Raw genomic sequence first — 72089 nt, 5'->3', positions numbered from 1 at the left:
TTGTGTTTTTATTTTATTTTTTTACAGTAAATAACACTCTATGGACTACTACAATACATCTGATTCTGATTTTAATATTTTTGATTTCTCTTTAATTGATGCTTATAATTTTGATGTTGACCCAGATTTACTTTTTTTTTCATCATTTGATACCACAAACCTTTGCAGATTTTATGATGAAACTCAGTTTAATGACTTATATGTTTCCATGACTTCTAATATATTCTCCACTTTCCACTTGAAAATAAGAAGTCTTCCTTGTAACTATGACAAATTTATTCATTATTTATCTTTACTTAAACATAATTTTTCTGTTATTGCTTTATCTGAAACATGGCTTACAGAAGACTCTAGAGAAATATTTAAATTATCAAATTACAATTCAGTTCATTATGTAAGAGAAAATAGATCGGGAGGTGGAGTATCTTTATTTTTTTTAGACAACTATGAATTTAAAGTTAGGGATGATCTATCACTTAATTCAGTAGAATCTGTTTTTGTGGAGCTCTCTGGTGTTTTTGGTGGAAAAAACGTCATAGTTGGTGTCGTCTATCGTTCACCAGATTATGTTGTCAAAGATTTTAATGAATGTCTATCCAGTTCTCTTGATCTGATTAACAAGGAAGATAAACTTTGTTACATCTTAGGTGATTTTAATATAAATCTTTTAAAAAATAATCCAGATACATTTACTGCAGATTTTCTAAATATACTTTATTCTAGTTATTTTTTCCCTCTTATTCATAAACCTACTCGAGTAAAGGAGAATTCAGCAACTTTGATTGATAACATCTTAACAAATAATTTGAGTGAATGAATGAAATCTGGAGTCTTGTATTTAGATCTGTCTGATCATTTCCCTATATTCCAATTTTCGTTAATCAAGTTTAATACAACTAAACAAAAAAAGAAAAAGATGCTTAAAAGAATTATGAGCAAGCTAAATGTTTCTAAATTTAAAGATATGCTTGCCAGTACTTCATGGAATGATCTTTACAAAGAAAAAAATGCTCATTTTGCATATCAAAATTTTATGCAAAAAATTAGCGGTAGTTTCAATGAATATTTTCCAATTATTAGCTCTACTAGGAAATATAGTCAGCCTTTACATTTACATTTATGCATTTGGCAGACACTTTTATCCAAAGCGACTTACATTGCGTTATCCTATACATTTATACATAGGTATGTGCAATCCCCTGGGATCGAACCCACAACCTTGCGTTGTTAACGCAATGCTCTTACCACTGAGCTACAGGAAAGCCTTGGTTTACAGTTGACTTGTTGAAGCTGCTGAGAAAAAATATATTTCAAATCCTACACCCCTTACCCATGGTGCTTATACATCTTGTAGAAATAAATATACTTATTACATTAGATCGTTAAAAAAGAAATATTTCTGTGAAAAATTTAAGAGGTGTTCAAATGATACTAAAACCACATGGAAAGTTATAAATCAGTTGCTGCATAGAGATAAGACTCATTCAGAATTACCTTCAGTTTTTTATGAAGGTGATAATTCTTTTAATAACTCATTTGATATAGCTCAAAAATTTAATAATTTTTTTGTTAACATTGGACATGAATTAGCCAGTAAAGTTCCTGCTTGTAATGGTAATCCACTAGATTTTATTATAAGGAATTATCCTCCTATTTCTTTTTTTCACCCTCCAGGGGCCTATACCATGAAGCCGGTTTAGGTGGCTAGCCAGCTATGTTTCAGTTTAGTTTCCGCCAACCCTGGGTTTTAGGTACTATGAAAGTAGCTTGGCTTTAATCGGTGTTCGTCGCCATGGTATCTTACGCTGCACGGCTAACCTGCTCCGGGGCAGGTTATGTTCTGGATTCAAGATCTCAGACTGAAGTTTGACCAATCAACTGAGAGCAAAGAAACATATAGGTGACGTAACTTATTCCCAGTGTCTGTTACAATGACTTCACCTTTTCTTCCAAATCCGGTGGACATCTCAGCGCAAATTGTTTGACGAGCAGCACTTCGTAGAGAAAGAGTTTTTAGCCAGACAAAATCCCCTTGCCTTTCCTGATAGTTACTTGTATGAAAGATACAGATTTTCCACGGAAGGAATGTCTTATCTTTGCGAACTTCTTGAGCCGCACATAAAGAATTTATAGAGATAACCATTCCAGGGTGTGGGAATGGGTGCTGTAATGGGAGATTTTTGATTTTCATTAATTACTTTGATTTTCATTAACATACACTAGATTGACTACTATGTGTGTTGCTGACTATGTGATATAATGATTGATGTGAAACGCCTGCGAAGCAGGAGAAAGAGGGGGAGAGCTTTGAAGGCTGAAGCCCTGACCCCTAAGGTCAAAGGGCTGTCCAATTTAGGACTTGCAGGCTGTAAGTTAAGCTAAACTAAAGTTCAGTATAATAGGATCACTGGTGGTGTCTTATCCATCTCTGGAGTTTAAAGAACCTTGGAAGATAACAATAACAGAGTATAAAGACTGGCCTGCCCCTCCCTCCTGGTCGCACTTGTTTCACAGACTGTACTGTCTACCTCTGTGTGGCAATTGGGCCTCTTGCAAGATAATAAATTACTTTTTAATAATCATTTGATTCCAGACTGTCTCTTACGCCAAAGATGATTGTTTAGTGAATTAAACTGCCATAACAGTTGGTGTCAGAAGTGGGATTCCATGGCGGTTTCTTCTGGCCCTGAGTAAAGCGGATTGACGACTGATCATCCTGAAGCACCAGGCTTTAGTCTTACCTCGCAGAATTGAGAGAGAAGAGCCAACTGCTATCAGGGCCAGGAGGAACTCCACTGGAATCAGAAAGAATCCAGGTGGCAACAGAAAATCTTGGGTAAGAGACAGCAAATTTATTTTTCATTTGGGGATTTTGAAAAGAAAATTTTGTGGATGAACCATAGTGGCTGTATTTAAGAACTGAAGCTAGAACTGTGGTACGAGGAAAAGAAGAGGCTTTAAAAGGGGCGAGGAAATTGAGACCTAGAGGAGGTCAAGACATTGTCCGGACCAAAGCCGAGTACTCGTTATTGAAATTAATAGGGGCTGAAATAATTGATCGCTGGAGGAATTCCAGGGAAAGAAATTGAAAGTAAGCAGAAATTAATTCCAACCTTTCCTGATTTCGGGTGAAAGTCAGAGTAAGCGCGCTGAAGTAAAATCCACAGGCAATAGTGAAAGAAGGAAAATAACAGCCATTATGGGGACATCTAATAGTAAATACTGCACACTGGTATACTGTGCAATGAAGAAAATTATGGGCAAAATGCATGCAAGTCAAATTAAGTGATATAAAGATGAGGAATGAAAAAAGGTTTTATTAAGAAGAATGGGGAACAATTATATATTTTATTGGTAAAATAATGATGTCTAGAGAATTTTCGTCATCAATCAAGGAGGCAGCTATAATGGCTGTCTGTGCATTTTAGGGACTGAGAAAATAATGATAACATTAAGTTGAATATGCAGACTAACCATTTGATAGAGGACAGAAGAGAGCAAACGCTGTAAGCAGCTGTGCTCTGAAGCTCACTTCAAAGAAATGTGGAGAAATTATTAAGTAAATGGTAGTCAGGGTTTTGATTGTGTTTGGAAATTTAAACAACAACTTGACTGGCTAAACAAAGAAAGAAACTGAAAATTTTTCATTTTTAGCCTTGTATTGCTTCCGATAAAAAAAAAAAAAAAGCAAGTAAATGTTGAGTGATTTTCTTTGCAACTTATGAAATTAAAGTGCGGCCAATAATAATGATGAAGATTATGATTTGGCTATTGTGATTGAATCTGCCACTGGTGGACTGTAAAATAATACAGAGAACTGCTTATCAGTGGCTCTGTTTACATTCCTGATCGGGACACACTGCTTCAAGGGTGTGCAGTAAGTTGGAGCCGTTTGAAAGCTCAATGATCAAACTATAGGGAAAATGAGAAGTGGTCAGCAGGGCCATTTAGCCCGTAATTGTAAATGGACACTCAGGGAAAAAAGTGATAATGTGAAAGTGACGTGTATTAATGTGGGTTTGAAAGTAGAACAGTAATTAAATGACGATATTAAAGTTTTCGTCTGAGAAAGAACTAAGAATGTGAACGCAGTGTTAAAGAAAGTGAAAAGAACGTACGAGTAAGTGAGGTAGAAAAGAAAGTTAAAGGAAAGTTGATAGATGGAAGTCGTAAGAAGATTGAAGGTTAAAAGAAGGTTGAAAGATTTAAGTCGGGAATCCTTTTGAAGGAAAGAGCTAGTGAATTGATGAATACAGGCTGACAACTAAAATTTAGATGAAATGTGATCAAATAAGTAGACGCAGTATTACTGGATTAACAGTTGCTAAATGTAAAATGTGTAGAAATGCATCTGATTAAACAAACATATTGTTTGAACGTGAACGTGGAGGAATAGTGTTGACCATGAAAGAACTAGGAGCTGATGTTTTGCTTTAAGAAGATAAGCTTGTGATTGGCTGAAACAGTTTGCTTATCTGAATCTGGTGTGTGCTGTGGCTGAAATGGCCAGTGCGACAGAGACACAATCTGAGTGGAAATTTGTAATGTCTAAATTCCCTGATGTGGGCAAAAGACAAATATAAGAATTATGTTTATTTGAAAACGCATAGAACTAGAAAAAATATGTAGCGCTCCAAACATAAAAAAGTTCTGGTATTGCAGGTCCTTGTACTTCAGGTGCGTAGAGCCAATGGCATATAGAATGAACAAGAGGAGTAGCTGGCCGCACACTGATCAACTCAAGACTTGAAGTCTACAAAAGCATATTTTTATTTTTCAAATTGCATTGTGCAAATCAAGTGCAAAGTGCATGTGGATTAAAAACAGACTGGACACCAGCACCAGTCAAATTCAAATTTTCAAATTCAGTATTTGAAAACGCATGTCATTTCTGGCAAAGATGCCTTATGCTGGGCTAGAGTTAAAAGATGGTAGATAAAGTTTGATTTTAGAAATTTATGAGAGTGCAGTGTACCAGTCCTAAATGCTTCAGGGTCTCTCTCTCATTCAATGTCAGCTAAAAGCTGTTATCTGAGCCTGTGTCATAAATGATAATAGGCTATTTATAGTAAGGCACAGTGTTTTAGTTGAAAACCATAGATATGGGGATGTTAAAAGAAATTATGCTACAGGCGTGTCATACATTTAAAGGGTAAATGTTTCAAAAGTAAAACTGAATGACTTTAAAGAAGTCTTAAACGATAGAAGGGACGTTTTTGACTAGTTTAATTCAGGACCAGTAACGTCTTTGTCTGATTTTAGCCTCCACCATGAAACAGGGCTGATGGCTCCGGCTACAGATGTAACAGTACACTGAATAGACGGATGTGATTAAAATTCACTGAGATTTTGCTGATTCGGACAGATTTAACAGATTTTTGTGATTAAATACTGTTGTTATTAACCTGTCTCCCTGTGTTAACACTATTAGGCAGTCCAGAGTGCTCTGGTGACTCTTGAATGTGCCTTTCCTAAGCTCCAGAACACACTGAGTCTGTTGAAGAAAACTGATTCTGTGATGGGAAAGAGCGGTAACCAAGTGTGTACGAAGTGCCTACCCCAAAGACGGGTAAGATCCTTTGGCCAAAGGTCAACCTAAGACAGGGGAAGTCACGCCACAAACACTGGGCATCTCCATAATGGGGAGGTGTTTTTATGTGAGAAAGGTATTAGAGTTGAGCAGGTGACTGTGAGTGGCCAGCAGCATCAGCAGATCACTGAGAGGACGGATGGGCTGTGAGGAGTTACGGCACGCCTGACCCAGAAAATGTGAGTTCCTCTATATACCACTCACCAGAAAACCGCATTTATTGTATGGCTTGTTTTTCATTATGACAAGTGTCTGCAACTATGCCAGGGGACAACACCCTGAAGAGAAGAAAATTATAGATTAAGAGCTAATGGGAATGGGCTTTCAAGAGCCAGCTGAGACCATGGGGGGACTGTCATTATTTGTTGTGGAGACAGTAACAAAACTTAATTTATGTCAGGAACATGATGCTGGTTGCCTTATGGGCAAGGGTGTTGATATTGAAATAATATGTCTGTAAGATAGTTCTAACTCCTGAAGGTCATTAGACATGTTGGTGGCTAAAGATGAAGACAGCTTGTGATGAGTTAAGAGAAATTTCTGGATAACAAAGGTTAGGTGAATTGAGTATTTAAACTAACGATAACCTTAGAAATGCTCATAGCATAATGTATTTTAGATTGTTGTAATGGTACTAATTTGAGTTAAACATTTGTATTTTAAAATGCTGTAAAATTAAGGGTTCTAGACTATGATTTATTTAGTTACAATCTTAGGGGGCTGTTGAAAAGATTATTTGTTTATAGTGAGAGAGACTGCTGAGTGGAGGAAGGGTACTCTGTCTGTCTTTCTGTTATCGGCCTGATAAAGCAAGCTGAAGCAAAATAATGATAATGAACAAGAACAACCCAGCTGACTTTTCTAAGAGAAAATGAATAATGAACAGACGTGCTTTGAAACTGGTTAAGAGACCATGTAAAATTAGATCAAAGCTACAGGAAAATGAGAAGTTTAAAATCTTATTTAAAATTTAAATATGTTTAGAGTAAACACCAAAAGATATGAATATGAGAATATGAGCGGTTCATAGTCAGGTATGCGTGTGTGTTTGTTTGGCGGTGACAGCATTGTATGTTTTATGAGTGTTAATTCATGTTTGGTATGTGTTTGTTTAGGGGAGCTATTCCGTTAAGGCAAATGACAAATTTTAAAGAAGCCAAAAATCTGATGAAAAGACAATACAGAACACGGGGCAAGCTTTAAGGTGATTAGTCATCAAGCACTGTCTGGCAGTAATTATTTTTTACATTTATGGTGTTGATTTGAATTACTTTCTGGATCAGTTTAAGTATTTATGTAAATCTGAATTGTGAAGTGGCAGATTGTCATCCATTATGAGTTGAGAAAATGGTACAGATTTGATGGCAACAACAAAAGTGACACATTGGCGAAGGCAATATCAACTTATCCAGAGAGCCATTCACATTTATGAATATTGTGAATTGAACAAAGAAGGAGAATGTTGTTTGACTGATACTGACCAAGTCTGTACACCACGACCTGACCTGATAGAAACAATTGATGACTTTGACATTGGAAAATGTTTGTTGATGACTGACTTAAGAGACCAAACAACAGGCCTGAAAGGCAGGATATGCGGTGAAACTGAGGGCCGCTGTCCTTCAGATACTTCGATAAGAAGATGAGATTGTGGCTTGGAGTGAAGAATGTAATGGTGGATCATGCATCAAAAGGGGGATGGTAACAATTGCCATACCAAGGGGTTCACATTTGCTGAATGCAATCGCACAGGTGGGACAATAAATGTTGGGAGGACACTGGGTTTAACTGAGGTCATTCTTCTCCCTAACAAGAGTGTTGTATGTGTGTGCTAATAACAGGGACTGTTTGAACAGGGAACGCCAGGGCAGATGCGGTAGCGAAGGCCGCGGCAGCACCGCAGACAAAAGAAACTACGTACTTTACTATCTGACAGTAACCTCGACATTTTTTTTTCTTTACAGAGCATGCAGACTTTTGATACAGGGCAGAATGTCAGGATGGATTGTGTCGAACAGAACTGATTCTGTTCCAAATGTAGAAATATTGTTTTGATTGACATGAGCAAAGTGGGTTGAGTGTTTTTCAGGTAAAACAAGGACCCTGAGTGCTATTCAGTGAGCAAAATTATCTGGTGACAATATGTTTCAGGCGGTTGATTCCACAGGTCACACCAAAAGGGACGACCGGCTAGACAAGCGGTCAATAATAAAATAGCTAGGGTCTGCATTCACAGATGACAGCAGGCAGGAAATGGTTCATTCCAGTGGAGCTGCGGTCGGGATCTGAGGGAAAATCTTGTAATGATCAGAGAGTGGTTGGAGAGGGTGACACCTGGGTCCACGCCTCTCACCTTAGACTACACCAACCAACCTCAGCAACCCCACGCGCCGACGCGGAGGGCAGTGAGGGATCAAGGACGTGCTAGTAACGTACCTCCTTTGCCAGCGAGGGAAAGCCCATTGAAACGGCACGCAAAGTGTCATATTGGTGAAGACGGAATGTCCATGGGGCGAACGAGAAGATCAACACACCTGGAGGAGGATGTGGACCAACTAATGGTTTAAGTTTAGCAGAATAATTTGTTTTGTGATGATTTTGATGATTTTATTTGATTAAATCAAACTAGGGCTTAGTATTGATATGGATCTAATGATTTGATTGGTGCAAATGTTTTCAGGGAAAGTAGAAAATCTATTCAATGATGACTCTTAGGGTTAGATTTTATTAAATAGGGTATTAAATAGAGCTTACTAAGTAAAATCATTGCCCGATGGAATTAAAAGTTAACAAAAAATGGTTAGGAAATATGTGGATGGGCGTGGATTAATGGAAAAGGCTGAATGTATAGGTTATGATTGTATGTGTTATTCTGATAATTTTGTTATTCATGGGTGAATATGAGTGCGGGAATGAATGTTCAATTGGCGAAAATGACAGTCCATTCTGATGATGAAACTGGTGAACAAAATGTGACTTTGATACTGATAGCGGAAGCTATAGTAACATGTGGTAAATGAATGTTTTCTTTATGTTTTCTGTTTTCTGTTTATGTTTTTATTTTTCTTATTTCATTTTTGTTGAATTTTTCTGATGTTTTTATTTTTTAGAACGATGTAAAGAGGGTTAAAAGCAGTAGCCATCCGTGTTACGAGATGGCATACAAGGACAGGGTTTGAATATGAGGAGTTTTATATCTACTTTATCTGTGTTTTTATAGCATGTTTTGTTTTCCTACTAAATATTAATCCAACTTTTTCTTGTTTATACTGTAATGACTGAGGGTCCGACCTATAGTGTTGGGGATGCAATGACAGAGCTCGTTCGTCTAGCCCGGTTTCAGAATAAACCTTTATCTGCTTGCTGTAAAATTAAGGGTCTATCCCTGAAAAAATAGCCTGAGCTTATTTCATTTTAATCTTTTTTCAAACTAGTTTTAATTCTAATGTTTTGCCTAATAGCTTTAATTTTAATCTTTTTGTCTACTAAGTTTAAGAGTATGATCAGTTATATGAAATTCAGAAATGAGAAGTATAAGTGTGATGTAAGACTTGAACTTGGTACGTTTCATTATGATTATTAGTACTGTGTGAGTGTTTTTGATGAAACAATTATCAATGAATGATAAAAAGGGAGGAGTGTAATGGGAGATTTTTGATTTTCATTAATTACTTTGATTTTCATTAACATACACTAGATTGACTACTATGTGTGTTGCTGACTATGTGATATAATGATTGATGTGAAACGCCTGCGAAGCAGGAGAAAGAGGGGGAGAGCTTTGAAGGCTGAAGCCCTGACCCCTAAGGTCAAAGGGCTGTCCAATTTAGGACTTGCAGGCTGTAAGTTAAGCTAAACTAAAGTTCAGTATAATAGGATCACTGGTGGTGTCTTATCCATCTCTGGAGTTTAAAGAACCTTGGAAGATAACAATAACAGAGTATAAAGACTGGCCTGCCCCTCCCTCCTGGTCGCACTTGTTTCACAGACTGTACTGTCTACCTCTGTGTGGCAATTGGGCCTCTTGCAAGATAATAAATTACTTTTTAATAATCATTTGATTCCAGACTGTCTCTTACGCCAAAGATGATTGTTTAGTGAATTAAACTGCCATAACAGTGCTTAATACAATAGAACAGCCAGGTACATCCGTGGGCTGAACTAAGAATGATAACACTGCCTGTCAGCCACCTGAACCCGAAGGACAGGTGAAAAACGATCACAGACAGGAAGACCTGGTCTGTCGATCTGGAGCCTGTGTATAACACAAACCACACACAGTCTGTGTCGATCTGCAGCGAGAGCGAACAGAGCTAGTATGTTAGACTGACAACAGTTTAGCCTGTAGGGCAGGCACCTCCAGGTTATAAAACCTGATAAATGTAGACGGAGAGGCCCAGCCCGCCGACATACAAATATCATGGAGCGAGACTCCGCGAGACCACGCCCACGACGAGGCCATGCCTCTGGTGGAGTGCGCTCTGACGCCCAGAGGGCAATGAAGGTTCTTAGACCTATAAGCCATAGCGATAGCGTCAACTATCCATCTGGACAGGCTCTGTTTCGATGTGGCTAAGCCCTTAGTGCGGCCACCGAACGAAACGAAGAGCTGCTCTGACTGCCTGAAAGCATCAGACCGTTCGACATATATTCTCAGCGCCCTGACGGGGCAGAGAAAATTCACATCGTCCTCACCCTCAGATCTCGGAAGAGCTGACAGTGAAATGATCTGTGATCTGAACAGAGTGGAAAGCACTTTGGGGACATAACCGTGCCTCGGTTTAAGGATGACTTTAGAGTCATTAGGCCCAAACTCCAAGCACGAAGCACTCACAGAGAGCGCGTGAAGGTCACCCACTCGCTTAACTGAAGCGAGAGCCATGAGAAAAGCGGTCTTCAGTGAAAGATACCGCAAATCCACGAACTGAAGGGGTTCAAAGGGTTCGCCCTTCATGGCTTCCAGGACCAAGGAGAGGTCCCAGGCTGGAACCAGAGGGGGCTGAGGAGGATTTAACCTCCTAGCTCCTCTTAGGAACCTAACAATGAGGTCGTCTCTACCCAGTGACCGGCCATGCAAAGGTTTTGTAAACGCCGCAATGGCCGCCACATACACTTTGAGCGTGGAGGGGGACCTGCCCTCGTCCAAAAGCTCTTGCAGAAAGGAGAGAACCTCTGCAACGCTACAGCGCTGTGGGTCTAAGTTTCGGGCCGAGCACCAGCCGGAAAACACTGACCATTTAGAGGCGTAGAGCCTTCTCGTAGAGGGTGCTCTAGCCTGAGTAATTGTGTTCAACACTGCCGCTGGGAGGTCAGCGGGTACCCGTTGATGGCCCATGCATGCAGGGCCCATAAGTCGGGGCGCGGGTGCCAGATCGCGCCCCTGGCCTGGGAGAGGAGATCTTTCCTCACCGGAATCGGCCACCGGGTCGTGCTTGTCAGTTGCATCAGCTCTGAGAACCACACTTGATTCCTCCAGAGCGGCGCCACGAGGAGCACAGAGCATTTGCTCTCCCTGATGCGCTTGATTACCTGTGGTAACATCGCGATCGGGGGAAACGCATAGAGCGGACGGCTGGGCCAGTCGTGGGCCAGCGCATCTCTCTGTTTCGTGAAGAATACTGGGCAGTGCGCGTTCTCCGTCGACGCAAAGAGGTCGACATCCGCTCTGCCGAAGATGTCCCATAGTAACTGGGCTATCTGAGGGTGCAGGGACCATTCCCCGGGGGGAACGTTGTCCCTGGACAGCATGTCTGGGCCCACATTCTGGGAGCCCGGGACATGTGACGCTCTCAGTGAGCGCAGGTTGTGACGGGCCCACAAGAGGAGGCGTTCCGCCAGCTTGTGAAGGCTCCGTGACCTGAGACCGCCCTGGCGGTTGATGTATGACACCACTGACATGTTGTCCGTGCGGACCAAAACGTTGTGGCCTTTGAGGAGGGGGAGAAAGTATCTCAAGGCATTTTCGACCGCTTTCATCTCCAGACAGTTTATGTGTAGGCGCCTTTCTGAGGCTGCCCACAGACCAAACACTGGTCTGCCCTCGTAGAGGGCGCCCCAACCTGAGTTGGATGCGTCTGTCGAGATTACTTTTCGTCTCGAAGCCATGCCCAGATCCACTCCTGACTGATACCAGTCTGCCGCCTTCCAGGGATTCAGTGCTGTGACACAGTTCTGAGTTACCCTGAGGCGAACGCGGCCAGCGGACCATGCTCGCAGCGGGACCCGCGTCTTCAGCCAGTGCTGCAGAGGGCGCATGAAAAGCAAGCCCAGCTGAAGCACTGCCGAGGCCGAAGCCATAAGACCCAGCATCCTCTGAAAACGTTTGAGAGGAAAAATGCTGCCGGTCCTGAAAGCTGCAGCTGAGCGCTGAATCTGCAGCGCGCGCTGTGACGTCAGCCGCGCTGTCATTGACACAGAGTCTAAGTCTGTTCCCAGAAAAGAGATTCTCTGGCTGGGAGACAGTAAACTCTTGGTCCAGTTGATTTGGAGACCCAAATCCCGTAAATGGTCGAGTAATAGAGCCCTGTGCGCTATTAACTCTGACTCTGACTGGGCTAGAATAAGCCAGTCGTCCAGATAGTTCAGTATTCGCATCCCCCGTTGTCTCAGGGGAGCGAGCTCTGCATCCATACACTTCGTGAATGTACGGGGTGCTAAGGACAGACCGAACGGTAGGACGGTGTACTGATAGCTCAGCCCCTCGAAGGCGAATCGCAAGAAAGGCCTGTGATGGGGCGCTATTTGAATCTGAAAATATGCGTCTTTCAGATCCACAGAGATAAACCAGTCCCTCGGGCGAATTTGCGCGAGAATCTGACTGGTCGTGAGCATTTTGAACGATCTCTGCATAAGGGCTCTGTTCAGCCGTCTGAGATCTAGGATGGGTCTGAGACCACCATCCTTCTTTGGAACGAGGAAATATCTGCTGTAAAAACCTGCCTCGCTCAGTGTGTGAGGGACGGCTTCTACGGCTCGTTTCTCTAACAGTTTCGCAATCTCGGCGCGAAGTAGGTGTGCTACTTCGCTGTTCACCGTGGTTTCGACCCTGGCTCGAAAGCGAGGGGGTCTGCGAGCGAACTGTAGTGAATAGCCTCGTTCTACCGTGTTCAGTACCCATTCTGACACGCCCGGCAGCTCCCTCCATGCCTTTATGTGAAAAGCTAGAGGGAGAATAACGCGCGGGCTGTTGTCGCTGTGTGTGTGTGGCACATATCTGACATATATCATGGAGGCGCGCGCGCTTCGCACACACATAACACAGCTCGTGTCTGGTAGAGGGTGATTTACACACGGGACACGTTTTGTGTTTATTGACGGGGGCTCTGAATGAGTGCTTATCACAGAGCAGCCCGTGTTTGTGTGTAGGGATGAGCGCTGTACAGCGGGCACCTTTCCCACATTCAAAACACACACGGCGCGAGCCGAGTTTATGGATATGGGCCGTGAATGAGTGTGAGTCACTGAGTCGGCCGTGTTTGTATGTAGGCGCGAACACTGTGGAGTGGGCACATGACCTACATTTATAACACCATCGGCGTGAGCCGGATAAACAGACAGAATGCTCTTTCTGTGATTTATTTGGGCGGCCGTAAAAACGGCCTTTGGGTACAGGCGAGCGTGTTGTGTAACGGGCTCGTTGGCCGTGAAATACACATCTCCAGTCACCTCTGCTGAGGGAACTGTGAGAGCGAGGCGCGCTGATTTTGATGGCGGTCCGGCCGCAGCGGGACTCGACCATCTTCGTCTTCCTAACGCAGTCAGGAAGACTTTGAGGGCTCTGCCTTCAGTACAACCTTGGACCGGGGTCCCCGAGGGGGAGGCGGTCTGTGGCGGCTGGAAGAGCGTGAGCGCTGGGAATCCCTCGGCTGACGGTGCTGTGAGGCTGACGGTGGGGGAGGCTGTGGCGCTGATTTCCGGTTGGGCGGCTGTTTAGAGCGACCCGTAGCGGAACTGGAGCGCTTCGGCAAGAAATGCCGCATAGCCTGGGAGGTTTTCTGAACCTCAGAGTACCGTTCCGAAAACCCCTTGACAGCCGGGCCGAAGAGACCGGATGGCGCCACGGGCGCGTCGAGGAAAGTGGCTCTGTCGGACTCCTTCATGTCGGACAGCGTTAACCACAAGTGTCTCTCGGTGACAGTGAGAGACGCCATATTCCTCCCGATGGCCTGAGCAGCGGACTTAGTGGCTCGTAGCGCTAAGTCGGTCGCGCTCCTGAGGTCATTAAAATTCTCAGGGTTCGGGCCCGCCTCGTCCATTTTACGGAGAAGGTCCGCCTGATAGACCTGAAGCACGGCCATTGTGTGAAGTGCAGACGCGGCTTGACCGGCGGCGGTGTAGGCGCGACCGATCAAAGCCGAAGTCCTGCAGGCTTTGGAAGGCAGTGAAGGATGAGACTGCCATCCGGCGGAAGGCGGGCAGAGGTGCGTGGCTACCGGTTCCTCGACCGGAGGAATGCAGAGGTAACCCTTGTCTTTCGCACCGTCTACCAGAGAGAGCGTCGAAGAGACAGTAGAACGCAGCCTGGCAGAAAATGGCGCCTTCCAGCTCTTAGTGAGCTCCTCGTGGAGCTCCGGAAGAAAGGGGGCAGGCCTCGTGTGAGGCGTCGAGCGGCGGCCTGGCAGAAAGCAACCATCCAGCCTGCTGGGTGCAGGCTCGTCAGGAAGCGACCAATCGAGGCCGAGGTCCTCCACGGCCTTGGTAAGCAGGCGAAGAAGCTCAGCGTCGAATGTAGACCGCACACCGCTCGATTCCTGAAGAGAAGGGGCGGGGTCCGGAATGGAGCCCGACCAGCCTTCGCAGTCAGAAGCCAGGATAGAGCAGCTGTCCCCTTCTGCGTCATCTCCCCCCGACTCGATATCCACAGCGGGCGGCTGGCCGGCCGTGATAGAGGTGGGGGATGCAGAGAGCGATGCACACGGGGAGAGATCCGGCATGCAAGCGCTCGCGGCAGATGCCTCCGGTGTTCTCTGTGAACGGCGCTTTTTACGGCGCGGCCCAGAAGAGAGAAGCGGAGGGGCGGGATCCACGCTGAAAGATGCTAGGCGAGCCCGCAGGGTCGCCATAGACATCACTTCACATTCCGGGCAGCCGCCCAGGGAAAGCGCGTGGTCCGCGTGTGTCTGTCCCAGGCAGGAAACGCACAGGATGTGGCGGTCCCCGTCGCTGAGATCGGCTCGGCAGGAGCCGCATTTTTTGAAAAGAGGCATTTGCAACAACGCCTCGCTCTTTTAGATGCAAGCGTGTGTAACGTAACACGCGGTAGTGAAAAGGATATTCGGCGCCGGATAGCGCAGCAGGAACGGCAGAGGAAGCGGCGAGATGGCCGGCTTGAAGCTCGTCCCGCTGAAGGCTCTTCGACGGCGCAGCTTCTCCGGAGAACAGCGAGGTGAGTGTCCACTTCGCTGAAGAGTTGAAAAATCAGAGAACAACCTCACGGGCCTGCTTTTATAGCCTGTAGCCACGCCCATTCTGGCGGGACGTGACGCGCACGGGCGCCCGCGCCCTCATTGGTGCTTCGTCACGAGCAGGTCCTGGATAGGTTGCAGCAGTTGCTGCTGAGCAACCAATAGGCGCGCGAGCCGCTCTGCCTAGGTCTGCTTATGCAGCAATGCGTTTTAAACTTATGCAAAAATTAAGGATAATTTTTGGGCTTCAGTATTCTCGAGAAAAGGGTTTTTCCCGTAGCGTAAGCTAGCTTACGCAACACGAGAGTACTCTCGTAAGAGAACACGGTTTGTCGAACCATTCGTAAGGTGGTCCTCGCTCTGCAGGAGTACATGAATAGTTTCATTAATAGTGTTCCCCGGACATTTATCGGCCATGTCCATAAAAGGGGGCTTTTATAAAATTGCCGGTAAGATATATTGATAGGGTGACATCACATGAACACATTTTTTTTTTTTTTTTTTTTAAAAGCAAATTGCACAAATGTACTATACAATATAATACATGTTAAGAATTATTTTAAATCTTTATTATTATTCTGTTAATCTTATGATAGGATTAAGTAGTACAAATACGTTCTATATTTATGTAAAATTATGTGTAATATAGCCTATAGCCTATTTTTATAATATATAAAAAATGTGCATGTATCATTTTTTATATATTATAAAAATAGGCTATAGGCTATATTACACATATAGGCTACACATACATACATAATTTTACATAAATATAGAACGTATTTGTTTAACTTACACATTAACAATCAGCAATCTTTCTCCAACAGTCTTCTCTTGCTTTGGCAGCAGAGAACAGAGAACAGCTTTGGCTATTGTTTCGAGCTTGAAATACATATTTAAATTCATCGTAATTCTGAATGATTATCTCTTGCTCCTCCGCGGGAAAATATATCGCTCTCGCTCTACCCGCGATTGGTTGTTCAGTGTCGACGTCACTCTTTTATGTGCACGCGCGCGTGGAGTAATCATAGCTTTAGGATCAAAGCCTGAGTTGACAGAGAAAGTTGATGAGCTGCATCATGGTACCAATAAAGCCTGATTGCATCGGTTTGGTTTTGTCAACTCAAAACTAATCCTGTAACCCCGAGTTTGTTCAGCTACCTTCATGGTACAGGCCCCCGATGTTCAAGAAATAAGTGATAGTATTGATGAATTGAAAACATCTTCAACCGGTCATGATAACATTTCTTCATTCCTTGTCAAACAGATCAAGCAGTTTATTTTGCAGCCACTGGTTTTCATTTTTTCACTTTCTCTGAAAACAGGAGTTGTACCAGAGGATTTAAAAGTTGCCAAAGTTATTCCTCTGTTTAAAACAGATGACCCTTGTTGTTTCAATAATTATAGACCCATATCCATATTGCCTTGTTTTTCAAAAATATTAGAAAAAGTTATATATAAAAGGATCTTATTCAATCTTGATTCTAATTTAATTCTTTATAAACATCAGTATGGCTTTAGGAAAAGTCATTCCACATCTATGGCCTTGCTTCATTTGATTGACAAAGTTTCCTCTGCATTAGAAAATAATGAATTTACCTGTAGTATATTCGTTGACTTCTCAAAAGCTTTTGATACAGTCAACTATCATATTCTATTGAAAAAATAGAAAAAATATGGTTTTCATGGTGTTCATGGTGGTCCATTCTTGGACCATTATTATTTCTTATTTATATTAATGATTTATCAAATGTGTCAAATATTCTTTTTCCAATAATGTTTGCAGATGACACAACTTTAGTTTATGCAAAAGCACCACTTACTACTTACTATAAGGTATAAGTGTAACACTGTCACATCCATCATACACATTAGGTACACTAATGTTTAATTGTGATCATTAAGTATTGTCATTGTCAATTATGTTTGTTTTTTTGTAGTGTCGAGTTGAGTTTCGGTTGTCCTTATCTTAACCCTAGCCCTTGAGTTATCCTAACCATAGCCATTAGCCCTAATAATGTGAATAATAACCTTGGCACTTCTTAAAAACAAATGACACTTAACAACCATAAACATTAATAAAGATTAATAATAAAGTGTGTCACATCACACACACTTACCCACAAACACACATTCTCACACATGCAGACTTAAGCAGTGAATTATCCCAAAACAGCAATTTATTTTATCACAAGAAATGCATCACAAGGGGTAACTTGTAACAATAACTTACACTGGACTCATTCATTGATGAATGGCAGTTTGAACATGTCTCAAAACAAATTTTAAGAGAGCAGTTGTAACAATTTGACTTGTATTCATCAGCTGATAGCTTTAGCTGGCAGACTGAGAGATAAAGAGATACAGAGGGAGGGGGAGAAAAAAGGGGAGGGAATGAGAGAAATTGTGAGATTAAGACGGAGGGGAGAGGCACAGTCACAAAAGTCTCCGTTGTGAGGACTTCTCTTCAATTCTTTCCTCCAATTGGCGGAGCTCTTCTTTTTTTTCTTTTTGCCTTCTGCGAAGTGTGTTGGACTTGATGATAAATTCAGCCATTTTGGACCCGGCCTTTCCCTCAGCCTGCTTGGCCAACTTGTCCGCGTCATTTTCAAGTGACTCACAAACACGGCTTAGTACCTCATGCTGGGTTCTGAGGTCCAAAAGCTCTTCCTCCACTGCCTTCCTCTTTAGAGCATGTTCGGCACTCTCCTTGTTTTTTCTTTCATTCTCCAGGTACAGTCTATACTGAGATCTTGCAGATGAGGCAGAGGCAAGGAGCTCCTTTGTCAGAGGCACTTTTAAAACACCCCCACAACTGCTGATCCGGTCACAGACTAATCGAAGTGATTCCAGCGTTCTATCCTGGAGATTGCATGTTTCCACCTCTTTGTTAATTGAAAATCCTCTTTCAACAGTGGCTTGGCCATGGGATAGAAGAAGGAGACTCTTGCAAAACTGTAGTAAGTCAGGGTAAGGCGTGCTGAGAGCTGTGTAAAGAAACACATCAAGGCGGTCCTTCATTGGTTTAAAGGCCAGGAAACGTTCATCTCGTCCTTCCACTGAGGTCAAGGATACAAACTGCTGAATGTGCAGGATTCATGTGAGTATAGATCAGGATGAGTTCAGGATGCATATACTGTACATTCACAGCATTGTTTGGAAATGAAACTATGACAAGTTACAAATTTAAAACAATTCTAACAATTTAACCAGAGTGAACAAGAGGTTTGGTATATCCTCATGGCTGTGGTTTAGTTTAAAGGGATACTCCACCGTTTTTTCATATTAAACTATGTTATTCCCTTAACTAAGACGAGTTGATACATACCACTCTCATCTCAGTGCGTGCACTTAATCGCTCTAGCGCGCGGTGACACTTTGAAAGCACTTAGCTTAGCCCAGTATATTCAATGGTATCTAACAGCAATGAATTTAGAAGTGACCAAACACATCAACGTTTTCCCTATTTAAAAACAGTTACACGAGTAGTTATACGACCAAGTAGGGTGACACAAAATAAAACGTGCCACTTTTCTAAGCGGGTTAAAAAGGATAACTATAATGTTGTGTCACCATACTTGGTCGTATAACTACTCGTGTAACTGTTTTTAAATAGGGAAAATGCTGATGTGTTTGGTCACTTCTAAATTCATTGCTGCTAGATACCGGTTTTCTACCGGTTTAAAGTAACTCTATTTATACCGACAGCACAATTCACGCATGATATTGAAATTATCTGCACAGTAATTACCTTGATGGCAGATTCAGCACCCAGGCCGATGTCCACATTTTTAAGAGAGACCCAGTTCTTCTCCTCAGATACCTTGATTGTGATAATTTGCAGTGAGCTTCGGTCCTGTAAAAGTTTCCTTTTAACAAATCGCCGCATTAAAGCCTTAAAAGTACAAGAAAAACTGTTAGCAATCAAGCCACACCTGTCAAGTGATACAGTTTAATCACATTCAAATGAAGACAGTAACTCTACAGTAATTACATTTCTTACCATCAGGAGTTCTTTCAGATCTTTAGCCAAAAAGGGCAGCACAGGCTCGTCGGTCTGATATTTTGTCAGGAAGGGGTTGAAGCTTCGCGCAACTGACAAGAAGAACTGGAGCTTTGGAATTATTAAATCATCAACCCGCGCAGCCAAAATGGTATCGTATGACGCCGTGTTGGGGTTTGGCACCTTTTTCTTCTGAACTCCATCAACGTATGTTAAAAGCATGGGCCAAATGTCGACAGCTCTCTCAGCTACAGGGACATTTTCCACCCATCTGTGGCCACAGAAAGATCGGGGAAAGGTAGAAGATCCTGTGGTGGTGGTGTAATCTTCTCTACGGGCAGGAACATTGTGGAAGATGTAGTGCATAGCTCGCAACAGTTTGTCTACCTGCCATGTTGTGAATCCTGCCTTCATGGCATTGTGGATGGTGTGCAAGCCACAGCTGCCGACACTGATGAGTTGTGCATCCCCATGAAGCTCTGAATGTTCGTTCTGAAGGAGCTTCAGCAGCTTGAAATTGACATTTGGGCCATCCATACTGACAGACAGCAGATGTCTCAAGTTGAGTTGTGCACATTCCTGTGAATTGACACACAAAAAAACAAAGTTTATTAAAAAATATTATACCATGGTCTGGGTGAATACTCGATTCTGACTGGCTGCAGGGTGTCCATTAAAAAGTGATAGAGGACACCTAGTAAAGGAGTTCTGGTGGTTACCGTTCGAAATTAATAAATAAATGCGCTTGCTACATCAGCTGTGAGTAACCATAGCAACAGGCAGTAAACTGAAGGGTTCTATGAGCTGAGCGGACTATAAATATCTCCGGTTGCTAAATAAACCGTCAGGCGTATCCAGGGAAACCAAGTTATTGTTTGTAAAACTAATTAAAATATAAACTAATGTTTATTTTATATTTCCACTATACCTCCGCTGCGCATCGGACGATTCACGCCTCGCCATCGTCCAATAACTGACAATGGACACCTCGTCCGGCATTAACCCTGTGACGTTCCGTTTCCATGACGGCAGTGTCACTGGATCTAAACAAACTTTCGAAGTGGCTTCATAGCATTGAATGTGGGATCGTTTCTAGCTAATAAATTGTTTTAAATGTAGGCTATAGCCATTTAAACGTGTTTTACCTGCTTGGCAGCAACTATCCACATAACACGGATTCCCTGGCAGGTGTAATAGAAAGAAACAAAATTCTAGTGAATATTTCACGTCTAATCAAAGACTGGCGGCTGTTAAAAGTGACGTTTTTGCCTCAAAAATAAAGCCAAGACACGTCCGTGAATTTAAGGATTTTGCTTGCTTGCTATTAAGTTACATGCTTGTCTCTTTTACGGAGGAAACCCTTGCTAAAATAAAACTTTGTAGTCACAAATTTGATCATGTTGGTATGAATATATGTTGTAGTAGGCTATGTTATTCCTACTGTGTAAATCAAATATACGAACGTCTTGGAAACGTTGTAAAATTATTTAAATAGATTAAGAAAGTCACCGCTATGGTGAATACTATGATTAAATTGATTTGTTTAGATCCAGTGAAATTGCTGCCTTGACTAAGTAATGGCTTCGGTACTCGGTTATTCATAAAATAGACAGTAGATAGACAGTAAATACAGTCCCAGTAAGTATCTGTTAATCTTTTTTTTTTTTTTTTGTAGTATTCATCTTTCAGAAATATACCAAATCCTTAATCTGAAAATCACACCCCGACGACACACACGAAATGACCTACCCATCCCCTCGCTGCCTGGAAGGCGCCGTTGGGGGCTTAAAACACCAAGTGCCTCACGCTGAAGGCTAAAGCTTAGGCTAACTATGACATACAAATTTTCAAATGGGGATATAACGACAATAAGAAAGAACAAACAAGAAAATATCAACTTACTTTAATGCTTTGCAGCAAGTCTTCAGCCCTTGCATGTCCAAGGAACTGCGACCCAAAATATGAAGACGTCACGCGGTCATCTTTCCAGAACCGAACATGAATATCCATTTGCTTCTTCTTCGACGACTGGTTCAGAGACTCGTCGAACATGAGAACATATGGCCCAGAATCATTGATGCTATTTATAAGAAGCTTCTTAAAATGTGGAGCAATGCCAAATCCAAGTATGTACGCCGTTTTATCCTTGCCACACGCAAAACTTTTGGCTATATCGGAGTCAGTGAACATGTTTTCGAACAATTCCCCAATGCCCTCATTCGAATTATATGAATGATGGTTGGCTGCGATGTTCAGGCACCAGAGAACCTCAGCCCTGAGGGCTGATGCTTGTGACGGTAAGGTCTGCTGTCTGGCTATCGCTGCCGTGGTGGTGGTGGTGGTGCTGGTGGCACTGGTTTGCTGCTGAGGTGGTGTGAAGACAGCTGACCTTAAGTTGGCATGATTTGCCGCGATCTGCGTGGTGCTGCTTGCGTCGCAAAACAACGAAATGGGCAGCTAGCTGCTCCCCCCTCACGCGCATCCGCTGCTGGTGAATGTTCGATGCACTGTGTGATTTGATAGCGGTAATGCCGTTCCAGGTAACATTTATAATTTTTTGCAGACAGTGCAAAATGCTTCCCGGTCATTCCCCATGACGGGCTTAAGCCAGTCTTTAAATGACGGGTCGTCAACCCATGTTTTCGAAAACTTACATTTCCCCATTTTGTAAGTTTTGTAGAAAATAGAAGCAAGTGGCTAATACAACTGAGGTAAAAAGGCGGTAAATGTTGTTGCCGTCCCTGATAGGCTACTTACTTCTACGTCATTGCTATCAACGCCGACTCACTCAGGTCCTGTTAGCACCGTATATATTTTTAAACTATTCTAGATGAAGTTAAAACATGGAGACACAAATATTAAGCAAAAAAAAAAATGGAAACTCATATATTGAGGTGGTGATGAAAAATTTACTACCAAGTCAAATTGCGTTTGTTACCTTTTACTACCTTTCAAGGGCCTTAATTTTGGTAGATTATTTTTACTACTTTTACTACCGCGTGGACACCCTGAAGAAAATAAATAAATCTATTGGTATAATTAGGAGGATTAGCAATCTTATTACTACAAATTGTCTTCTTACACTCTATTACAGTTTAATTTATCCATATCTTTCATATTGTAATATAGTTTGGGCAAGCACTTTTCCTTCTACACTTCATAGAATTTTGGTTCTTCAGAAACGTTTTGTCAGAATTGCAACCCGATCTGAGTCACATTCTTCATCTGTGCCTCTATTTCAGAATCTTCAGATACTTACTGTGTATGATATTAATATCACTCAAATATGTGTTTTCATTTATAAGGTATATTCTAATTATGAAAATTTCCCAGAACACTTTAAGACTTATTTTAAATTTAACTCACAGGTTCACTCTTATTCAACTCGTCAATCCTTAGATCTTCATCTTCCAAAGTTTCTTACGTGCAGAGGTCAATTCAGATTTAGGGGTACCAAATTATGGAACACTTTTTCCCACTTAGCAATAAACTCCTCATTAAAATGTTACAAAATATATTTAAAAGCCCATTTAACTGCTGTTCTAAATTTTTTATATAGATATTATTTTATTTTTATGTTTTGATCATATTTTTTGTTTATTATTTTTATTACTGTAATTGTCATTAAAATTTGTTGATGTTATGTGTATGTATACATGTATGTGCATGTGTGTTTTGTGTGTGTGTTATGGATATATGCATTTCACTAGTTTGTTGTTACTTTTATGTAGTATAATGTTTTTGTTTTTTATGTTTTTTGTTTTGATTTTATTGTAATTATGTCTATAGGTGGAGGCGTTAAATAAGCCCAGTTAGGGTTTTTTGCCTCTTCCTGCACATCATTAAATTGATCATATTTATCTTATTTTGTTTATATATTTTATGTTTTGTTATTATTATTATTGTTTTTTTTCTTCTGTGCAAATATAAATAAATTAAAAAATATATATTTTTACAAATACTGAATTATATTCTGCTGATTCCTTAAATGATCAATGCAGACATGAACTTTTACAAGATCTTCCTGAGATATCTACAAAAAAAAAAAAAAAAAAAAAAAAAAATGAACTGACCTCAGCAGTAATGGATCTCTCATCAGGGTGGGCACCAGGAATTGATGGACTTCCTGCTGAATTTTATAAATGTTTTTGGACTATTATTGGTCATGATTTTTTTTTCAGAAATGTATAAGTGAAGGATGTCTAACAAGAAGTTGTCAGCGTGCTATTTTAACATTGCTTCCAAAGAAGGGAGATTTGACGCTACTAAAAAATTGGAGACCTGTAGCTATCTTATGTTCAGAATATAAAATTCTCTCTAAGTGTCTTGCTAAAAGTTTAAATGATGTATTGCATGAAATTATTCATACGGATCAATCATATTGTGTAAAGGGCAGATCTATTGCAGATAATTTACATCTGATGCGGGATCTGTATGACTATGCTTTTTACAACAATGTTGATGTTGGGTTTTTGTCAATGGACCAGAGAAGGCCTTTGACAGAGTTGACCATATTTTTCTTTTTGAGACTCTTAAGGCTTTCGGATTTGGAGATAATTTAATTTCATGTATAAAACTGCTTTATATTGAGGCAACTTGCTTGATAAAAATAGGTGGCGGTCTCAGTGTCCCCATAAAGGTTCAGAGGGGTATTAGACAAGGTTGCCCTATCTCAGGGCAGCTTTATAGCATTGCTTTTGAGCCGTTACTCTGTAAATTAAGAAGAGAATTAATGGGACTGCAAATCAGAGAAATAGATTCTTCCCAGTTTATTAAAATGTCTGCATGCGGATGATCTTACAGTCTTAATAAGAGGTAATCAAGATGTTAATGTTGTTGAAAAGTGTTTAGAAACTTATGAAAAAGCATCCTCTGCAAAAGTTAATTGGGGCAAAACACTGTAAAAAATTTAAAGTTGAGTAAACTTAAAAAAATAAAGCAACCAGCTGCAAAGCATTTTTGAGTTTACTCAACTTCAGTGTTCTAAGTTCATCCAACTACCACTCCAACTCAAAGAAACGAGTAAGCACAACTACAGAGGGCCTGAAGTTCAGTAAACTCAAAAAAGCTTTGCAGCTGGTTGCTTTACTTTTTTAAGTTGATTCAACTTTTTCAAATATCTCACCCAGATACTTGTATAGCCTTAACATTAAGAATCCAAATGCAGGGAGTAAACCATACTGTAAATACAACACAATACAAAAGACATTGCTATCATTACATTGCTTATTTATTGACAAATATTCTTCATTCTGCAAAATAGCACATTTTCTATTTGCATTAGGTACACATATTATAAGGTGATGAAGTTCTATTCCACTCTTCAAGATTTATAAAAAAAAAAAAAGGAAAAAAAAACCTATGCACAAAATTAGAGTTCAAACTGGAATAAATAAATGCTTAACCTTACAATTATCCATATGGATTGCAGCTACTTGGACAATCTTTTGAAGGACTATGCAAAAAATCTGCCTTGCGGAGCACTTTAGGTCAAGATAAATAAATGCTTTTTTCTAAACAAACTAAACAAATTTTTTATTTGAAAAGTATTTTAATACTTTAGGATAGTTCACATTGAGGGCATAAATCAAGCCAAAGAGGAGAGTAACAACTGTGGCAAAGGTCTTGCACATTATCTGGCCCAATCTGCTCTTATAGTACTACACAGAGGCACCTTACAGTATATTTGGGTTTGAGTGGATAGTGGCAACATCATCTTCAACGATAGTTAAGATCCTCATCTTCTCCCCTTGTGAATGTCTTCTGGCTCTGTGTCCTGCAGTAGAAAATAAATCAGCATAAAATTAGGGTCATTTTTTTATTTTATTGAATTATGTTAGACCACAGAGTGTTCCTAAAGGTCTGCTCATGTAATTTCACTTGAAAAGTAAAGGTGGTCATGTTTTTAAGCTTGTTCAAATTCAGCCATAGAGCTAAAACTGATAAACAGAAAACATTTCCCAACTCCAAAAAATGCCATATCAGCACTGATGTGATTGCCTGTGACACTCGACATAATCCACGGCCATTCCGATTTAATGCTTTTTATTTTAGGTCACCCAAAATCATACATGTATTAAGGCTCACATTCTGTTCATCACCCAAAACTGGTCGTATTGCATCAGTGAAGATTGGTTTACATCACTAGAGTCACATGAATTACTTTCATGCTGCCTTTTCTTGTTTATATCCCCTATATTCATATTCTTTCATATTATCTTAATTGTATTTACTCTGCTATTGCTACATTACTGTTTAACCTTATGATTGTGCACTGTATTGTTTTAACAGGTTAGATATCAGAGGGAATGTCTCCGGACAGTGTTGTGAAGCAGTAATTTTCCATTGTCTTTGCTTTGGTAAAATAACAACTTGTTGAATTTGTGCTATCAGATGAAGTCAAACTGATCACTGAGAAAGTTTCAACTACGATTATTTAATAAAGTCATTTTTACCATGACTTTGTCTGTTGATGATAAGTTTTGTATATCACACAAAACTTATCTCCTAACAGCATCTGGTAAATAGGTGAAATATATCAGGTGTGAGTGTATATGCTGTAGTGTTGTCACGATACTAGAATTTCTAACTTCGATACGATACCTTGAAAAATATCGATATTCGATACCATTTTCGATACCACGGAGAAAAAAACTGCCACAATATTAAGGGGTATTTTTTATTTATTTAAAGCTAAATATAACAAGTCTAGAACATGAAAATGAAGGATATTTTACATGAACGAAAATGTCCTGAGGTAGTGCACTGGTTCAAAAGCTAGATGCTGGTTAATACATTTATTTGATGAACAGATTTAAATGCAAACGTGCATCACACGCGAAAACATGCTCACTGGATCGACATCAAGTCAAGCACCTTTATTTATATAGTGCTTTTAACAATACAGATTGTGTCAAAGCACTTAACAGTATCAAATTGGAGGATAGAGTGTCAGTAATGCATAATAATAAAATGAAACATTCAATTTTCAGTTAAAGGCATTTCATTATTGAATTCAGAGATGTCATTGTCTAGCTCAGTTTAGTTTAATTAGTATCTGTGTAATCAAATTGATGATAATCGCTAATGAAGGCAAATTGCAGAATTAAATAATAATTTTTTGAATAAAGAAGAGTTACCAACCTCTCGCAATTATTTATATAGATCCGGGTGTCGGTCTTTCAGGTGCTTTGCTATATTAGGCCCCGATCACACCTAACGCGTTTTTTCAGGTTCGAACACGCGAGGCACACAGCACTTACCATCACACAGAACGAGCAGTGCGCTGTGTTTGTTATGTTGCTAGGCAACCACTGAAACAGCTGTCCTGTCAGTCAAGTAAACGTCAAATCAGCCTTTTATTAACTTTATTTACTTTCTGTTAACATTGTGGTAGTTACGGTTCGTGAAGGCGTTAAGCTCCTGGTAACCTGCGAGAGCACCACAAGTTTATCCTCCATCATCGCACTCTCCGGGCGTTCAAGCAACTAGCTTTCATCATTAAAACGGAAGACCCGCGAGGCGCAGCAGGCGAATAAACAGCGCGCAGAACACTCGCTGGAAACCAGTTGAAACCAGTGGCGTCATGCCCATTCAAAGTGATTTGAATTTTTCCTCCCTGATAATTTTTTTGTCACAACTTTATTCCTATTATGCTCCATAATATACCAGAGCCTATAACGACTCAAATGTATTCTTCTGGATGTGTAATAAATCGGCAATGCATCAGCCCGCCCCTTTTTCCTAATATGGTGTCTGTGTATATCAAATCTAGAGCGCTGAATCTTTGCTGTGTATGTTCAAGCAACTCACTCATCTCGCACGTTGAGCTGGCAATGTTTTACAGATGGTCTTGAAGTGGTAAGTGGGCAAAGCAACAAATCGGCATTGAATTAGTTATCGGATGATATTAAAAGGTAGTGGGATTATTTGTGGTTGACCTGGAAATTTTTACTTGATCAAAAAGTTATGGATTTGATATTAGCTGCGAATTCAGAGCATTAACTTAAGTTGTGTCAGTGTAACGTTATCGATAGCTAGCCTAGTCTAACCGTAAACTAGATGGCTAACGTTACTGCCATACAAAGCCATAGTAACGTTTTCTGATCGGTTTTGATTACTTTTTTACATTTCTGTCAAATATTAACCATTTTCAAATAAACGGGGTAGTGTTAACCTTATTAAGCCCTGAAATCTGTCAAACTTCTTTCAAAGTCCTTCATCACATATTAATATTAAAATAACTTAATTTCAGAGCACCACAAAGTCAGACCTCAGCACCTTTATGTACCTTTAATGTAAGATCGTTCTTAGGTCACATACCAATTATCATAACATAAAAACTGCAATGGTACTGTTTTAAAAATCATGTGTAGTAGGCCTAAGTGTACAGTAAGTGTGTGTGTAAACATGCTTTAATGAAGTAGACTTCAAAAGCTTTTGAATTTGAGCTTACATAAACTTACAAAATAGATACTTTAACTTAGTCTTCATATAGAGGAGGGTTGCTGCTAGCTCCGTTAAGGTATTTCTGTCCCTCCCAAACTGCATTGAAATGGTATATTTAGCAGCCAGAATTAAAAAAATTTCAGGGGGAGAAACCCCCTGACCCCTCCTAACATGATCCATATCACCCGTCACAAAACAATTGCAACGTCTCAGATTGTGCCCCCCCAGAATTTTGGCTTGCATGACGCCCCTGATTGAAACCAGGCACCTCTCACTGCAAAAAACGCGTCAGGTGTGATCGACCCCATTTACTTCACTTTTGCTATTTAATCAGAGCGAATGAGACGAGTGTGGTGTTTGTCAACGCGCCTTTGGAGAGAAGTGAAAGTGACAGCTCGGCTAGTATCGATACTACGGGAAATTAGTATTGGTATCGTTCAGATATTTCAGTATCGATATTTATCGAAATATCGATATTTTTGACAACACTAATATGCTGATGATCTTCTTACCAGGCAAGTCTTCAGGATGTTTCCAGACTTTTCCCTCACAAACAAAGGCAGACCTTGTAGACTTTCTTTGAGGAAGCACAATGGAGTTTCTGTTTCTGAAAGACAGAAAAACAAATACGGAACAAGTTATATACAAAGAGAAGCATGGGAATTACCTTGAAAAAGAGATTTTTCAAGGTAATTGAAGAGCACCATTCAGCCTTTAACCAGAGAGATATGATCACATGCAAAATAATTACTTGATGATCAAGTTGGTCTAGGAGGATCTTCATCTCATCTCCATACGCTTCACCACTTGCTCTGTACAACTAGATGTGCATTCATCTAATTAAGAGAAAAAGGTGCTCTTCGGATTAGTTTGTGTGATCCTGTAATACTCAGCAGAGACGAAAAAAAAAACAAAAAAAACATTGTTAAAACAGTAAGAATTAAGTGTAGACCAACACAAGTAAATTCAGTTCAGCTAATTAAAAGTAAACTCGCCTGATCTTTTAAAAAATAAAGGCCACTGTTTAAGCACATCCAAGGATCTTGTCACTGTACTGATGTGCTTTAGTCTAAAAAGGAAAAATACAACAGAACAAAGATACATCATTTTATTAAACAAAACAACAAAAAAATCAGTTACAGTATAGGTTAATTTAACATGTAGTAAAAATACAGAAATTGAATAATCAAATGTGAAAAAGAATCAATGTATAGTTTTCACTGTATTAAATATTACAGATATTAAATATACAAAAGTTATTATAAGAGCAGTGAGTGATTTTGTCGTTTGTTAATTGATTCACATTAAGTATTTAGCCTAATATGTGTTTAAAGATACACAATATTTTTATCCTATTCACTTTAAAACATACCGCACACATACTACCCATTCTATTATTTAATATGCAAAGCTAACATACATACAGTATATATATATATATATGGCTTGGATGCAGCTGCTCGGCCATGGAAACCCATAGCATGAAGCTCTCTATGCACTTTTTTTCAGCAAATCCGAAGGCCACATGACGTTTGGAGGTCTGTAGCTATACTGCAGAAAGTTGGCGACTTCTGCGCACTGTGCGCCTCAACATTCTCTGTGATTTTATGTTCATTTTACGATGGCACAGGTGGCAACCTATCACGGTAGGGGTGGGAGACAAGGCAAAAACATCATATCACGATTTCTTCCAGGCAGGATCACGATTCACGACCTTATCACAATTCATCACGACTATTTTGCAAGTGATTGTATTGGATTAATAAAGTAGGGTTAACTTTCTCTTTTAAACCAATGTAGCCTAATGATTCATTTAAACAACAAATAACTGATTTGTTCTTATAACATTTGAATCTAAATGTTTTGTTTCATTTTCCCATGAAAGAATGTGCTGTTTGCTTCTGCACATTTAAAAACACAAAGACAGGGAGGGACGTGTTGCAAATATTGATAGTCGTTTACAGTAGCCAATAGCGCTGATGTGCGTTAGGGAATTGAGGCAGAGCAGCCGGGGGACACGGGGAACTTTAATGTGAATTTTATGATGCCCAACAGTTGCAGTGTGTCTTTTGTAGACAGCGGAGAGCGCAGGTGAGGCAGCTGACTTGCGATGTTGACAGAGCAGTTGTCAACTGCGTGTATGAGCCACAGAACTAAAACTGATAGATTGTGCACTAGCACGATAGTAACGATCTCTCTGAAAAGGCAGATCGTCATTTTAATCATTCACGATCAAATATCGTAATATCGCCCACTCCTATATCACGGTACCACTCTTGAATTCCATGAGCTCCTGAGAGCGACCCATTCTGTCACAAATGTATGTAGAAGCAGTCTGCATGCCTAGCTTCTTGATTTTATACACATGTGGCCATGGAAGTGATTGGAACACCTGAATTCAATGATTCAGAGGGGTGTCCTAAAACTTTTGCCAATATAGTGTACATATACATACGTACACACACACACATATATTTATAAATATATGTATAAATGGCAAATGCCAGGTAAAAAGGTCTTCATCCCGCTCCTTATTGAATTTGTGATTAGGGGACATGAAATAAATAAAATAAAAGTAATCAGTGAATTAACATGAACATTAATGAACAACTCACCATTCACTCCATCCAGTCATGCTCTGAGTGACAGGACCTTGGGATTGACTGCAAGACACTTCTTCTTGGCTTGTTTCTGTACTTTTGAGCCCTTGTCCGGATTGATCTTGAACATGCATCTGTAGAGGAGTGAAAAATAAAAGGCTTGACATCGTTGTCAAATGGTGTACATTTTCACAATTCATTCTCAAAGTGGAATTGGTGGACGCCCAGCTGCACTTAATGCATGTCCCTATAGATGCTGGGGCATTGATGTGGTCGGCTTTATCTGCAAATAGGCCATCAGAACCACACTCTCACAAGTTAAAATGCTCATTTACTAGGGGTGTGACAAGACACTTAACCCACGAGATGATATTTGAGATTGTGTTCACGAGATCAAGACGAGATTTAAAAAATCTTTAGAAATCTTGAAGGTGGAATTATATGAAAAATTAGAAAATATTTAACACTTTATTTCCTGCATTCTGATGATTTTTTTCTGCACCGGTTTATGGTGATATATAGGCTATATATTTTTTTTATGTGAAGAGATACACAAATTTCAGGTGGCAGATGACAATTCAAAATCTATAGCCTGACAATAACAGAATATAATGCAGCTCTCAGTCATTCTGTGCTGCTTTCAGATCTGTTTCCCCTGTAGATGAACTTTTCTCAAGCAATATCATCACTGCAGACAGAGTCATGATAGCTTCCCTCCTCTTTGTGTCTTAGTTTGAAGAACTAACTTCTATAGATGTGATTTTCACCTCAATGATACATTCTTTAATTTCTTCATTATAATTCAGTTAGAAACTCCAGGGGTCTCATTTATAAACAAGTGCGTACGTACAAAACAGGGCTGGAAACGTGCGTAAGCCACTTCCCAAGCAAAGGTTGTGATCTACAATACATTATTCATTTAGCTGACGCTTTTATCCAAAGCGACTTACAATTGCTATATATGTCAGAGGTCGCACGCCTCTGGAGCAACTAGGGGTTAAGTGTCTTGCTCAGGGACACATTGGTGTCTCACAGTGGATTCGAACCCTGGTCTCTCACACCAAAGGCACGTGTCTTATCCACTGCGCCATTAACAGCTCTGTATATAAAAAAAAAAAACTTGACGGGAGAATGTGCGGTCCTGTAAGTAAACTCTGAACCATGCGTACGCACATAAAGAGGAAAAAAGAAAAACGGCGACTCACATGGCAGAAGGATGAAACGGATTTAAATGAATAGACCTACTATTGTGTAAAATAAATATTACCTCAGAGTAGTATAGGCTTAAAGCCTTTCTGAAAAAAAAACCACCCGTTTTATTGATTTTCCCTAAAGTGCGCTAAAAAAAGATCATTTGCAGCGCACACAAAAATAACCAGATTTAGGATAATAAACACATGATTAGTTTTGTCACCTGCAACTCTGTTTTCACAGCCGTTGGAGAGCCTCATGAGGAGGCAGCTTGTTGTTAACGCAGTCTTTCAAAACAATCGAGACTAGGGATGTTAACGATTAATCGTCGATAATACCTTTAATCGATAAAATGTATCGATCGTCGATTAAGCAGGTTCATGCGCGTGCATGTTTGCTCAACCGCGAAACATGTAAAGCGAGCGCGCCGGAGTTATGTTTGGGACTATTTTACACCTTCATCATGACTATAAGTTTGCATGTGCATTCGCAATTTAGCAGCCTTTTGTTTTGTGCAAATGTAAGTTTTAATATTGTGTTTATTTTGTGTAGGCCTATCTATATCTGATTAATCTTATATAGGATGCATTTGGTCAAGAATAAACGCTGTAGTAAAGCATGCGGTGATCATCTTCAGCGAGCGCAGCTAAAACGGCAGTGCACGACTAATAATGACTATGATTGGGACTGTCATATCATATTACATAACATTATAAAGAGAACAATAGTGTAATAAAACATTGTGAATTATTTGGGTCTAGTTGCCGTGTTTCATAGCGTTGCTCCAGGAAGAGCGCGTCCACAACATGAGTCATTCTGAATGAATGGCGTGTATCTTAGTTCAAGTTCACTTGTGCATTCGCATCATTTTGTGCAGATTTAATTTGTAATATTATGCATCTATTTGTATATATCTGATTAATCTCATATAGGATGCATTTCTTGAGTTAAATAACGCGCTAGAGAGCTCCAGTTTACCGGTGTTCATTCAGCGCGCACCTCAAGCAGCAATGCACGGCTAATAATAACTATGATTGGAACTGTCACATAACATGAGAAGAGTATTTTATAATAGTTTAAATATGATTAAATTATCGCGTTTTCAGCACGTTGTTCCAGGAAGAGTGTATACATTATGACAAGCACGCATCTGAGACGGCGTTGGTGACACGTTGATGTATTAGTCGTTATATTTTCTAAGTTATTTAATTAAATGATCAATAACACCAAAACATTTTACAATCCTACTAGCCCTTTATTTAGATTAAAACCCTTCTCATTCATTTGGTGAGGAACACAGCATTGAGCAGCTCATGCTGTTGGCCATGTGCCACTGCAGCAGACGCATATCGCAGTATTAAGGCTAACGATTAATCGATTAATTGATCGTTAATTTAAACGACGATCGATCATGGGAATTTGTGAAAATTGACATCCCTAATCGAGACCGATTTGGTACCAAATGACTTACACTAACAGATGCACTTACAAGATTGTACAAAACAACGGCTTACATTAAAAATTAAATACTTTTTCTGTGTGTTTCTCTGTATAGTGTGGAATTGTTTATTAAATAAATTACACAAGTTGTGGTTTCCTATTGCAAGTAAAACAGAAACGTCTCGGTTACGTATGTAACCCTCGTTCCCTGAGTAGGGAACGGAGACGTTACGTCGGATGACGACGAATGGGGTTTCGCTTAGAAATCCTATCATCTTCGAGTATTAAAACACGAGCCAATGGCAAAGAAATGCCATGGGTCTGCGGAATTTGCATAGCGTAACTCCGCCCCACCCTGGGGGTATATAAGGAAGTACGCTGCAACATGCAGATATGTCTTCGCTGAGGAGCCGAGACTGAACTCAGGCGTTCCAGCGGTACAGCGGAAGTGGCAGGGAGACGTAACGTCTCCGTTCCCTACTCAGGGAACGAGGGTTACATACGTAACCGAGACGTTCCCTTTCGTTGTCACTCCGAGTTACGTCGGATGACGACGAATGGGGTTCCCGTATAATCACGCCACCTCTCGACTGTCTTCCAGTGCCCTGCGTAAGTCTGAGCTCCCTGTCGTGAGACTAGCACGGACGAAGGAGTCCTACTTAACACAGGAATACCAAGGTACACTGGGAAGCATATCCAGTGGAAATATGCAATCATGCCCAACCCGAAGGGGGGGACTTGGAATACACATATGACCCCGAAGGGCTGCATACGGAGTAACACTGGGGTGTCCAGCCGCAGGTGGAATATTTCAACCCCAGGGGTGGCAAGGCGGCTTGCCAAGGGAAAGACACATGCTCAAAGAGGCTTACAGTGGAATACACATGTGGGGGTCGCCCGAAGGGAACCATGCACATAGTGGCACCTAGCCAAGCGCGAAAGCTGCCCGTGGCATAACTCTGGCGATGACATCGTTAGTGCTGGAGGAGACTCAGGGCTTATGAGGCTCACCTGAGGAATAATCGCACGTATCCCATCCGAGGAGAGGAATGGCGAGCAAGCGAAGACACCTGAGCAGAATCTATTACCGGCTAGTTGAAGCGAGTACATGAGAAGAAACTGGCTCTACTCGGAGATTGTAAAATCTCGCAAATGTGTTAGGTGTCGCCCAGCCTGCAGCTCTGCAGATGTCTGTTAGCGAGGCGCCATGCGCTAGAGCCCAAGAGGATGCCACACTCCGAGTGGAGTGGGCCGTCACACCAAGGGGGCACGGTCGACCTTGCTGCTGGTAAGCCAAAGCAATGGCGTCCACTATCCAGTGAGACAACCTTTGTTTGGAGAGAGCCTTTCCCTTCAGCTTCCCACCATGACAGACAAAGAGCTGGTCTGAGGTCCTGAAACACTGCGTTCTGTCTACGTAAGCACGAAGGGCGCGTACTGGACAGAGCAGTGCCAAGGCTGGGTCTGCCTCCTCCAAGGGCAGCGCTTGCAGGTTCACTACCTGATCTCGAAAGGGTGTGGTAGGAACCTTGGGCACATATCCAAGCCGGGGTCTCAGGATCACGTGAGAGTTAGCCGGCCCGAATTCCAGGCACGCTTCATCAACCGAAAATGCCTGCAGGTCCCCTACCCTCTTGATGGAGGCCAATGCAACCAGGAGCGCTGTCTTCATTGACAGGAACTTAAGCTCCACTGATTGCAAAGGCTCAAATGGAGCCCTCTGCAGGGCAGTCAGAACCACTGCGAGGTCCCAAGAGGGTACGAGGGGAGGGCGAGGAGGATTTAGTCTCCTCGCTCCCCTCAGGAACCTGATGATCAGGTCATGCTTCCCCAGAGACTTACCTTCAACTGCATCGTGATGTGCGGCAATGGCGGCAACATACACTTTCAGGGTGGAGGGAGACAGCCTTCGCTCCAACCCTTCTTGCAGGAAGGAAAGCACGACACTGATCGGGCATTTCGTGGGTTCTTGCTGTTTAGAAGAACACCAGTTGACGAAGAGGTTCCACTTCAACGCATAGACATGTCTCGTGGACGATGCTCTAGCGGAAGTGATGGTAGCCACCACCGCTGGTGGTAGGGTACTCAAACCTGCCTCGTCCCGTCCAGAAGCCACACGTGGAGGTTCCAAAGACCGGGACGAGGGTGCCAAAGGGTGCCCCGTCCCTGAGAAAGGAGGTCCTTCCTCAGAGGAATTGGCCAGGGAGGTGCTGTCGCAAGGAGTATGAGTTCTGAGAACCAGGTGTGGCTGGGCCAGTATGGGGCAACCAATATAACCTGCTCCTTGTCCTCCCTGATCTTGCGCAGGGTCCGCGCAAGAAGGCTCACTGGGGGAAATGCATACTTGCGTAGGTCCCTCGGCCAGCTGTGCGCCAGTGCATCCGTGCCGAGCGTGCCCTCGGTCAGGGAATAAAACAGGTCGCAATGGGACGAGTCGTGGGAGGCAAACAGGTCTACCTGTGCGTCGCCGAACTGATCCCAAATCAGCTGAACCGACCGGGGATGGAGTCGCCATTCTCCAGCGAGAGGCTGAACTCGAGACAGCTCGTCGGCCGCCTGGTTCAGGTGTCCCGGGATATAAATGGCTCGAAGCGACCTCAGATGCTTCTGACTCCATATAAGGAGGTGGCGGGCGAGTTGCGACATACGGCGGGAGCGTAGACCACCTTGATGGTTGATGTACGCTACTGTTGCGGTATTGTCTGATCGGACTAGTACGTGCTGACCCCTGAGCAACGCATGGAAACGGTGCAGGGCGAGACGTACAGCCAGCAACTCGAGGCAATTGACATGCCAAAGGCGCTGGGGTCCTGTCCAGGAGCCCGCGGCAGCATGACCATTGCACATGGCGCCCCAGCCCGTGGTGGAGGCATCTGTTGTGACAACAACATGCCGGGAAACTCGTTCTAAGGGCACTCCGGCCCGTAGAAAGCTGAGGTTCGACCACGGGGTGAAGGTCTGACGGCAGGCCGGAGTCACTGGGACCCGGAGCTTGCCGTGTTGCCATGCCCACCTCGGGACTCGATCGCGAAGCCAAAGCTGAAGCGGTCTCATATGAAGCAATCCGAGCGGCGTTACTGCGGCTGCGGATGCCATATGCCCCAGGAGCCTCTGAAAAAGTTTCAGTGGGACCGCACTCTTGCCCTCGAACTGGCGAAGACAAGTCAGCAGTGACTGCGCGCGCTCGCTCGTAAGCTGCGCGCACATGGCGACCGAGTCGATTTCCATACCGAGAAAAGAGATCCCCTGCACTGGGCAGAGTTTGCTCTTCTCCCAGTTGACCCGAAGGCCCAGACGAGCTAGGTGCCGGAGCACAAGATCCCTGTGTTCGCAAACCTGGTCTCGAGAGTGAGCTAGGATCAGCCAGTCGTCGAGATAGTTCAGGATGCGAACCCCGTGTTCCCGGAGGGGAACAAGGGCTGCCTCGACGACCTTCGTAAAGACGCGAGGAGACAGGGCTAGCCCGAAAGGGAGAACCGCGTACTGGTATGCCCGCCCCTCGAAAGCAAACCGTAGAAACGGTCTGTGTCGAGGTAAAATGGAGACATGGAAGTAGGCGTCCTTCAGGTCGATCGCTGCAAACCAATCCTGTGGCCGCACACACTCGAAAATGCGTTTGGCCGTGAGCATCTTGAACGGCAGCCTGTGGAGGGAGCGGTTCAGGACGCGCAGGTCCAGGATCGGTCGTAACCCACCCGATTTCTTCGGAACAATGAAGTAAGGGCTGTAGAAGCCGGACCTCATTTCGGCTGGAGGGACAATCTCGATCGCACCCTTCGCCAGTAGGGTGGCGACCTCCGCTCTCATGACAGGGGCATTGCCACCGACCATAGTGAAGCGGACTCCGCTGTAGCGGGGAGGAGATCGCGCGAACTGAATCGCGTAGCCGAGCCTGATGGTTCTCGCGACCCAGCGGGACAATCTGGGAAGCTCTAGCCAGGCTTCCAGAAAGTGCACCAGCGGGGTCATACGAACCACAGACGTTCCGTCGGGGGTGCAGCGAGGCGGAATGACCGGCCCAGGCGTGGGTGGCATAGCGGCCCAGTGCGGGGGCACGGTCATTAGCCGCGTCCTGCCAGAGGAGGCCAGGGGAGGACCAGCGTCCCACAGGGGCGTGCTCTGGCAGGGGTCTGGCGACAGAGGGGGACGAGAGGAGCGTGGCCCGTGGGCGGCGCGTGCTCTCATCCGCACACTCCGTGTGCTCAGAGATGGGGTAGTGAGTTCTTTCTTTAACCATTTTAGGGTGCTGCCCGTCGTGGGACGAGCAGCGGGAATGGGAAAACCAAGGATTCTCCCCCGGCCCTCCACCGGGGGAAGGAGCGGCCCTGCAACCGGCTCCTGAACAGAACTCAACGCCATCTCTGAGCAGCCCGTCTCAGGAGCGCCGCTTAGCCTGGCGTTTAGCGGGGCACGGGGCGGGAGAGGGCTGTGGCGCCTTCCTACGGCTTCCTCTCCGACGCGACCCGGAAGCAGCGGACTGCTGGGGCCGATCGGGAGGGGGGGGAACCGTAGGAGGGCGCCCTCGGCGGCGAGCGGGCTGAGGCACCTGTGCCGACGGCTGCGCCGCCGGAGCAGCGGGCCGCCGGGGCAGGACGTGTTTTAAAGCCTCAGTCTGCTTCTGGGCAGTCGAGAACTGCTGGGCGAAGTCCTCGACTGCACCGCCGAACAGGCCAGCCTGGGATATGGGGGTGTCGAGGAACCGGGTCCGCTCGGCCTCCCGCATATCAGCCAGGTTTAGCCATAGGTGTCGCTCCTGGACCACCGAAGTGGCCATCACCTGACCCAGCGAGCGTGCGGTCACCTTCGTCGCTCGGAGAGCAAGGTCGGTGGCGGCACGCAACTCATCAAAGAGTGCTGGGTCAGACCTCCCCTCGTGCATGTCACGCAACATCTGGGCCTGGTAGACCTGCAGAGTCGCCATGGCATGCAGTGAGGAGGCCGCCAGCCCCGCAGCTCTGTAGGCCTTCGCCACAAGGGTGGAGGAGAACCTACAGGCCTTGGAGGGGTGCTTTGGGTCCCCGCGGGAAGAAGCACTCTGAGGACACAACTGCATCGCAACAGAGCGTTCAACCTGGGGAACCCCAGTGTACCCTTTGGCGGCCGCCTGATCAAGGGGAGGCAAGGCGGAGGCGGTCGCCGAGCGATCACGGGAAGACAATGGTGCCTTCCAGGACCTCGTGACCTCCTCATGCACATCCGGGAAAAAAGGCATTGGGGTTGGCCGCCGACGCGGATCAGCAGCCGCACCCAAAAACCAATCGTCCAGCCGCGAACGAACCGGCCCAGGTGGCGGGGACCACTCAAGACCGATCGCCGCGGCTGCCCGGGAAAGCATGGCCGTCATCTCGGGATCAGACTCGGACAATGCTGGGACACCCGAGGGTGGCAGCACAGCCGAATCCTCACTTCCCGAGGACTCCTGCCCACCTTGTGATGCAGCGATCGACATTGAGTCTTCCTCTGGAGCGCCGAATGAAACTCGCGGCAAGTCAGAGGACTGTACAGCGGTTTCCACGCGGACACTCGCGGGTTGCACGGGAACAGAGGGAAGTGTGGAGCGTGGAATAGTCGGCGCTTTGTTCCACACTGTAACCCTCAGATCACCCTGGCCGCCAGCCGAAGTACCAGCCCTCTCGGGACCAGTAGATCGGGGTGCGGATGAGGGGACTCTCACATTAAGATCATTGAGTCTCGATCTCAACCGTGCGATGGGCATGTTCCCGCAGTGGGAACATGACTCATCCACAAACGCTGCCTTGGCGTGATCGACACCCAGACACACAAGACAGCGATTGTGCCCATCAGAGTCAGATACAAATAGACCGCAACCAGAAGTGCACGGGCGAGGCATCTTTAAAAAGACGTGCCGCGTGCAATGCTCTTTTGTGAAAGGAGATTTCTCCGCAGAGTGTTGAAGCGACCAGGGAGAGAACACACAAACTCTGGCAGATCACTGCACAGATCAGCAGGGAATGTGCACTCGCTGGAACTCGCTGTCACACCAACACCTGGAGAGAGGCTCGTCTCGAAGAGATAAAGAGATGAACTCAGGATTTGGCTGTGGAGTGAAGTAGATCAACTTGGCTCCGAAGCGAAAACATATCTGCATGTTGCAGCGTACTTCCTTATATACCCCCAGGGTGGGGCGGAGTTACGCTATGCAAATTCCGCAGACCCATGGCATTTCTTTGCCATTGGCTCGTGTTTTAATACTCGAAGATGATAGGATTTCTAAGCGAAACCCCATTCGTCGTCATCCGACGTAACTCGGAGTGACAACGAAAGGGAACTCTCAAGACCCTACTGTTATGTACCACGCACTGGATTGCTACAAAGCCTACACCGTTACTACACTTTTTTGTTTATTATTGTGGGAGCTCCAAATGTAACCCTCTAGAAAAAAAGATAAACAAAATGTACAATTACCTTTGGAGAAACTCCATTGTTGCCCCAAGCTCTACAGGGTAGTGTATGTTGAGGACATAGTACGTCATGAACGTGTCAACAAGTGCCTCTGCGAATGTCCTGACACTGTCATTAACCACCACCTGGTCCACTGCTACCATCAAGTTCGATGCAGTCAGTGGGCTCTCCCCTGTGAAGGACACACACACACACACACACACACAAACACACACACACACACACACAAAGAGCTTAAATTAAGTTTACCACTTAAACGTTTAAAACGTTTAACTGCCATTATGCTGGTCTGGCAGGGGTCCACTAACTTTAGCTATGTGAACAAACAACGTAGGACTGGGAGATGGACCAAAAAGTCATATCCCGGTACTGTAACAGAAACTAATGCCTCTCTCTCCCTGTTTGTCTGCTCCAGTAACTTTCTCCATCAGTAGTAGGTTTGTCTTCTGGACTTTTCCACTCTCGCACTGTGTCTCCTACAGACAGAGATTGTTGAGACTTTGAGAGTAGACGGCTGCGTGCAGACGCAGAGGGACTGTTTTTGTTTCGCTGCGCCGTGAGGGAGAGACACGAGCAAACGCTTGGACTTTACGGAAACATATTCATTAAGTCAGCATCAAACTATATCGTTATAAACGGTATTGTCTAATTTTATATCTCTTTTGAAATTATATCCGTATACCTCATTATACAGATATACTGCCCAGCCCTAAAACAATGGCAGAGACAAACAGACTTATTGCGGTTTGACAGTTTCAGGTGAACTCGGGAAAGCCATGTGTGGACCCAGTGTTTCCCACAGGATTTTAAGAGACTATGGTGGGTGGAACTCTGAAGAAAATTGTGTACATTTAAAGTTAAATGCATTAATTTGGTGCATTAAGAGGCTATCTATTAATAACGTTGCACTCTTTTAAACAACGTTGTGCTCTAGTAAACTTTTTGATCATAAACCCATTGTATAGCTATAAATGGTGATGAAACAGCAACAAAATTCAACAAATGTAGCTTATTTAATGTTTTTCCAGCAACCCTAAATCAAAGAATAGAAAATAGAATAAGTAATTTTCCTAACATTTTATCGTTGTTGTTTTTGTTTACTTTTGTGAATATGAAATCATCCAATTAATCTTATTTCCATACTGTATAGACATCTTATTTTGTAAGCCTGCACTGTAAAAAAAAATCCTAATTTTACAGAAAATAACTGTGATTTTTTTACGATCATTTTCTTTCATTTTAAATTGTACTCAAAACACTGTAAAATTACAAAAAATATCTGTAAAATAAAAATTCAGCTGTTATTTTAGGTATTGTGACATTAATGACAAATTACAGTAATTCACATTTTTTATACAGAACATTTGTTGTATTTTTCATACAGTATTTTTTCTGTTTTCTTAAATTACATAAAAATGTATGTAAAATTACAAATATAATCTGTAATTTAACAGAAAGAAAACAGTTAAATGATAAAATGGTCAAATGACTGTCAGCTCCCCAAAAAACTGTAAAACATCCTAAATTAAATAAACTGAAAAACACTGTTATTTTACAGGTATTTCATGAATAATCACGATCAAAAACCTTCATTGTAAAAAAAATCGTAAAAAAAGGGTCAAATGACTGGCGGCTGCGGCTGCCAAACAAAAACCTTAAAATTAAAGACAAATATGGTCATTTAAATAAACCGAAAAAGCACTGTTATTTCACAGGTATTTCCTGCATTATTATAATCAAATACCTTCATTGTAAAAAAATCTTTAAAAAAGGGTCAAATGACTGGCAGCTGCGGCTGCCAAACAAAAACCCTAAAATTAAAGTAAAATATGCTAATTTAAATAAATTGTAAAAAACTTTAAAATAAATTTGATGTCACCATGATTGAGATTAGTGTCTGCTTTAGTTGGGCTCATGACTTCAATTTTTAACTTACGTTTTTCTTTGGCTGCTTTGACTGTGTATTTCATGCACATTTGTTATAGCAATAAATGCTGGAGAAAATTTCAGATGATTTTAGTCATTCTTTGATGATGGCATCATATGATGGCTTAATTCTCTGATATGACAGTCAAAAATATGAATATATTAGCTTAGATTACATGTAGATGGAATTTAGCTTTATACAAAGTCTATAATGTCATAATTTCTCACATGCATATAATTTTTTTAAATCGTAATAATTCAGGAAATAGCTGTAAAATAAGTGTTTTTCTGTAAAACATTTAAGGAAAATTTCTGTAAACGTTTTTTGCACTTCTAAAATAGGATATTTTACTTTATTTTTACGGTTTTTGTTTGACAGCCGCAGCTGACAGCTTTAAAATAAATTTGATATCACCATGATTGAGATCAGTGTCTGCTTTAGTTGGGCTCATTACCCGTGAGTTTTTAACATTAGTTTTCTCATGCTGCTTTAACTGTGTATTTAATACACATTTGTTATAGCAATAAATGCAGGAGAAATATCAGATGATCTTGGTCATTCATCAGTGATGTTACAGTCTTCGTGATGATCTGATTCGCTGATATGACAGCCAAATCTCTGAATATATTAGTTTAGATTACATAATATGTAGATTGAATTTAGCTGTATACAAAGTCTATAATGATTTTTATTAAATTTTACATTATTATCTATAATGATAATTTCTCACATGATCCTTGGCAACAATATTGTAATAATCAGAAATTTAAAAAGATATGTATTATATGGAAAAAGTTTTGAGCTGGTTAATTTTTTTTTTTTTTTTTTTTGTAGTATAGACATCAAGAATCAACATATGAATCTCAACAATGGTGACAACCAACAAAGCCTTTTTGTGACTTTATAGTAGTTCAGATTTTTTTTCGTTGTCACCATTGTTGAGATTCATACGCTGATTATTGATTTCTGAGTGAGTCTATATAATCCTGTCAAAACATTTTCTGTATAATGACATTATAAAATCTGAGTATCACAGCACTGCAGGATCTTATATAGCAGTTTTATCATGCAAAAATTAACAACAAATATTTAATTACTTAATCAGATATTACACTTCAGGTGGTATCAATGAAGCAGGACACTACATGATGACTATTATCACTAAAAAGTGACCAACATCATCTGATCTGAGTTTCTCTTGGATTCCTACCATAACAAATATGCATCAAAGACACACAGTTAAAGCAGCCAGAGAAAATTTTAAGTTAAACACTAAAAGGTCAAGAGCCCAACTAAAACAAACACTAATCTCCATCATGCTGACATCAAACTTTATTCTTTTCAATAAAACTTCAACTTCTAAACCTCTGTTAATGCTCAATAAGAATGTTAGTATGAAAGAAATAAAGTCTGGATTGTAATAAGTGAAGATGCTGAGATCCTGAGAGATCTGGTAGTGTTTAATGTTCTGTTGGGGTTTAAAGTGTTTCTGTATGGTGTGTTTCGTGTGTCACCGTTGTGTTGAAGAGTAGAGCCTGAGCTTCAGTCCAGGATGAGCAGAGAAACACTGATGAAATGCTGCATGTTGCACTGTAAAAAAATTCTAACCCTCCCAAATCAAAAATTTCAAGTGACCGATAACATCTAAATTTTTCAATTGGCCCAAGTGAAATTCTGTAAATTTAATTTTATAATTTACAGAATTTCACTTGGGCCAATTGAAAAATTTAGATGTTATCGGTCACTTGAAATTTTTGATTTGGGAGGGTTATAAATTTTTTACAGTGTGCTTTATTTAACAGACAGTAACTGTGTAGTTGCTGATGTAGTGACGTATAGTCACAGCAAATCATGCATATAATTAACTGCATGTTTTTCAGTAAAAAATCAGAAAAAATGTCAATTAACTGTGTTTTAACTGTGTGTTTCTGTTAAAAAAGATTAATGAAGATTTCTGTAAAAGTATTTTCCACTTATTTAAATTAGGATATTTTACATTAATTTTACGGTTTTTGTATGGCAGCCATTGCTGACAGTCATTTGACTGTTTTTTATGGGATTTTTTTACAATGAAGGTGTTTGATCGTAATAATTCAGGAAATAGCTGTAAAAAACACTGTTTTTCCGTAAAACATTTAAGGAAAATTTCTGTAAAAGTTTTTTGCACTTAATTTAAATTAGGATATTTTACTTTATTTTTACGGTTTTTGTTTGGCAGCCGTAGCTGACAGTCAATGACTGTTTTTTTACGATTTTATTTTTTACAGTGTGAGGTTGTCACATAATGTATCCTCCACGTGCTAAATTCATCAAGTCCGATGCAATTTGATAAATAAGGTTGTGTGTGGTTCTCGTATCGCGTAACATGAAGACTTCACAGCTTCTCTTCAGGTAGGACTCTCATACTGCAACACTTGTCTTTGCCAAAGTGTGTGAGCTTGCGAGCTTACAGCAGCGCCCACAAAACACAACGTTAGAGGTCTGAAATGTTGTTATGAGATGTGTAAAAATATTTTCAGTTCATTTTGAGACTATGGCGGAGCAAATTAGACTATGGCGGGCCGCCATGGTCTCCTTAATTAATGGGAAACACTGTTGGACCTTACCAACAAGGCTACCTGTAACATAGCAACCATTGTCTTTTATATGGCAATGGAAGAGTGATCAATACAATCAACAAAAACATAAAATGTGTCTTGATACTGGATCAGTGTTGTACCTAACGGTGCACAAATCATTTCTTTAAATTTTCTTTAAAGTGTTAGAGGCAGCCACACTGAAAGAAACACAAATGCTCTGTAGAAGGCCTGTATAGGTTTGGTTGAATAATCAAGAGAGTTGAAAACAGAGTCAAAGTTGAGTCCCATGATATTTGCTGCCTCAGTTTCCTTCAGTTTTTGCACTGCCTCCTTGTAGGTTTCAACTGTTCTTACAGGAAACCGGTCTGTCACATTGTCCATTTCTTTTGTAGGCACAATGCAGTACCTGCAGCAGTGACTGGCAGTACTGAAATTTTCAGTAAAGCCACCAATGTAGTGGGAGCCCAAATTGTCCCCAGCAATACATAGGACTGTTGCCCGCACCACCTGGCCAGTTGAAGTGATTAGTCCATTTCTCTCAAGTTCTCTTATATCTGACAGCATCCTGGCAAACACCTTGTCATGTGCAAAGTACTTAAAGTCTCTCTCAGGGCACAGAAGCAAAAGCTGCAAGTTCTCCACACAAGAACGATAGAACGGCTCAAAGTTCGCAAGTGTAAAGTAAACACTTACTATTTTGTGCTTTCTCTTTGATGATCCAAGAGGGTTTACTACCTCAAATGCATCCTGGTACAAGCTCAGCTTTAAGCTTATACCTTGCTCCATAAATAAGTCATTGGACTTGAATACTGATCCATCACAAACATCAGTGAACACATTAGTAGAGGTACCATTATTTTGTGACTTTGCACACTCTTGCCACACAACAGGGTCATTTAACATGGCTTTTAAAGTATCTTGAAGGGGGATATACTGTGCGTAGAAGTCCCTCCTATTCTCATTTTTCCCCAGATAAATAGCCTGTGGGTGCACATACGAAAAGTGATTTCGAAGTAGTGTTTTCTTTTGTACTCAGTGGAAAGATGAGAGCTGCACGAAGAATGCAAATCTGCTCCTCCCAAACAACTCAAAACACTTTCAATATCAGTGTCAGACAGGTTTATTTTAGCTGACAGTACCTGCTTGAATTCCTTCTTAGTGTACTGATGACAAATGTCATTCAAACTGTTTATTTCATCAACAATAACCTGTATAGTTGATGATGGAATAAGGTACTTAGCCTGCAGTTGCATATAAAACATGCATAGATTTTTTTAGATACAGGGCTCTCATTTCACTGTCATCTGGCATATTGTCAAATCCACTTGTGCCATGACCTACATCTATATCACTTTCAACCTCAGCAGAATCCTCAATAGACTCTGACTGTGCAGAATATGTAGGTGTTGCATACAATTCTGTTTCACGCTTATGAACTCTTGACATATGGGCAGTGAATGATGATCTCACTTTAAAAGTTTTCCCACAGTTTGCAAATGGACATTTTATAGTCTAATTTTTTAACAGGTGTGATCTCAGATGTGCAAGGAGATCATTGAGATTGGTACATTGTTTCTGACAACTTGAGGTCTCACATTTGAATGAACCTCCCATGTCATGTCTCTGTGAGGCAGAGGTTGTCCTGTGGTAACGGTAAATATGTGCTTTAAAAGCACACTGAACTTTAGAAACTGACATTTGCACCCAGCAAAACAACAAGGGTACTGATTATTTGCTTCATGTCTGTGTAGTAATTGATGATCAACATAACCTTTGACAGTTTTCAAAGAGAGGCCACAGGATCGACATACGAAAGGACCGGCCATATTGCAGAATGGTAGTTTTCAATGTGACGCATCTAAACTGCATTAGAGGTACATTACATTACTTTGTGTGGAAATCCAATATTTCGTCTCATCTAGAGAGCTATGTGTCTTGTCACACCCCTAATTTGAATATTAAAAAAAGGCTATAGGTTTTGCAAGTGTATTTCAACAAACCTGTTCTAAATCTGCAGGTAAATGTTGCAACCAGTGAAGATGAATCACAATCCACACAACTGTTGAGAAAAAAGAAAAATAAGTTGAAAGCAGGGCAACAACACATACCGTAAAACTTCAAATAATAGCCCGGGATTTTATTTTCCCATATTCACCGAGCTGCACCGGCTTGTATTTGAGACAGGCGTCTATATGAGACAGGCCTTTAATTTAGTCCTGTTTTCCCAGGACATGTCATGGTTTCACGTCTTGTCCTGGCCGTCGTGGCTGTTTTTTAATTTTTTTATAAAGTGATGAAAATGTCCTGGTTTTTGGGCCGTTAAGCATATACTTTAAATTTACTGGCGCTTATCTTTGCACACACAACATATGAAACCGGCTAATCAGCGCGTTCCTCAATCCGCAACGGCAAGCAGAGAGCACGTCAGAAAACAGAGGCGCCTGTGTGTGTGTGTGTGTGTGTGTGTGTGTGTGTGTCAAATCAAATCTTTCAAATGTAAGAAATATTTGTGAAAGGTTACTTTAACTTCTTCTTTAGTGTTTTTTTACTTAAATTAAGAACACCGATAAAGTTTTAAAACGATCCAGTACAGTTAGCCTTCTCATTATTTTTTATTTTATAATATTCTATTGATGTAATATTAAGCCTTCTAAACAGAACTCACTAAATGTTATTTTAAGAAATGTTATCATAGAAATGTTTTTATAGAGTGATAAAAGTCAAAATGGTAAATAAATAAAGTTACGGTACTTTCCCTTTGTATGAGCCATTATTGTTTTGCAGATAATGCAAAGGCAGAATGCAGTAACTTCCGAATAAGGGTCAAAGGTCAAGTTTGAGCTCAATTTTTTTTATGTAGATAAATATATTCATTATGACAACTACTTGGCAAATTGTCAGTGTCCTACCTATCATACAATTGGCTGGACAACAAAAAAACTTTAAAGTCATTTTTCTCAGTTTCACACTCTGGTGAGTTAAGGTCTTTTGCCTTTGTAGGGCAGAATACAAGCTCCTCTTTTTCTGGTCTCTTGTAGATGCGAGCTCGTTGACCACATTTGCTGAGCTCTTCTTGCTCAACGGTTTTTCACACTTTCAACAATTCTTATAGCGAATCAAAGGTTATACATGTTTTGCTCTTTACTCTGACCTATATGCACTAAAAGCTATAACGCACGTTTGCAGTTTCAAGTTTCTTTACAGCAAATGTATGTATCAACACTTTAGAAAATGACAGGGCTGCGTCTCTAACAGACAGCGTTGATGTTTCTCTTTTTACAGTAAAAAGAAGATCAACTTTTCAAAGAAGTTTCTCCATTTCATATTTTAAACAAATTTCTTCACGATGCTTTCCTCTTATAAACTGTTTTATTTAATCTATCTTGTTGCCTAATTATTCGCATCATCTCTCTTTCTTTAGGGATGATTTTCTTCTTATGAGGATGTTCCCTTCCTCCATCTTCATTCCTTCTTTACTTCTTTGTCTTGTTTCCTTTGCAGATTTTCTACAATCAAATCATCCATAAAAAATGTCAAGTTTAATTGGTAAATTTTTTTCTTTGTCTAGGGAGTTTATCATGGAAGTACACCTTTCTGGGTCAATTGACACGACAATTTAAAAAATGTGATTACTGTTGGTGAGATTGCTCATATGTGACCCTGGACCACAAAACCAGTCACATGGGTCAATTTTTTGACCCATGTGAAAATAAATAAGCTTTCCATTTATGTGTGGTTTGTTAGGATAGGACAATATTTGGCTGAGATACAACTATATGAAAATCTGGAATCTGAGGGTGCAAAAAAATCGAAACATTGAGAAAATCGCCTTTAAAGTTCGCAATTGTGCTGCATTCACTCACAATTTTTTTTTAATATTTTTTTTTTTATATTTACAGTAGGAAATTTACTAAATATCTTCATGGAACATGATCTTTACTTAATATCCTAATGATTTTTGGCATAAAAGAAAAATTGATCATTTTGACCCATACAATGTATTGTTGGCTATTGCCACAAATATACCGATGCGACTTATGACTGGTTTTGTGATCCAGGGTCACATATAGTATAGATTGAAAAGAATGAATGTAAGGACTCTATAGTATCTATTGAGTAAGAGTGATGAGAGTTTCTTCTTGAGAAGACTTGAAGAGCTTCTGAAGAGTCAGATTCTCATATCCAGAAGAGCCGGACTGGTGAACAGCAGGTCTGGGATGGACAGACTGTGTGAAAGACACATTGATTATTACCTACATTTATAATGCACAAACGCTTTTGCACATGTAGTTTTTGATATGTCTCTTACTGTGAGTGTGTCGTAGAGGTCAGATGATCTGGACTTGAGCTCAAGAGCTGTATATGTGTTTGCACTGGGATCATCGCTCTACAGGGAAACAGAGAGAAGGGATTTACAGCACAAAAAAGAAGAAGAGATTTTAAACATTGTGAGTTCATGTCTCAATCAGAGTTTGTCATGAGATGTTTGAGCAGTCTGATCATTTCACAACATATGATGTAATCTGACTTGATCAGAGGTTGGACCAGCCATAAAAAACATCTCTAAATATACAAAAAAGCCATTTTTATTTTTGATCATCTCACCTCATTTATAGCAGATCTTCTGCTTATTCTTTTCTTCTGACTGTCAAAAACACAAACAAGTAATTTCATTGTTTCATATACAATGAATAATCAAATATATATTATGAATTAGTTAATATATATATATATATATATATATATATATATACATATATATATACATATATATATATATATATGTATATATATGTATGTATATATACATATATATATATATATATATATATATATATATATATATACACATATATATATATACATATATATATATATATATACATATATATATATATACATATATATATATATATATATATATATATATATATATATATATATATATATGTATATATGTACTCCTTATTGATGGATTTTTATTTACATTAAAAATAATATAAAAAATATGATGATGATGATGATGATGATGATGATGATGATGATGACGATGATGAAGATGATGAATAATCCTCCAGATGACGCTGTGCTCACATTCCCACCAGCAACATGATGAACTGAAAGAGGAAGATCATCATGATTAACTCTCCAAACTGATGAATGATGTGAAGATACAGGAGTGTGTTAATAAAAGCTTCACATGTGACAGTTACAGCGCCTGAAATAACGTTACCCATGCAAGTACACTAAACGTTAGTTTCTAGCAAACACAAAAGACACAGAGACTGAGTGAACTCAATCTCACCGTCTTTAACTCAGTAAAAACAACAGACACCAACAGGGCCGGAGTCTGTAACTTAGGAAAACAAATGACATATTTGTTTCCAACAGATATTCTATCAAAGCTTGTGGCATCCATAGAAACTGTACAAGACAACATCAGCATCAATTTAGCAACATGTAAGTGTTTTATATCCGTTTACAAACAAATGCGCAGTTCTTTGGCAGTTGGTTCTGTTCGAGGTCGGATCACATTCTCACCACAAACGAACCGTTCCAGAGTTCGTTTCAAAGCGTCCCGAGACCACCTCTTCACTTTTGGTGCGCACCCGAGTGTGATTCACACCTGCCCAAACGAACCGCACCAATGGGGAAAACGAACTCTAGTGCGATTCAACCGAACTAACTGAGGCAAGTGTGAAAGCACTCTTAAGTATTACAATATTTAAGTCTTTTTCTTCCGCACAGCCACTATAATCAGTGGAACTGCTATCAGGAGTAAAACTAAAGTCTCAGCAGAGACGATGATCACAAATGAACCTGAAAAACACAAGAGGGAAACAGCCAGAAGAATCACAATATCAGAGAATCAAAATAAAAATTGGTGACTAAATCAAAGACTAATGCATGAAATGAGACGTATATGAGGCTTATTGAAAGTCATGTTGCCATGACAACCGTCTGTCAGACCTTTGACCTCCTGTTGCGATGGGAAGAGAGACGGACGGTGAGATGTGGAGAGATGTGTACCTGTGTCCGGTGAGGAAATAACCAGAGATAAAGCATATTAAAGGCTGAAGACATGTTGAGAAGAAAGAGATTAAGTACCTGTTGAGGAGATCTGATGATCTGTGACGCTGCTGGACGTGTCCTCTTTGCTTCGCGGTTTTTCTGTGCGTGAGAAAATGGATGTGAGAGCGTGAGAATGTATGTGAGTGTGTGAAAAGTATCAATTGTCTGAGTCTCACGGTGAATGCGTGAGAGTTGGCAGCTCTGGTGCAGATGTCAGTGTGTGTGTGTGTGTGTGTGTGTGAGAGAGAGTGCAGATGTCAGTGTGTGTGTGTGTGTGTGTGTGTGTGTGTGTGTGTGTGTGTGTGTGTGTGTGTGTGTGTGTGTGTGTACCTGTGCTGGTGTGTTCAGTGCTGCTATACGGACTAATGCTGGATGTTGAGATCTGGACACGTGTCGTTGTCTCTGGAGCTGAGAAATGAAGAAGAGCGTCACACCATAATAAATATATTCATAAAACAATAAACATGAGTGATGAAGTAGATTGGTGTTAAAGCTGCAGTCCGTAACTTTTTTTGTGTTCAAAATTTACTACATTTATATAATGAGCGAGAACGTCATGAATCCATTTTCCAAAGCGTGTTTTTGTCTTCTCCTGAATCACTACAGTATAATACCTATAATAAGTGTTTATACTGGGACTACTTTACACCGGTCGTGTCGCACCGCTGAGGAGTAATCCACTAATCCAGTAATCCAGTGATCCAGTGATCCAGTGATCCAGTGATCCGGTAATCCAGTGATCCAGTGATCCGGTGATCCAGTGATCCAGTAATCCGGTAATCTGATCCAGTGATCCAGTGATCCAGTAATCCAGTAATCCAGTGATCCAGTAATCCAGTGATCCAGTAATCCAGTATTATTAACCTCTAAAAAGCCAAAAGTTACGGACTGCAGATTTAAGTGTTGAATATCAGGCACCTCTGATCACATTTAGCTGGATTTGTGTGTAGTGTGTATATCCAGCTCTACATCCGTACGGTCCAGCATCTTCCATCTTCAGGTTACTGATGGTCACTGTAAATGATCTGGTCTGAGGATTATCCTTCAGTGAGAATCTGCCCTTGATCACTGAGGACTCTCCTCCATCAGATTCTAGTATAAGGACACCGTCTCTGTAAACTCCTCTGTGGAAGTATTTGTAAGAGTTTTCATATCCTTCTGGATAAGAGCACGTAATGATCACTCATTCTCCCTCTGTTCCACTCACTGTAATGTCCACAGACAGTGAACTGCTCACTGCACACAACACACACACACACACACACACACACACACACACACACACACACACACACACACACACACACAAGTCAAGTCAAGTCAAGTCAAGTCAAGTTTATTTGTATAGCGCTTTTCACAATACAGATTGTATCAAAGCAGCTTCACAGTATTAAATTTAAATAATACAACAAAGTTTGTTTCAAGAGGAATTTATTGATTGATAAAATTAAATTAAATATCCCCAAAATATCCCCAACTGAGCAAGCCAAAGGCAACAGTGGCAAGGAACCGAAAAACTTCATCAAGTGACCTAATGGTGTCCTAAAACTCCATCAGGTGACCTAATGGAGAAAAAAAAACCTTGGGAGAACCCAGGCTCAGTCGGGGGCCAGTTCACCTCTGGCATTTATGAGCTAGAGGCCGGATTGTAGTTTGAACTGTGGGATTATATGAATGCCTGGCTGAAGAGATGCGACTTTAATCTAGTTTTAAACTGGGAGAGCGAGTCTGAGCAACGAACAGTATCAGGAAGACTATTCCAGAGTTTTGGAGCAAAATGTGAGAATGCTCTCCCTCCTTTGGTGGTTCTGGATATCCTAGGTATGACCAAAAGCCTTGAATTTAGTGATCTTAAAGAGCGCGATGGATTATAGGGCGATAGAAGATCCGTTAAATAGACTGGAGCTAAGCCGTTTAGGGCTTTATAAGTCAGTAGCAATACCTTGTAATTAATACGGAACTTTATAGGTAACCAATGCAGTGATGATAAAATCGGTGTTATATGATCATATTTTCTTGATCTAGTAAGAACTCTAGCGGCGGCATTTTGGACTAACTGTAGCTTGTTTATTGAGGATGCAGGACAACCAGCTAGTAAAGCATTACAGTAATCCAGTCTCGAGGTCATGAATGCATGAACTAACTTTTCTGCATCAGAAACTGATAGCATATTACGTAGCTTAGCAATGTTTCTAAGGTGGAAAAATGCTGTTTTTGTAACATATGAAATATGATTTTCAAAAGACAGGTTGCAATCGAGTATAACACCCAGGTCTTTTACTGTAGAGGATAAAGTAACAGGACATCCTATGATGTTAAAGTTGTATTGTGCAAGGTTTTGTGGGCGGTTTTTTGAACCGATAAGTATTACCTCTGTCTTGTCTGGATTTAATAAAAGAAAATTACGGGTCATCCAATCTTTTATATCTTTAACACACTCTGTCAATTTGGAAAATTTAGCGTTTACATCCGGCCGTGATGAAATATATATTTGAGTGTCATCAGCATAACAACGGAAACTAATTCCATGTTTCCTTATAATATTTCCAAGTGGCATCATATATATTGAAAATAACAGAGGGCCTAATACAGATCCCTGCGGCACTCCATAGTTTACTGGAGTTATGATCGATTTTTCTCCATTTAAATAGACAAAATGGTAGCGGTCAGATAGGTATGATTTGAACCAGCTTAGTCCTTGTCCTTGAACACCAGTATAATTTTGTAGTCGATCTAAGAGTAATGTATGATCTATAGTATCGAACGCAGCACTAAGATCAAGTAAAACTAGTATTGAGATACAGCCTTGGTCAGAAGCTAAAAGTAAATCATTTGTGATTTTAACGAGCGCAGTTTCAGTGCTATGATGCGGTCTGAATCCAGACTGAAACTTTTCATAGATCTCATTTTGTTGCAAGAAAGAGCCCAGTTGAGCGGACACCACTTTTTCTAATATTTTAGACATAAATGGAAGATTTGAAATGGGTCTATAATTTGCTAGATTATTATGATCTAATTGTGGTTTCTTAATGAGAGGTTTTATAACTGCCAGTTTAAATGTTCTTGGAACATGACCTAAAGATAAAGACGAGTTAATAATATTGAGGAGAGGATCTTCCACTACAGGTAACACTTCTTTCAGTAGTTTAGTTGGTATAGGATCTAATAAACATGTTGTTGTTTTAGATGAAGTGATAAGTTTATTTAACTCTTTTTGTTCTATAGTTGTAAAGCACTGTAATTGTTCTTTCGGGGTGATAATTGAAGCTGAATTATAAGGCGCGATTGAAGATTGAACGTTTACAATTGTGGTTCTGATGCTTTCTATTTTCTCAGTGAAGAAGTTCATGAAATCATTACTACTGAACTGTAACGGGATATTTTGTTCGGGTGACGTCTGTTTATTTGTTAGTCTAGCCACGGTGTTAAATAAAAACCTTGGATTGTTTTGGTTGTTTTCTATTAGTTTGCGGAGGTGCTCAGCCCTGGCCGCTTTTAGGGCCTTTTTATAACGTGACATACTGTCTTTCCACGCGATTCTAAAGACCTCTAAATTAGTTTGTTTCCATTTACGCTCTAAAATACGGGTTTCTCTCTTTAAAACATGCGTAGTATTGTTATACCATGGTGCTTTATTTTTCTCTCTGACCTTTTTTAATTTAATAGGTGCAACCACATCCAATGTTCTAGAGAGAATGGTGCTCATAGTGCTAGTTAGTTCTTCTAGTTCATCTGTTTGTTTGGGTTCAGGCAGCAGCTGAGACAGATTAGATAAGCAATTTGAGAAATTATCTATGGTGGATGGGAGGATTGTTCTGCCTGGTTGATAACGCGACGCCGCATGACATATTACAGCAGTATGTAATATGCAAGTTACCATGTAGTGATCAGTGACTTCATCACTTTGTGGAATGATATCTATATCGGTTGGATCGGTTCCATGTGATATAATTAAATCGAGTGTATGATTAAGACGATGTGTTGGTCCGGTGACGTTTTGCTTGACCCCAAATGAATTTAATAAATCTGTAAACGCAGCTCCTAACGCATCATTTGGATTATCTACGTGTATGTTAAAATCTCCAACAATTAGTGCTTTATCGACATTGACTAATAGGTCTGAGAGAAAATCTGCAAACTCTTTTAGGAAATCAGCGTAAGGCCCTGGCGGTCTATATACGGTAGCCAAGGCTAGAGATAATAGGGATGTTTTTCTAACATCTAAGAGCGTAACATTTAGTACAAGTACTTCAAATGAAATAAACTTATAACCCGTTTTCTGGGTAACATTTAGAATATCTTTATAAATGGTTGCAACACCTCCGCCACGACCAATCAGACGGGGCTCATGCTTATAACAGTATCCAGGAGGAGTAGACTCATTAATACCGAAATAATCATTTGGTTTAAGCCAGGTTTCAGTAAGGCAAAGTATATCGAAGCTATTATCTGTGACTATTTCATTTACAATAACTGCCTTAGGTGTGAGTGATCTAATGTTTAGAAGACCTAGCTTTAGAAATAGTTTTTGTTTACTAATAGCAACATTTTCTGTTTTAATAACAATTAGATTTTTCCTAGATCCTGCATTAGATTTATTATTTGATCTCACTAAACGAGGAATAGACACGGTTTCTATGCAATGTTCTACACTAGTATTTATATCAGTTGAATTGGTGCAGCAGAGACTATGATTTGGACTTTTGGTTACTAGTCAAAGGGTATTTAACATTTTGGAGATGTTATCTGACAGAAGATCCGCTCCGAATCTGCTTGGGTGTAAGCCATCAGCACGGAAAAGCCTAGGACGCTCCCAAAACAGATTCCAATTATTTACAAAGAGCAGTTTCTGCTCATTGCACCATGACATTAACCATTCATTTAGCGCAAATAATCTGCTGAACTTTTCATGCCCTAGTCGGTACGTGGGAAGCGGTCCTGATACAATGATCGTTGTTTCAGGCGATGTGCTGCGTACCGTATCGATTAGATTCCTGAAGTCTTTCTTCAGAATCTCCGTCTGGCGCAGCCTGATGTCGTTCACTCCCGCGTGCAGGACCACAGTTCCGACGCGCTCGTCACCGTTCAGGATCTCACACACACACACACACACACACACACACACACACACACACACACACACACACACACACACACACACACACACACACACTGCTTTACTCATGTACACTGATAACATACACCATAATGTTAGATAATAAACACTTTTAGTAGAGATCTTCAGCTCTTACCCGTCAGCAGAAACACACAAACTATCAGTGGAAACTTCATTTCTTCATCAGTTCAGTTCAGAAAATCAGTCTGAAACTCTCAGTAGTTCCTCACACGACTCTCTGAAACTCAAACAGCAATAATACTGCTCTCATCTATCAGTGGAGAGTAAAATAATACGCTTGTTTCTCGTCTCACGTGATGAGAAACTGTGATCTCTGTGTTTCCATGTGGCGTTAGATGTGAAAACGCCTCTCAGTTTTGACCAGAAATTAACAGCGAATTCATCAACCACAACCTGTTTCTGTTCTGTCTTTAACATGTTTGAGTGTTTTCTGTTGCCCTTTTGCTCTTTTTCTACTTCTGAATGTTTTAATATATTTTCAAGACATGTTAATTACATGTTAAGCATCATCCACTTATAGGAAAACATGTCAAACATTTTAAGGAAACAATCCTTGCCAAACTCTGAATGAAAAAGACATGAGATGAAGAAGAAATGTGTGTTAGGGGTATTTTCTGTGGTAATCGACAGCATGGGGAAACACTGTTGTTTACAGAAACTATAAATAATACAGAAAATGTCTTGAACATTAAAATCTCTCTGTCCATCATATGAGCTCTGGGAGAAGAGTTGCATTGTGGGAAACGTAGTGTGTTTAGCTGAAGCCTCAAAGCTCTTCCTGTGTCTGTAGTTTCACTTCCGGTTTGGCAAGTGTGAGCCGAAGACATCACATGTTTAACTGAAGCTAAAGGCCTCCTAATATTATAATGATGAAGCTTTTCTTAAGCATCTCAATAACACCAAACTAATCTGTGCCATTTATATGTTGCTTGCAATGATTTATATGGATATTCATCTACTTTTGAATGGTGCAGTTCCAACATCAGCCAGCAGGAGTGAACCGATGACAACAGACCATGGGCGTTAGTTTGGTTTGAAATGTGCTGGGGACAGAGACGCAATCGGAAGTGCATTTTCAGAAGTGCTGGGTACAATGACGCAATATACGTAAATATACGGTTAGTAAAAAATATACTAATGTCATAGAACGGATGTACCTAATACAAATAAATAAAACATCTCCAGTTAACTAGCAGAGCATTCATTTAGTTCACTATTAAATAAGAGATCTAGCGCTTAAATGTGTTGTTTTTTAAATCAAGCTGAGCGCTCGTTGCAGCTGCTATCAGTGTCATGGATACAGGTGTTCTCTTGTGGCTCGCGCAGTCTTCACTCGGACGCGCTCTTCGATCTATCGCCGTCGCGGAGATTGCGTTGAGATGTTGTTCATTGAGTGTCGGCCTAGAGATAACGATCCAAATAGCATAGGCTGATAGATGGAAAGCATGACAGTAGGAGGTTACCACATTATGTTACATTTTATTTATAATTTGAATGTGTTTAACAGTTCAGTTAATGTAAGAATGAGCCTACTATATTACCGTGTCTTAGATTATTGCCAGCATACCGGTAATACAAACAAGCAGCCGTCATGACGATAAAATATGCGTCTAACGCGCAAATTTGAAACAAAATGGGATTAATAAAAAAATGGCAATCTGCACCATATAACTGGCTTAAACAGACGATCTAACAGGATTTAAAAGATTAAATACAACCCGAAACCAAAAACAGACCAGGCCTCTATTTGAGACCGGCCTTTATTTATCCAAACCTGTCGCCACACCAGGCGTGTAAGAGACAGGCGTCTATTTGGGACTCTGCGATTATTTGAAGTTTTACGGTATACAGCAGGCATGAGCTAACTTACATGATTTGTCCTCAATATCCAACTTTCATTTAGTTGTTTGCAACCAGCAAAACAATGAGGGTACTGACTATTTGCTTCATGTAAACGTTAATGTAGTACCAGTTTCTGTACTGACGCATTTGGCAGTAACTTAAGTTAGTTGCAGTCTCTCTGAAACTTTTAGTCAATGTTACTTCAACAGTTAATGTTACATTGTATTACTTGTATTACTGTAACGTTATGAGTAAGCACAATGTACAGTACAGAGTCAAATTTCTCCTATGTTTAACGTTACACATACCTGGCAAATAAAGCTGATTCTGACCTACGTTGGCTGTTAACTATAACGTTACCTCAATTAACTAGCTAGCAAAAGTTAGCTTGAGGAGCAAACGATGTAGCTAGCTAATTTTAGACACGGTGTTTCATTACTCACATTTTAAATAGCTCTTGGTAAGCTGCACACAATTTGTCATATGCTAACATTTGTTAATATCATATTCTCACCACTTTTAACGGGACACGGGAAACGATGTTGCGCTTTGCTCCATGCTGCTGAAATGGCGGACAGTGGCAGTCTGTGACTGCGGTCAAGCCAGCCGCGGTTTGAAAATACACTAGGGTTGCCAACCGTTCCGTAAAAAACGGAATCGTTCCGTATTTAGAAAAAAATGGATGCGTTCGTATCAAAGTAATAAGGAACGCAATTTGTTCCGTATTTCTGTCAGAGCCAAAACGAGCAAACATTGTCATTTGTCATCTAAATCAATGAACGAGAGGACGTTTTATTTTGAAACTGCGCGGTGTATGCTAATTTCCTACTCTTGTGTTTTGTTGTCACCAATGAGATACGCGCACTTACATTCCCACTCAGCTCATTGGTCAAGATAGGCCCACTGCTGCTCGTAAGGAAGACATGTCGGCGAAACAGACAGCAAAAACTAAGCAGCATGGACGACACCGGCTCGGAGAATATACAACATTTACCAACCAGTACTGCTTCTACAAGCACTGACAGTGGTACATTTCCCAGGAAGAAACAAAGACGTTTACAAAAATATCGAGTTGAATGGGAAAAGGACCACGCATGGCTGGGGAAAGTGCATGACAATGAATATAAAGCGAACTGCATAATCTGCCGGCGCGTGTTTTCAATTGCCCATGGTGGCATACATGACTTGAAACAGCATGCAAGTGGTACTGGACATGTCGAAAGACAACGGGCCAACCAAACAAGGGGAAGCCTTGACCGATTTGTTGTCCATCAGGCAACTCCAGAGGCAGATATGGTAAGGACTTCTGGTTATGGAAACGTGCAATGAATGAATGTCAGCATGTTATTGCCAGCGATATTACAATAGGCCTTAATGATAGCCTACAGTAGGCTATCATTAATATTTTATAAATACTTATAAATACTTTATAAATAGAATTTGATTGATTTATTGAATATTTTGAAGAAGTGCAATTGGTGGATTAATGCATAAAATGTATTTCCAAAAATAACTACAAATACATAGATAGGCTAATTGATAAACTGAAGAATGAAAGAAAGTTCAAACTTTTCTTAGATATTTTCATGTGCAGACAGCTATATATAAACTGCATGTTGGTAACCCTTGATGTAACATAGTTATTGATTATTAGTTATTCTGTAGATATAATATGCTTCTGTTTGTTAACCTGGGTTTAGTAATACACGTCGACTATAGGCCAATACGATAAGATATTTAATTTTTTTCCTTCTTGATAGGTGACTGCTGCAGAGGTAGCTCATGTGTACCACACAGTCAAACATGGTTTAAGTTATAACTCAGCCGACTGTGCATTCAAGTTGACCACCCAAACACTGAGTGACTCCAACATTGCCAAGAAGATGTCCTGTGGTAGGACGAAAGCTGAGGCAGTTGTGAAAGATGTCCTGTCTCCAAAGGCGATAGAAGCTGTTATCAAACAGTTGAAAAGGGATGGTAAACCACTACCATTCTCTCTCCATACAGATGCCTCAAACAAGAGCAATCGCAAAATGTTTCCCTTGGCTGTACAGTTTTTCACACCAGAGAATGGGATAGTCAACAAAGTAATAGATTTTGTAGAAAATCCAGATGAGTCTGCAGAGGGAATAGTCAGATCAATCCAAAGCTCCCTTGACAACATAGGTTTATCCCTTGATCATGTATCTGCATTCAGTGCTGATAATGCAAATGTCAATTATGGTGTCCACAATTCTGTCTTCACAAAATTGAAAGAGATCAGCTGTGAGATACTTCGTGGCAACTGTCATGCACATATCATTCATAATACAGTGAGAAAAGCTCTGGACCAGCTTTCAGTGGATATTGAAAATATTGTCCTCAAAGTTTATGGCTTCTTCTCCATCTCTGCCAAAAGGAGAGAGTCCCTGAAGGAGTTCTGTGAGTTTTGTGATACCGAATTCCATGAAATCCTGCGCCATGTAGTGACCAGATGGCTGTCACTGAACCCTGCAATCACCCGCCTGCTCCAAAACTGGTTGCCACTAAAATCATATCTGATTAGCATTGGTGAGGAATGTCCAAGGCGTCTTCAAACATTGCTGAGGTTGAGTGAAGATGCTCCTGGACCCGAGGAGGAGGCAGACATTGTGGAAGTGTACCTTCTCTTTTGTAGTAATATCATGTCCTTGTTTGAGGAGGTGGTGAAGAAGCTGGAGACAAATGTAACTTCATCTGTTGACCTTTACTGCATCATGGATTCCTTTCTGATGAGACTAATTCAGAGAAGGGATGATGGCTTCTACGGTTATCTCACACGACAGAGGCTCCAGCATCTCTCACCATCTGAAGCTGATGTTGCCAGGCAGGAGTTTACAGCCTTCTTAAACACTGCCATTAGTTACATCCAGAAGTGGTTTGACTTTTCAGAGGAAAACTGGCTTTTTCACCTGCAGCCCCTCTCTTTAGAGTCTGGGAAGATATCTTTTGATGAGATGGAGAAGATCACTGAGCGGCTTCACATGGTTGATAGGTAAGTTAGATACAAATGCAAATGTAAACCATGTTTTACTATTGTTGATGATTATGAAAGTACATACAACTGATAGAAATATTCAAATAAATACATGTATATACACATAACTTTCTACACATATAATTGATTTAGTTAAATAAACAGCAAAACACTGTACAAAGTTCTGAAATGTGTTTTATTTCTGTATTGACCACCGTATGGCCTGTGTACCATTTATGACTAACACAACCTTTCTTCTCCTCTGCTCTGAAAGACTTAACATCTCTATGGACAGCCTCTATGAAGAATGCATGACCACAAATAACCTCCTTGCGCACCTCACCACAGCGGCCCAAGAAAAGGAACAGTGGCAACGCAAGGGAACAGCAGAGAGGTGGATGCATGTTCTTCAGGCAACTGATCTCCCCAACATTCAGGCTGTTGTATCCTTTGTCCTCAGTATCCCATCTTCCACTGGGTTTGTAGAAAGGATTTTCTCTTTCATGAAAAGCAAATGGACAGATGTGCGGAACAAATGTTCCATTGAACTAATTAGGAGTGAGCTAATTGTCAGCCTCAATTATGACATGTCTTGCTCAGAGTTTTACTCTGGGGGCTTAAGGGGGGGGCTTGCTGTTGCGCAGGGGTGTTCCTTATTTTTTTTACAGGGAGTTGGCAACCCTAAAATACACGGTCAAGCCAGCCGCCCAAAAAAAAAAGCGTGTGCGCCTATTACTGTGAATACGGTAATTTCAGTAACAGCAGAGAGAACGCGCTTTCAGAGCGCTTGAGTTGCCCAGATGTGTGTCTCTCTCTCTCTCTCTCTCTCTCTCTCTCTCTCTCTCTCTCTCTCTCTCTCTCTCTCTCTCTCTCTCTCTCTCCTTTCTTTTTCTCTCTCTCTCTCTCTCTCTCTCTCTCTCTCTCTCTCTCTCTCCTTTCTTTTTTTCTCTTTCTCTCTCTCTCTCTCTCCTTTCTTTTTCTCTCTCTCTCCTTTCTTTCTCTCTCTCTCTCTCCTTTCTTTTTTTCTCTTTCTCTCTCTCTCTTTCTTCTTTCTTCTTTTTTTCTATCTTTTTCTTCTCTATCTATCTATCTATCTATCTATCTATCTATCTATCTATCTATCTATCTATCTATCTATCTATCTATCTATCTATCTGTGAGAGATGATTTAATAAGATGCCAAATTTTGAGAGTTTTTGTACTTTACTCTGTTATCCTTTATTATAAAATTTTTACACTTTTAAATTTTTTTCTTTATTATAACATAATTTACACTCATGTTGTCTTTGCAAGTTGTGTATTTCTTTGACTAATGTTTTTTTTTTTTCTTTATAGGTCACGTCTAGAGAATTTTTATGTAGAGATTTACAACATAATTATTTGCAAAAAAAGCAGTAAAATAAAGTATACATTCTTTCTAAATACACCTTTTGTTTTTGTTTTCATATACATTTTTTACTACATTAAAAGTTTCTGGAATTCAATGTCCCACCTAGTATGCACAATTTTTACTGCAGCATTTTGGAGATATGTCACATTTCAGACTGATCTCATGAAATGGCGTATGTATGACACGCCAATTCGTATTTCCATTTTTGGCGTGCTATCAACACGCATAATCGCTTTTCAGCGTGTTTATCAACGCCGTTGACTTAACGTTACATTACTCTCTATATAAATATATATGACTTACCCCAACCCCGTCCCTAAACCTACCCGTCACTGGGGTTAATACCATTTATGAGTCTTCCCCTACCATCCTGGTAAAAAAATATCGCTCCCCAGATGTAGATATACATTTTGCTTCGTTTCGCTCGGAGATTTAACGGCGTAGACATACACGCTGAAGATGACGGCGTGGACATACACGCGGATAGCTCAAAATGCGTATAGATAACACGCCACTTGACTTGAAAGTGGCGTGTATGTTTATGCAAAGTCATGATGTCATGTTGCACATTTTACTACTTCAGAGGCCTATAAAGACCTCATTTCTAATAAGTAGAAAAAAATAATGGTCAGTTCTTAAAGGGGACGTCCCATACAGCAGTGGTTCTCAACTCCAGTCCTCGGGACCCGCTGCTCTGCACATTTTGTATGTCTCTCTTATCTGACACACTCAAATCAGTTCATGGAGTCTCTCCTGACGAGCTGATGATCTGGTACAGGTGTGTTAAATAAGGGAGACATACAAAATGTGCAGAGCAGCGGGTCCCGAGGACTGGAGTTGAGATCCACTGCCATACAGTATACACACCTCATATCAAAACATTTCACTGTAGCATTTTGGAGATATGTCACATTTTACTACTTCAGAGGCCTATAAACACCTCATGTCTAATAAGTAGAAAAAATGTATGGTCAGTTCTTATAGGGGACGTCCCATACAGTATGCACACCTCATATCAAAGAATTTTACTGCAGCATTTTGGAGTTATGTCACATTTTACTACTTTAGAGGCCTATAAAGACCTCATTTCTAATAAGTAGAAAAAACGAATGGCCATTTCTTATAGGGGACGTCCCATACAGTATGCACACCTCATATCAAAACATTTTACTGTAGCATTTTGGAGTTTTGTCACATTTTACTACTTTAGAGGCCTATAAAGACCTCATTTCTAATAAGTAGAAAAAACTAATGGCCATTTCTTATAGGGGACGTCCCATACAGTATGCACACCTCATATCAAAACATTTTACTATAGCATTTTGGAGTTTTGTCACATTTTACTACTTTAGAGGCCTATAAAGACCTCATTTCTAATAAGTAGAAAAAACTAATGGCCATTTCTTATAGGGGACGTCCCATATAGTATGCATACCTCATATTGAAGCATTTTACTGCAGCATTTTGGAGTTATGTCACATTTTACTACTTTAGAGGCCTATAAAGACCTCATTTCTAATAAGTAGAAAAAACGAATGGTCAGTTCTTATAGGGGACGTCCCATACAGTATGCATACCTCATATCAAACCATTTTACTGCAGCATTTTGGAGTTTTGTCACATTTTACTAATTTAGAGGCCTATAATATTCTGTTGTTTTTGGTGGAGACTGGAACTGCACCTTAGATTTCATCAGGGCTGGCCCGAGGCATAAGCGAACAAAGCGTCTGCTTGTCAAGTTTTTTTTTTTTTTTTTACATATTAATTAACTTAAACAAGTGACATAAATGAATGAAAGGATTAATAATTCAAGACAAGAAAATTCTGATTTCATGATCAATATACCTGCTTACAACTGCTGCTGTGTCTGCCAGTGTTTGAGTCATGCGCATAACCTCGTGTGCATAGACAATTTTTGCGCAAAGTCACGGTAATGTTAAGCCATGTCACAAAAATTTGATTTGATCAATGATTTATCCTTTAAATGTAATGATATTCAGAACAGAACAAGAATAAAGAAATAACTATAAACAAGCCAAAACAAAATAATTTAAAGCGAAAATGAAAGTAAGCGGCGTTGGGCTCACGTATCTCTCTCATTAGAATCAAAATGTTTCAACATTCGCGATGTATTTGGATGGTAAACTATTCTTTATCATAGGCTTTGTACTTCACTCACGTTCCAATATCGACGGAAAAAAATCATCCTCTTCACACGCACAAAAATGTGCTTGGAAACATCACAGTGGAAGATTACAAAGCTGGAATATGTTGTGTGTGTTTGTGTGTGTTTGTGTGTGTGTGTGTGTGTGTGTGTATTCTAGCCCTTAACCAGTGGCTCAAGTGGCTGTGCCTCTGCTCCCCCTCGCACATCAGATCGCCAAACCCTGTCCAGGCCTATGCAGACGACGTCCAGGTGTCATCCAGGGATGAGAAAGTGATTAAAACCATGCTCTCCCACACTGATAAATTCATGCGGTGGTCCGGACTAGAGGTGAAAAACACCAAGTGTGCTGTGTTTTATGAGAGACGCAGTGGAGGCAACAGGTGGTATCAAGCCAAGAAAGAAAGCCACCCTCCTTTTCCATCATGGGCAATGAAATTAAAGTGTATGCGCGCCATGAAACTTACTGCTACCTTGGACACCGGTTCAACATCGCGGGCGAATGGGAAGAGCAAATACACGAACTTAGCAGTGAATACTGCACAAGGCTGGACATGGTGGATTCATCCCCCCTCCCTGTCGCAATGAAACTACAGGCCATAAGAGAGATTGCCCTTTCCAAAATACAGCATCTCTTTGCAAACATACATATCCCTAAATGTATCTTAAATGAGCTGAATAATAAAACTGTAGGCCTGGTAAGACGCTGGACGGGCGCGATCGAACAGTGGAAACATAAAAACATACTCCGTCATGTTCATACAAGACATCATTCAAACTGCAAAGTGTTGCAAAACGTTGGAGGATATTTTACAAATATTTTTTTTTATGTTTTGTGACAGTTTGTTTTCAGAAGTTTCAAAGAGTTAGTAAAAGAGTAAAGAAAAAGTTAAAACTTTTTTAAGTATCTATTTTTTATTAAGTATTTATTTTGTATTAATACATAACCTCATTGTATTAATTTATAATGTAACATTATAGCGTGACATTGTGTCAATAATCGTCAAGCACAGGTGACTCCGCATGGTGGGAGGGGGCCCCCAAATCAAATTCTGCTTAGGGCCCCCAATAATAGATATTATTTCATAATAGATAGGAATGGGGAAGAATCACATCAAATGTCAGCCACTTGTCTTGCAAGATTAGTAAAGAATTTTCACCTATCAGATGTATGGAGGGAAAACAATCCTTTAGTTAAACAGTACTCTTGGGTGAGTTTTAGTAATGACACACTTGCTCGTTTAGACAGGTTTTACTTATCTCATAATATGAGGAACAGGACCCTGAATTCAACTATTACTCCTGTCCCCTTTTCAGACCACAAACTAATAACAGTTGAATGTAGTCTCATAACAAAAACCTATAAGAGTTCTTATTGGCATTTTAATGTTAAATTGTTGGAAGACAGATTCTTTTGTGAAAATTTTAAGAATTTTTGGGAAGTTTGGAAGACTGAGAAAGGAAGATATGACAATATTATTCAGTGGTGGGAGATTGGGAAAGTGTTTATTAAGGAGTATTGCCAACAATATTCTTCTCATTCTGCTTTGTGTTTAAAGAAAACATTAGAGAGTTTGGAGCAAGAACTTAAGATTATTGAAGGGAAAATGATTGTAAATGCTTCTCCTAACTTGAAGGATATGTGGACTGAAAAGAAACTGTTTGAATTTAATCCTTGATGAAAAAGTCAAAGGAGAACTTATAAAAAATCGCTTTCTAACAAAAAGAGACATAGATGCTCCTACGTCCTTGTTATTTAATTTAGAACGGAAAACTAAACATGGAAAAAAAGATGTTGTTTTTAAAAGATAAGGATGGACACCTTGTTTCAGATTCGGAAAGGATGCGTAGGCTTGCAGTGGACTTTTATACTAAACTATATTCTGCTGATTCCTTAAAGGTGCCCTAGAATTTGAAAATGAATTTATCTTGGCATAGTTAAATAACAAGAGTTCAGTACATGGACATGACATACTGTGAGTCTCAAACACCATTGTTTTCTCCTTCTTATTTAAATCTTGTTTTTGAAAAACACCCCTGAAAAATAGACGAATCTCCACATAACACCGACTGTGATGCAACAGTCAGGATCATTAATATGTACGCCTCCAAAAATTTGCATATGCCAGCCCATGTTCAAGGCCAGGTGGAACTTCGCAGCCGAATCATCGTCCGAATCATTTTTCTTCGAGAGACATCATGGCTTGCAAACGAGCGAAGCATGGAAGTTGCTCAGTGTTTGGATGTACAAATGAACACAAGGTTTTTTTTTTAGTTCCTTCATCCGAGCCTCTGAAGAACCAGTGGGTTATGTGAATGTCTGATGTAATTGTTCAAGTTCAGACAGATAATCTTTCTCTCAAAGTCATTCAATACTGTTTATGCATCAGTAAATCAAGCCAGTGACTATAAGCGATCAACTTCACGTCGTTTCTCTTGGTAGGATGAAAATAATCTTACTTAAACTCTGATTAATATACAGATAGCGATCAAAGAACAATCCCTTTCCAGTCGCCAAAGCTGTCAATCACACAGCGCGAGTTTATCTGGACACTTGCCAAAACTCGTTATGAAATCAATGACACTGTTAGACTGCACAACGAAGCTCTTACTGTACGTACATCATGTTTGCATTGGTGAAATCATAAGTGAGAGTGCATAAACTTCGTTGCAGTAAGATCCTCATTCATGTGATCAACAGGCTTACACTTAAGTCTCACAGCAGCCAATCACAGCAGTGGGCGTTTACACTGAAGTCTCACAGCAGCCAATCACAGCAGTGGACAGCTTGTGTACACTGAAGTCTCACAGCAGACACGCCACTTCAAACAGAGTGTTCAAATCAAAGGCTAAAATCAGGCTAGGAAAAATGCCTTTTATTTCTAAATTATAACACATTTTGATCTAAAAAACATACTAACATTATAAGGGCACCCCAGGAAACATTCTAAAATAATAAAATAATCCATGCAATGAGACCTTTAAATGATCAATGCAGACATGAACTTTTACAAGATCTTCCTGAGATATCTACAGAAAAAAAAAAAAAACCTTTTGGAAGCACAACTTACTTTTAATGAACTGACCTCAGCAGTAATGGATCTCTCATCAGGGCGGGCAGTGGGCACAAGGAATTGATGGACTTCCTGCTGAATTTTATAAATGTTTTTGGACTAATATTGGTCATGATTTTCTTTAAGTTGCTCAGAAATGTATAAGTGAAGGATGTCTAACAAGAAGTTGTCAGCGTGCTATTTTAACATTGCTTCCAAAGAAGGGAGATTTGACGCTACTAAAAAATTGGAGACCTGTAGCTATCTTTTGTTCAGAATATAAAATTCTCTCTAAGTGTCTTGTTAAAAGTTTAAATGATGTATTTCATGAAATTATTCATACGGATCAATCATATTGTGTAAAGGGCAGATCTATTGCAGATAATTTACATCTGATGCGGGATCTGTATGACTATGCTTTTTACAACAATGTTGATGTTGGGTTTTTGTCAATGGACCAGAGAAGGCCTTTGACAGAGTTGACCATATTTTTCTTTTTGAGACTCTTAAGGCTTTCGGATTTGGAGATAATTTAATTTCATGTATAAAACTGCTTTATATTGAGGCAACTTGCTTGATAAAAATAGGTGGCGGTCTCAGTGTCCCCATAAAGGTTCAGAGGGGTATTAGGCTACGTTCACACTGCAGGGCTTAATGCTCAATTCCGATTTTTTTTTAAAATTCGATTTTTTTTCAAGGCCGTTCACATTTCCAATCAAATGCGACCTTTTGTGATCTCCTGTGTGAACGTGAAATGACCCAGAAGTGACCCGCATGCGCAGAAGAGTACTCAACGGTCAACGACGTCACTTGTTGTTTGCGGAAGTAGCTAAACTTTAACTGTGATTCTCTCTCACACACACACACACACACGAGCGCGCGCAGCGATCGTTACACAAGAGCCAGACAGCAGCCGCTGACCTATCTAATATCAGATTCAGCACAAATAAGTTAACATAACGTATATATAATGGCCGTGGGCTTTTTTTAAAAAAAATTTATTAACGGGCTCGTCGAGGTCGACCCGTTCGGCAGATTTACCTCAGCTCGACGAATATGCAGTCCGTTTTCAAACCGACGACTACTTCAACGCAGGATTATGACGTTTTTCGCGTATCAATGACGTGCGGGTCGGATACATGCGACCTGGCCGTTCAGACTGAAGTCGCATTTCAAAAGATCGGATATGTATCGGATTTGGGACCACATACCCAAGGCCTGGGTCGCATTTGAAAAGATCGGATCTGTGTCGTTCAGACTGTCATGAAAAGATCAGATACAGGTCGCATAGGGGCAAAAAAATCGGAATTGGGTCGTTTCAGCCTGCAGTGTGAACGTAGCCTTAGACAAGGTTGCCCTATCTCAGGGCAGCTTTATAGCATTGCTTTTGAGCCGTTACTCTGTAAATTAAGAAGAGAATTAATGGGACTGCAAATCAGAGAAATAGATTCTTCCCAGTTTATTAAAATGTCTGCAAATGCAGATGATCGTATAGTCTTAATAAGAGGTAATCAAGATGTTAATGTTGTTGAAAAGTGTTTAGAAACTTATGAAAAAGCATCCTCTGCAAAAGTTAATTGGGGCAAAAGTGTGGCATGGTGGGTGTGGGCATGACAATAATGGTGTCAGGGAACGAGTGGAAGCAAATGCAGGTAAAAAAAAATTTATTTGACAAATAAACAGTTCACAGTCAGAAAGACTCAAAACACAGAACACAGAAGTTGGCGAGTGGCGCAGGAACCTCGATAGGCAACCAGGCAGGTTATGCAATCCAGTGAATGGTAATCCAGAGTCCGGGAAAGTGATGAGTTGAGTCGATAGTGAAGCACAGAGAACATCCAGGGAACGAAGACCGTGAAGATCGCCACGGAACAGGACAGGAACCAACACAGGACAAATCACAACGATCTGACAACAGAAGATACCAGTCACTGAGAATATATACACAAGTTGAAAGTGAGAACAGCTGGCACTGATGATTGCGGTAATCAGAAGACACACCCACACTGACAGACACACTCCCATACACACACAATCACGAGACATGAAGAAGGCAGATAATTCATGAACCGTGACAACTGGTCCCATCCTTCCTGGAGAGTTGCAATGGGGAAGAGAAGGTTTGAAATATTTAGGGGTGTTTTTAGGATCTGAAGAATATAGGTAACAGAATTGGGAGGGACTAGTGGAGAAAACATGTGCTCGGTTGTCTCGATGGAAATGGTTGCTCTTTCAGTTATCCTATAGGGGTAGAGTTTTGGTCTGTAATAATCTTATTGCTGCTACCTTATGGCATAAAATGATGATATTAGAACCTCCAGAGGAACTGATAATGGACATTCAGAAAAAAACTAGTTGATTTTTTTGGCCCGGGTATCACTGGCTAAAAGCACCAGTACTTTATCTGCCCAGGACAGAGGGAGGTCAATGACTCATTGACATCAGATCTAAAATTAAAGCTTTCAGACTTCAGACAGCTCAAATACTCCTGCATGGTGAAGAAGTGAGCTGGCGTGGGGTAGCCCGTGGCCTTCTGAGAAGAGCAGGTAAAATGGGTTATGAAGGGACGTCAATTCTATCATCCCGGCGGAGAAATATACCATCATAATCATATCATCATCATAATCATCTTGGATAGGTTTCTTACATTTACGTTTTGAAAATGAACCCTAGTTGGCCTAAGGCCCTCCAGCCAATGTCTCCATTCCTCCAGGGCCAGTTTGATGGCCAAAAGTTCACTGTTGCCGACATTATTTTGCTCTGCCGGGGACAGTTTCTTGGAAAAAAAGGCGTATGGGTGGAGTGTGGAAGGGTTCCCCTGCCGCTGGGAGAGTACAGCTCCCACTCCAGTGGTGGAGGCATCGATTTCTACGAGAAACAGCAAATCTGGATTAGGATGACAGAGTGGGAGCTGAACAGAAGGCATTTTTAAGATTCTCGAAGGCATTGGTGGCTTCACTGGTCCAGGACAGAGACTTGGCCCCTTTTCTCAACATAGACGTGATGGGTGCGCAGATCTTGCTGAAGCCCCAGATGAATCTCCGATAGAAATTGGCTAACCCCTGGAAACGTTTAAGTTCCTTGATGTTCTGGGGTTGTGGCCAGTTGGTTACCGCCTCTACCTTTTTCTGATCCATGGAGATTACTTGCGGTTGAATGATGTACCCCAGAAAATGGATAGATTCACGATGAAACTCAGACTTTTCTAACTTGAGGTATAACTGGTGATCTCGAAGATGATGAAGGACCAACTAGACCTGTCACGATTATTAAATAATCGCGGTCATTACAGATGATCGTTATTATTGCCCACTATTAGAAGACACAAGGGGGCCCGTAGTACCTGCAGCACTCTACTTCTAGCGGTCTCCCTCTGAACTCATTACGCTGAGCAATTGACCGTTTGCAAAGACCCGCCCCCCTTAGTTACTGTCGCTATGTCCGACAAGCTACGCCGTTCTCACGCCACTCCATGTTCTCACGCAGTGAAAAATACATCGCGGAGCAGAGAGGAGACTGACAACATGCTGACAGACAGGACAGAGCAGGTTACTTTTCGGTTACGTTTGATATTAAACATATTAAACAAAGTCTCACCTTTCTAATTTGGTCATTTTTTAAAAGAAATTTAAACAATAAATACCGTTTTGTTGCTCTTTAATGTGCCGTGACAGATCGCTGTAGAGCATCAGTTAAAGCTGCTTGTGAACCGATCATCTCTTCCTTCTAGTTAAATTATAGCCTCAAATAAACATGAACAAACATAAGAAGGAATGTTGTTTTAACCACGGAAAGGCGTCAGTACACTCCGTTTTTCAAGTTCAAATCCTCCTATGTTAATCTAACTCTCCTGACTGCTTTGTCGGACAAAATGGCGGATGGCGAAGTATGATTGGTCAGATCACCTGTCAATCAAGCTCCCTGCGAAGGGTCAAATACGCGCATTACGTTCAGATTTCTCCATCATTTTGAGTTAGAGAAGCCCAGTTATTCAACAAAGATGGACTTAGTTTCGAAGCCGAAAACGACAATGCCGATCTGGGCACATTTTGGTCATAGTTTATATTTGTGATTCATTGTTTCTGTTATTTACAGAATTTTTTTAATTTGTAAAATATATTTATATTTTACTTTAGTTTGGAATGAGATATTGACAGTCCTTTTTGTGTTATGGTAACTTTATGGTGATTGTATCTATTATTTATACTTTCATATACATTTACATTGTTTCTTTAAATGTACACATTTCTGAAAGATACATATTTTTCATTGAATAAATTACTTTAATATTTAAAGGCTTTAAGTGTATTAAAGTGACAACTTACAAGGGATTCAATTAAATAATCACAACAATTTGTATGAAAATTAATCGACAAAGCCCTAAAACAGACAATTAATCGTCATAATCGCAATTATTTATTGGACAATTAATCGTCAGCCAAATTTCATAATCGTGACAGCTCTAGGACCAACTTGACATGACGAATGTGTTCAGATAGACTGGTGGAGTAGATGAGGATGTCGTTGATGTAGATGATGACGAAACGCTGGAGATAGTCACGGAATATTTCGTTCATTAAACCCTGGAACACAGATGGAGAGTTGGAAAGCCCGAAGGGCATGACCCAGTATTCGTAGTGCCCAGCAGGAGTTATGAAAGCTGTCTTCCATTTGTCTCCCTCTCGGATTCGGATTAGATTGTAGGTGCTACGGAGATCGAGCTTGGAAAATATACGAACATTGCGGAGTTGCTCCAGGGCAGCTGGGACCAGAGGTAGAGGATAGTGGTACTTGATAGTGGAGGCCTTGAGAGTGCGGTAGTCGATGCAGGGGCACAAGCCTCTGTCCTTCTTGCCCACGAAGAAAAAACTGGAAGCGGCAGGGGACGTAGATGGTTGGTGGTCCAGCCACGGGCATCCCAGCCACGGGGATGGTCCAGCAACGGGCATCCCAGGATGACATCCGCCGTAAAGCCCTCCAGTACCAGAAAAGAGCATTTTTCCACATGAAGACAACCGATAGTGAGGGTGAGAACTGGACTGCAGTGACGAACGTTGCCACGACCAAGCGGTTTTCCCAGGATGGATTGTACACTTTGAGGTTGATTTATACATTTTCGGTGAGTCTGAAGTCGTTGAAGGGTAGATGCAGAAATGAAGTTTCCAGTAGAACCAGAATCGATCAGAGCTTTCGCTGAAAAAGATCGTTGCAGATATGAAATCAACACTGATGTGTACTTCTGAGGCGAAATGGGAAATGGAAGATCAACCGCACTCACCGCAGGTAGTGGGGGACGAACAGGACAGTTGATACGAATATGACCAGAGGCACCACAATAGAGACATAGATGGTTGTGGATACGTCGTTGACGTCCGGCGGCAGATAAATGTGTGGAATCGATTTCCATGGATTCTGGTACTGGAGGACTGGTAGAAGGCATAGAATGAGGAGGAGGCAGTGCAGAGTTGGTGGTGAGACATGCAGTGCGGCGTTGAGCTATGAGAATGGAGCGTTGAATGAGACTTTCAACTCCAATGGAATCGTCGTATATAGCCAACTGTAGACAAATGTCGCGGTTCAGCCCATGGCAATAAGCGGTGATTAGTGCAGTCTCATTCCATCCACTGTTAGCAGCCAGATTGCGGAACTTCAGGGAGTACTCTGTAAGAGAAGAATCTCCTTGCTGAAGGCGAAATAATTGATCGTGGACAGAGATGTCTGCCTTCGTCACGCCCGATCACTTCCTACAATATCGGGTGATGGCGTTCGGTCTGCGGAACGTGCCTGCCACATTCCAGCGCTTGATTAATACGGTCTTGTGTGGAGTACCA

At 40.9% G+C, this 72089-nt stretch overlaps 1 protein-coding gene and 2 long non-coding RNA genes across 5 annotated transcripts; all 3 read right to left on the bottom strand.

The window, feature by feature from the left end:
- Window positions 1–24161: 24161 nt before the first annotated feature.
- LOC309493984 lies at window positions 24162–28286 on the bottom strand. Its single transcript, XR_014204162.1, has 3 exons — window positions 28197–28286; window positions 27958–28052; window positions 24162–24773 (listed from the first exon to the last, which is right to left on the bottom strand). It is a non-coding gene; the product is annotated as an uncharacterized lncRNA (long non-coding RNA).
- Window positions 28287–30084: 1798 nt separating this feature from the next.
- LOC309493996 lies at window positions 30085–57151 on the bottom strand. The gene is made up of 4 exons (XR_014204174.1): window positions 57100–57151; window positions 45606–45664; window positions 39103–39271; window positions 30085–30179 (listed from the first exon to the last, which is right to left on the bottom strand). It is a non-coding gene; the product is annotated as an uncharacterized lncRNA (long non-coding RNA).
- Window positions 48759–55579, bottom strand: LOC309493876 (uncharacterized protein). Of its 3 annotated transcripts, none has more exons than XM_082163152.1 (6): window positions 54785–55579; window positions 50596–50913; window positions 50008–50085; window positions 49714–49776; window positions 49576–49635; window positions 48759–49425 (listed from the first exon to the last, which is right to left on the bottom strand). In XM_082163152.1, the coding sequence occupies exons 2-6, from the start codon at window positions 50669–50671 to the stop codon at window positions 49331–49333; spliced, it is 372 nt and encodes a 123-aa protein (XP_082019278.1). In that variant the 5' UTR covers window positions 50672–50913; window positions 54785–55579; the 3' UTR covers window positions 48759–49330. The 3 variants fall into 3 exon arrangements, with proteins under 3 accessions (XP_082019278.1, XP_082019279.1, XP_082019277.1); XM_082163153.1 differs by having other exon boundaries at window positions 54789–55579; XM_082163151.1 differs by having other exon boundaries at window positions 54930–55579.
- Window positions 57152–72089: the final 14938 nt, after the last annotated feature.

This window comes from Leuciscus leuciscus, assembly GCF_965113295.1.
Source record: "Leuciscus leuciscus genome assembly, chromosome: 3".
In the NCBI taxonomy this organism is placed as follows: Eukaryota; Metazoa; Chordata; class Actinopteri; order Cypriniformes; family Leuciscidae; genus Leuciscus; species Leuciscus leuciscus.
This window is presented reverse-complemented; position numbering and strand designations above follow the sequence as displayed.

Bases quoted from the DNA above. Each gene is read 5' to 3' on its own strand.
- LOC309493876 (XM_082163152.1), bottom strand. From the start codon at position 50,671: ATGGAAGATGCTGGACCGTACGGATGTAGAGCTGGATATACACACTAC. The intron at 49,636-49,713 runs GTACTTAATCTC...CACCGGACACAG, and splicing joins TCATCAGATCTCCTCAACAG to GTACACATCTCTCCACATCT. The intron at 49,426-49,575 runs GTCTGACAGACG...TGTGTTTTTCAG, and splicing joins ATCGCAACAGGAGGTCAAAG to GTTCATTTGTGATCATCGTC.